The following is a 64,534-nucleotide window of genomic DNA, read 5'->3' on the forward strand; positions in this document are numbered from 1 at the left end:
TACATCTTATGCAATCAACAAAACAAGCCCTCGTACATTGTCAAAAATTAGTTTGAGACCCTAAATAATATTAACTATTGTATATGACATACATTCAATTCAATGTTAAAGCTAAGCTAATGTACAAGAGAGGTATAGATATCAAAATTAGTGACCAAGACAAGACATACGACAAATGGGCAGAATAATAGCATTTACCAGAAAAGTCTTAATTAAATACCTAGAAGCATTATTTGATCATAGAATGAATTATACAACATCCTCATTATGCCTAATATACAATACCATAGCAAAAGTTGAGCCTAGATAAGTCAAATAATTCAAAAATAAATAACAGAGTCACGCAAAGTAAAAGATCATTAATATGTAGTAAAAAAAGAGAGTATCACGAAACAAATCCTAAAAAAAATATCTTGAAGTGGAATTTAATTACAAACATTTTCAAAAACCATTTCCTACACATCTAGAACTACATACAAAAGCCCAAAAACCCATTCAAATAATAGATTTAAGCAAAAACACCCAAAAGTTCCAAAAGGTCCAAAACTAGGTAGAAAATAGTAACTAGTGTAAACTGAATTTTAAACAAATACATAGAAGCCTTCTAAATTCATACAAAAAAATCACACAAGTCATTTAAGATGTTTAGATTGTAAAAAAAAGATAATTCATGGTCAAAAAGCATTCGAAATAATTTTTAGGATAGTATACTCGATCAGTTATCCAAATTCGATCATGTGCAGTAGGTACGAATTTGAAAAATCATATCTTCCTCAAGAAAACATATTTTTTTTAATATTTTTTTATATCAAAATTCAATTTTAAGAAGTCAAGAATCTGGAAAAAATTATTCATTTAAATTAAAATGATCAAAAGGTAATTTTATTTTGCAAAGATCTCTCAAGTGTATAGAAGTGTGCCTAAACAAAACATGCTAAAAGAGATGATCATAACTCGACTTTGAGAAGAACTTTTCAACTCAAATAATTTTAGAATCAAGTTCAAGAAGTAACAAAATTTGTACAATTTTTTTTTTAATTTTTTTTAAACATTATAAAACTATCACAACAAATTTTAAATCTAAATGGTTAGTTGTTGAGTGGAAACCAACAACAAAGATGAGTTTTGAAAAATTCTTTCATATAGGGGTTCCATCAAGTCTCCATTCAATATCTATAAGTTTAACTTGTGTATTCCCATTAGCTTGGGAGCACAAGCTCAAACTTATGTGAAACAAAACAAAATTTTGAAAATGCAACTTAGAGTGAAATAAGTTGCATAATTTCCAAAGAAAATGTGATCTTTGCCTAAACCTAGAATGAATGTTTTTCTAAAGCCTTTTATTGGTTTAAACAGTTTTGAAAATGATTTTAGAAAAAGCAAAAGAAACCAAGTGATTTGATAAATCCTAATCAATGGACACAAAATAAGTATTTTTTATTTCTTTCTTAAAAGAATTTGAAAACAAGAGAAGCTCGACTTAGATCACTTTGTTAGCTACCTTTCATTTGGGATCTAGGAGCCATACCTATGATTGAGAAAAAAAAATTATTTTTGAAAGAAAAGAATTAATTTTGACTTGATTCAAAATGTCAATTTCTAAAATTTTTCCTAAAAAAAGAAGTCTTTCAAAGATAAATAACCAACATCATGAATTTTAACTAAATCACAAACAATTAACAAGCTTTTGAATATAAATGATCAAACATGAGTTTTAAAATGGAGATCTAAGTCACTAACAAAACAATATGCTTTCAAAATAAATGATTCAACACCATATATTAACAGGTAGATTAAATACTAAACGAATTAACAATGTTTTCAAATCAAATAATCCAACTTTATACTTTAACAAGTGAAGTAAATCTTAAGAATTTTCTAAGCTTTCAAAAAAAAAAAAAAAAAAAAAAAAAAAAAACAAAAAAAACAAAACAAAACAAAACAAAAAATCAAGACTTTTAATAGCATGAATAAAACCCAAAAGATCTCAAACCTAAAGAGAAACCAATCTTCTAAGGATGAAATTAACCTTTAGTAAAAATAACCATCCAATTTACAAATATAATAACAAAGAAATTTAAAACCTAAGAATTAATAGTCTTTCAAAGATGGGAATTTTAATAACATAGCACAGTCAAAGACATGCATAATAACAAGAAAAAAAAAAAAAAAAACTAAGAACTACCCAATTTTTAAAGATGTGAACTTTAAATATAATAGATAAAAACCTAATAACACAAAAACTGAAACAAAAAAAATTAAATACTAAAACTATCCAACTTTGCAAGATCAAATTTTGATAGCATGGAAAACAACCTAATAACTCAAAACCTAAGACAAAAAGATTAAGCACTACAATTATCCGACTTTGCAAGATAAGACATCATGACACTGAATCAATCAAACTAATTAATTAAAACTATAAAAGTTCTTAATGATCTTGAATGAATTAAACTAAAATAACACAAGCTTCAAAATAAAAATTTTATTCCATGAAACAATTAATCTAGTGAACTATAATGAAAAATTCTAAACTAACTAAAATGAATTAAGATAAATCAAGACAAGTTTCAAAATAACAACTTCATCACATAGAAGCCAATTTACTAAAAATGTAAGGAATACTCAAACTAAAAGAGTGGGATCAAACCAAATCAAAGCATGAACTACAACACAATGAATCGGTTAAATTAATTACTGATCACAAATTATAACTCGACCTAAACTAATAGAATAAATTAAATCAAACTAAAATGAGAATTTAAAAAGAAAACTTACCTTCAACCATGTAAAAGGAGCGGTTGTTAGGACGCTATTAATCCTTCCAATATGATGCTTTATATGGGTTACATGTTCTAAAAGAAAATCTCAAGATGTCCTCAAAGTGGTAGCTTGTTGTCATATTTTTTTGTTGCCCTCCAAATTTGATCAAAATGTGTGGATGTCTCCACAAAATTTGGTAGTGCCATATTCTCAAAGTGACAACCTCTTGTAGTGGATGTTCAAAGTGGTAGCCTCATCCTCTTAAAAAAAAAAAATCTGATGCATGCTGAAGCTATCTCCAAGTGACAACCTGTGGAGATTCCAAGTGATTGTAGCCTGTGGAGATGTCCTTCCTTGCAACCCGCTTTAATCTTTCCACCAAATTCTTAATCCACATGTTCATGGCCATATTCCATTTAAATAATCCAGCCACCATCTTCCACTGTGCAACATACTTTATCCATTAATTTTCAATGAACTCTCAAACACCATATATTCACTATATGCAACCATTTCATCCATCGAATTTTAATAAAAAAATTCAACCATGCACACACATATCCAACCACTTTATGCCTTAATTTAATTCATAAAATTACCTTATAAGAAGCCACTTTATGCCTTAATTTAATTCATAAAATTCAGCTTCACATTTCCACTAACACATCTCCATCGAATTCATATTTTTACCAATGAAAATTCATGCACCTCACATCTCCATTAACATGGTTGCCACTCCATTTCTCCACTAACACATACTAAATTCATTAAACCCTTCTATTGACATCAATAAATTCTCTCGACTACACTCAAACTTCCTTCTAAAGCAATACAATATTTAAAAAAAAAAAAAAAAAAGACTTGATGGTGTGTGTTGATGATTATTGATGGTGCATGCTGAATATTGATCCTAAAATCTACAAGGTGCGCTGTTGATGAATTCCTCCAAAAACAGATAGGTGATGATTTCCAGTGGCTGTCTTTCCTGAAAATCTTCTGGTTCTTTCTTTTCTCGTTTATACCTTTTCTTTTTTCTTCTCCTCCCTACTCAAAATCAGAACCCTTCCCCTTTATCAGATTATTTTGTCCTAAAAATATCCCTTCCATATATTTTCTTTCAAAATCCTTTCTTTTCCCATGCAGAACCCTTTGAAACTCCCACCTCCACTCTTTTCGAATCCTCTTTCCCATTTTCTGTCCCCACACCTTTTCAAATTTTGGTGGATCATACTTCCTCATCTCCATGTGCCCTAGCCTATTCCTTTTACTTGTTGCATGGGTGTCCATAACATGGTCTTCACTTGTATCTTAATTTCCAATAAAGCATGAGTTATGCCTTGTTGACTGCATGCATACATATAAAAGGGATTACCTGCGCCTAAATGGCCATGCATGGCCATGCAATAGGTGGGCCTGACCGAGGCATATTTCCAATATTGATAGTACTGCACTTTGATTTGTGCCATACTAGCGACTTGCCAAGAACGTTTTTCTCCGAAGTGGTAGTCCTCAATTTCCAATATATATAGTACTCGAGTCCCATGTAAAATAAAATAAGGTCGAAAGTAGGTATAATGCAAATTGAAACTAAACATCAGAATTATGCAATAAATAATAAAAACTAAATAAATAAAAATAAAAATAAAAATTAATAAATAAATAGATAAAACAAATATAACCATAAATATCACATTTGCAATTCGATGAATTTAAGATGTTAAATGAGCTCAATGGATAATAATAAAAATAAAAAATAAAAACAATGTCAAATTGGCATAGACCAAACCAAAGCTCACTAACATTAAAAAACAAGCAGCCAAACTTAGGAACTAACCTAATCGAACTAAGCTTATAGGAACATCTGAATGGAACCTATATTCTAAATGAGATCTAAACTAACCTCGAAAGGTAGCCAAAGGATTACTACATGTAAAAAGAGAAGTACAGGAAGACACTTAGTGTCACATGTGCTAAGAGGACAAAATGGAGAGTCTACATGAGTGCATTATGAGTGCATTGGTTCATGGATTTAAGTAATTCAATAGAGGCTGTAGTGCACCACCTCTTAATTGGAGGGATGATTTGTCTTAGCCATTGGGATGAGTTTCCCATGGTAAGTGCACTAGTATATGTGATGCACATTAAATAGGATATACGGTGAATTATGATGCAAGGATATCAATTGTCATAGTTCACAAAGCTACTATACTATATAGAGTCTCAACCTAGAAAGGATATTGAGATTGTGCCAAAATCAACAGGAGGCTTTGACCTGTGGGTGAGACCATAAAATGGTCATATATCCTTATGGATTGGGTCACTATTTATGGAGACTAATTACAACAGATATTCTCAATAGAGGCACTATGATATCTCATGGGATTGAGATAGTATGTCTCATTGGGTGATCCAAAGGATATGTGATCATGAAATCTGTAGTTATAATAATTCTTTTAGTGGAATTTGACACTTACTATTTGAAGTTAGAGTATGTTAATTGATCACATGATAAGTAGGATCTGTAACTCAAGGATTTGAGAGGTAATCTTGATATGTGATAGCACTACCTTATTAGATTATGGACACCAGTTCATAGGGAGTTGCATGCAGTGGATAGTAGGTCATGAACTCGAACTTTGTCTTGTTGTTATTTACATAAGGTGTGGAGTGCAGTTGTTTGTCTTTTGTGGAATGTTGAATCAACTTTGGAATTAGATTGTGATGGAGCTAGTACTCCTTTGGGTCTCAGCGGTCCCTACTCTGAGCTCATATACTATGATGATAGGGCTTATGAGTGTTGGATTAACTTTAGGTTAATTCTTGTGCATAATGGGGTTTTAGTAATTATGCAAGGTTGTACAAAGGGATAATAAACAAGGTCTTTGGATTAGGTTAATTGATAAATTAGATAGCCCTATGTGGCTAATTAATCATTTAGGACCCGTTTTGAGCTAGATTAAATGATCAAGCCTTGATGGGTTCAAGTCACTTAAGCCTAGTAGGAAACCCTATAAATACCCCTTCATGGGTTAGAGTTTCTTAATGAGAGTTGACTTGTACCTCTAGAGAGAGCCAAGGTTTCCACCATTTCGAAGCCTACAATTTAGAGTGCTAAGATTGTAGTTCTAGTTATCCGTTGATAGATCTTAGGTGTACGAGACCTCCAAACTATTCAGACATGTTCTTCGCCATAAGAAATTGATTTGGGAACATCCCGATCCATGTATGAAGTTCATATCTTTAGATCTATAGTTAATAATGGTTTTTATTACCATTTTATTTCATTGTGATAGATTTAGAGATGCCTAGGGATAGGCATGCACCCTACAAGATCCAGGGCAGGGGAATGGAGTTTGATGGGAACCCCAGATTACTCTTATTCCCATACCCTGGATCTTGTAGGATGCATGTAAATCTATCATAGGCCCTCTAAATCTATTGTAAGAGATAAACAAGTATTCAAAAAAAAATATATGAATACCATAGAAAACATAGATTTAGAAAATAAATCCATATACCTTTGATATGGATGTTCTTAGATCAATTCCAATTGATGTAGATAACTCTAAAGTCATAATGGTTCTCGTAAACACCATGATTTTCAGCCCGATGACTCTTCCTTATGTTTAGGCACTGAGATGGTGGAGATCTCAAAGGTGGAGGCTAGGGCTCTCTTTCTAGACTAAAGGGGAGAATGACAAGACCTTCCCCTAAAGGGGTATTTATGGACTTCCTATTAGGTTAAGTCACTTAAGCTCACCATAGGCTTAAGTTACTTAATTTAGTCCAAAAAGGTTGCTAATTGATTAATTAACCATACAAGACCTTAATTAATCAATTAACCTAGTCCAGAGATACCACTCACTTATCCTTGTGCAACCTTGCATAATTACCAAAACACTCTTATGCATAAAAGTGAACTAAAAACCCATTCAACCCTCATAAACTATGACATCAAGGAATATGAGCTCAGAATGGGAACCATTGGGACCTATAGGAGTTTTGGCTCCCTCAGAATCCCTCAAAATCAAAATTTGAAATTGAATCAACATTCCGCTATAGAAAGTCAACTGCACTCCAATACCCCATATATATTACAACGAGACACCAAGTGTGCTCAAGTCTGTGACATACTATCCACTGAATGCAAACTCTCCATGAGTTGGTGTCCGTAATCTAAAAATGTCGTGCTATTACCTATCAAGATTACCTCTCAAATAATTGAGTTACAAATTTCACTTATTATGTGATCAATTGACATACTCTAGTTCCAATGAGCATATGTCAAATTCGACTAAAGGAATTACTATGACCAAAAATTTCATAATCACATGTCCTTTGGATCACCCAAGGGGACATATTGTCTCAATCCCATGAGATATCATGGTGTCTTTATTGAGAATACATGTTGCCACTAGCCTCAAACAACAGTGACCTAATCCATAGGGCTATATGACCACTTTAGGGTTTCACTCATAGGTCAAAGCCTCATGTTGATTTTGGCATAAGCTCAATGTCCTCTCAAGGTTGAGAGTCCATGCAGTATAGTAGCTTGGTGAATCATGATAATTGATAACCTTGTGTCATAATTCATTGTAATTCATGTTTAGTGTGCATCACATACACTAGTGCGCTCATTATGGGAAACCCATCCTGATGACCAAGATAACCATCATTCCAATTAGGAGATGGTGCACCATAGTCTCTATTGGATTACCCGAATCCATGAACCGACTGTGGATAACTTATCTACTTACAAGGAACCCATGACTTGTATCTTCTATATAACTCCTAATGCATCCAAGTCATATACAATGCAAAAGACATGAGCTGAATGCACAAATCAATGTCAATAAACCAAAGGGATAGCAAGGGGATGGTTAAATCTAATTTGTTACATCATGTCTTGCTTTCTGGGGCTCAATCCCTACAAAGTAATCCAAGATTCCCAACAATTATGCATACTATAAGCTAAGTGATTTCACTTGTGAGGAGATTTCTTGGGTAAGTTCTCTTTAGCTTTGGTTTTTGTGCTTATTTTCAGTTCATTTTCTTCCATATATTAATTCTAAAGATGATATGTACATTGGGTGTGGATATTGAAGGCTGCACACTTGATTGTTGGATATTTGTTCTTCATCTATGGAGCATTTTTTTTTTCTTCTTCACTTTGTTCATCTTGATCGCTTAAGAAAATGCTTAATCTCTTGAATAATTTTTAGTTTGGTTTTTTTTTTTTGGGTATTTTGCCATTTTGAAGCCCATTGATTAAATCTTGATATGAGACTTATTTGGATTTGAAACCTTTGTTTTTCTTTTAGGCATTTTATTTCCTCTTTATTTTGATAATTTTTAAAGCTTTTTGACTGATTTTAAAATAAAATTTCAGAGCCACAAAGTATTTATTTGTTTGTCAATAAGATTTTCTCTAGGAAAGACCATTTGGAGCCTCTTTTTGCCTTTTTGTGTTTTCTATGCAAATTTAGTAGTAAAACTCATTTTCAAACCCCTTTGGTTGAAATTCAAACATCTTTCAATGGTCAAATTCGTGGGCCAAGGTGAAGTCTCCTTCCATGAGTTTTGGTCTTACCATCATGTTTGAGAAAATGATATTTGTTATATTTGTTTTTGTGATTTTTGAAAAGTTTTTTCAAACTGATTTTTCGAGGATCATTTTTAGCCCTTTTGAATCCATCCTCATGGTCATTTAGGGCTTAATATTATGGTCATTTCAAGGCTAATAATGGTTGCCACTGGTGCTTGGCATACATGACTTGATTCCATATGGGAACATATCTCTCCATGGATGTTTTCATGTACATTCAACACTTTTCTCCAAACTTGAATGTTAATTTGGTCCTCCATGCCTCTTATGAGCTTAAACTCATAGTCATTTAAGGTTTGTGAAGGAGTGAAGCTTTGTAGTTGAACTATGACTCACTTCCTTAACCTACATTACTTATTTTTCTAAATTCTTGATTTTAAGATTTTCTTGATTTTGAAAACATCAATTAATCTTTTAAATCTTAATTTAATGAGATTATCTCTAGCCTCTATGAGCCTTTTCCCATGTTCATTAGAGGTTGGGATGTGGATTAGTCAATGAAAAATAATTTGTGCTTATGGCAAAATCCACATTCTTTGATCTCTAAATTTTGTTTTTTTGTTGTCCTGTTTTTTACACCCTTATTGTTTTTATAAATTTCAAAATTTTGGCTTATTATAAAATATTTTTGAGGTTTAGATTGTGTTTTCTTGAATGTCTCAATTTTTATTTTTATTTTTTGTTAGAAACACCCTTTCCAAGCCTATTGAATAAATTAGTTTTTCCATATGTCCAACTTCTATCTTGTTTTTTCACCTTTGAAATGTTTTTGCAAATCAGTTCTAGCTTGTGGGGTGTTTTTTTTAAAATTAATTTTGAGTTCTTTTTTTTTCTTTGTGGGCTTTGGTTTTGCTAAAAAAAAATCATTTGTTAAACTTGAAATTTAATTCAATCATTGCATGATTGCTATTCTAGCCTAATTTGGAGTTGTGAGAAGTTCTTTGAAATATGGACTACTTTGTGCGTCTTTGAGCCCCTTGTGCTTTTGGGTTGTTTTCTAGATACTTTGAATATGATGTAGACTTTTGTTTTTGATTTTATCTCATTTCTAACAATTTTATTTGGATTTATTTTGTAAATACTTATTTTCTGCCATGTTTCTGCATTATTTGAATAACTTGTAAATTTAGTCCCTTTTGGTATGTTTTTAGTTTTCTATGACTCTTGATTTGTAATCTAGAGATTTTATACATGTTAGACAAGCCTTCTCCTGTGGCATGATCACCCTTTTACTATTTTATTTGGATTTATTTTGTAACTACATATTTGCTATCCTGTCCAATTATGATCTCTTTGCATAATTAGTGTATATTGGTCCCCTTTGATGCAAGTTTAGTCATCTTTGACTCTTAACTTGAATTTTATAAATGTTGTATATATGGGGTAGCTCTTACTTTGATATTATATCCTTTATTTTGCTCATGAACTAATCATTTCTTTCTATATATGTAAGCGTTTTGACTTGTTTTAGACATTTTTAAGGTACACTTTCTTTTTCCCTTGATTTATTTGATTCCTTTGATTTGTATATTATGCTTTGATCTGTATCTCTTGCTCTTCATCACCATTGCCTTGTATATTCATACTGTTGTCTCTTGGTTTGGTAAAGACGTCTTTAAAGATTAAAGGGATGTTACTTTATGGTACATTTCCAATAAGTGACCTAATCCCAAACTTGGACTTGATTTTCATAAACATGTTTTTCCTTTAAAAATAGTGACTTTAAGATTTTATTTTTTATTTTTATTTTCCCTTTAAAAAAATGTGACCACTCCATTTTTTTAAAAAATAAAATAAATTTTCACATAAAAAACAAGTTTAACAAGTTTTAGCAAGTGAGAATGTACGTAAAAAAGTACATAGATATATTCCATTTATAACAAGATTTAAATATTATAGAAGTGTAGGAGATGAAAATCTCAACCAAGGATAAAAATATTGGTAATCACAGATATATCGGTAGTTCAATTTTATGGATATATCGACAAATATTTTGATATAAAATATCGATTGACCTAAAATTGATCAAAATTTTTAAAAATGTAAAATAAAGTTCTTAAAAATAAAATTAAAAGTATAATAGACATTTTAAAGTTATTTTATTGAAGAAATTATATATATATATATATAAGTGTACATTGATTATTAAATTATATCAAATATTGTTCGATAATAATATTGTGATATTTGATTATCATATGTTTAATTTTAAAATATATTTAATATTAAAATTATGATATATTTAATTTAATTGTATTAAATGATATAAAATAAATGATGATAAATAAATAATTTTTTAATATTTAATTAATATATTAATGATATTACAAACTTTTTGTTACTCAATTAAATGATTTTTTTTTATTTAATTATAATTAATTTATTGTTTAAAGTATTGTTTTAATATTTTGTGTATATGAAAACTTTTAATATATATACATGTGATGCAAAATAATTTACAAGGGCAAATTTGCCCCAATGGTAAGGTGGGTGCTCTCCCAACATTTCAACTCCCTCGGGTAGCAGGGCAAGAGCTCATTTTTTTAGCTTTGCCTTGGTCAACGAGGATCGTTGACCGCACATATTTATGTGGGAAATATCGTTTCCACATGACACAGATATTTTGGCGAAATATCCTGATATTTTAATCAGCGATCTCAACTCGTTTGGATTCAAATATTATAGAAATTATGGAGATGGGGATCTCAATGATTAGTAGATAGTTAAAGGTAGCTTGGTCAATGGGAATCTCAATAAATGTCATTGCCAATAAAAATTGATAGACCTGCAGGTATACCAGATCTGGGACGTCGACGTCTTGATCTGATATCAATGGCAGAAGTGAAGCTCCTGGGGTTTTGGGCGAGCACATTCAGTGACAGAGTGATATGGGCTCTAAAACTGAAGGGTATAAACTATGAGCATGTAGAAGAAGACCCTTACAACAAGACCCAACTGCTTTTACAGCATAACCCAGTTCATAAGAAGGTTCCTGTACTTATTCATGCTGGCAAACCAATTGCCGAGTCTTCCATGATCCTTGAATACATTGAAGAAACATGGCCACAGAATCCACTACTGCCTCAAGGTGCCTACGAGAGAGCCATGGCTCGTTTTTGGATCAAATTTGGTGAAGAAAAGGTAATTTAGGGTACACAACTTTTGTCTTACTAGGATAGCTTGTATTTTCTGGTTGACTTCTCCTTTTGGATCTATGTAATTTTTGGACTTCAAACCTCTAGATGGTCTGGATGTCGGAAACGACAAAGCTGAATGAATATCCTGGTTTGGTGTTCAACCAGTATGAAATGAAGACCAATCATACTGCATGATCATGATTATATTGATTAATATATTTGATATTCTCTAAACCTTACGCTCATTCTAAGAATAATTGTTAATGCCTCTTTCAGATGGCCACCATTTGTGCAGTCTTGAGAACTGCCGGAGCAGAACAAGAGAGGGCAATAAAAGAAGCAATGGAACTGCTGAAAATCTTAGAAGAGCAAGGTCTTGGGGACAAGAAGTTCTTTGGTGGGGATGCCATAGGACTGGCAGACATAGCGTTTGGTTGGCTTGCTTACTTATTTGGAGTCATAGAAGAAGTAGCAGGTGTTAATGTGCTGGATGCAAACAGATTACCTCGACTGCATGCATGGATTGACAATCTTAAGGAAGTTCCTGTGATCAAAGAAAATCTGCCCGACCGCCAGAAACTGTTGGGACACCTGAAACGCAGGAGGGAGACTCACCTCGCACTTCCAAATTTATGAACAAAAATTAGTCTTGATTCACTCTATTGTTTCTCTTCCCTATAGAATTGTAATAACCATAAGTTTCTCATTATACAAATATACTTTGAATCAAGCAAGATTTAACACTTAATGTGTGGATTTATTATCATGTTCAACCATTTTTAAAAATAGTTTAAAATCTATTAGTAAGTTCAATCAGGATTGAAAAATAATAAATCAAAATTGGTTAAAATAAGCCATCACCCTATTATTTCTCCTCTATATACAACTATACTTTTCTAAATTTCTCCTTAAGCAAATAGATTATAAATCAAGTAATATTAAATTAAATGAAACTTAATGCTTTAATTTTTTTTAATGAATCTACTATTTTTTTTTTATAATAATTTAGAATTAAAAAAATTGAATTAATTATAGATTTAATCAAAATTAATCCAAAATACTCTACGTACCCATAATTCAGTATTGAATATGTACCTATAATGGAAAACTTGGCTTATTTATATATTAAAAAATAAATAAACTTTGTTTATTTTTAGATTTATTTTAAAATATATAATTAATTATCAATAATAATAATGATAATAATAATATTTTTAACAAAATGTAATTACGCCTTTATAAAGATTTTAGTATTTATATTTATAATATATACAAATTATATATTTTTAATGAAAATATAATTTATGATTTTATTATAATCTTAATATTCATCTTTTACTAAAAACTATTTTTACAAATTTATTTATAGTTTCTAAATTATTATTATTATTTTTTAATAAGGTTCAAATTAAATTTAATTAATATTATATAAATATAATTTATAATTTTTCTATAAAATCAAAATAAAAAAAATTATATTTTGAAACAACTAAAATTTGTAGATATGAGAATCAGGTAGAGTTTAAAATTGGTCTTGTTATAGATATAAGAAAACAAAGAAATTTCACTCACACAAAGTAAATGTATAATGGATGAAATTGGCATTCTGCAAAAGAAATCAGCGATATTCCTGAAACAGTTTGTCCAAATCTGGATGCTGTTACATGCTTTTGTAAAAGATACAAGATGTAAATATAGATGAGCTGGTAAGGACATCAAACTCACGGAACAGTCTCATCATCGAGGCACAGCAGTAGAAGCTGTTAGACCATTGACAGAAGAACTGCTACCACTTGCTATTTCTTGGTTATTGGCGAATCTCCCCACAGAGAAGGCAGGTCGTTCAGGCTGTCGAAGGCTTAGGCTTTCGCTTCTTAACATGATAATTACAGATGACATGGTTGGCCTGTCAAATGCATCTTCCTGGACACACAATAACCCAATATGGTAGCATCTCAAAAATTCATCTGGGCAACATGAATCACCCAATAATGGATCCATCAGCTCCAACCCTTTTCCTTCATTCCATAGTTGCCATGCCTGCATCATCATTTTGTGGGGGTTAGGCTAAGCAATACGTACAATAGAGATCTTGCTCATCTCAAGTGAAAAAAGAAACCAATAATGTGATAACATGTTATCACATTTTTTCATTTGGAGATTATACTGCAACTACCCTAAATAAACTTACATATGATAGGAGGCTTAGACCCATTCCAGAGAGATGGAAACCAGCATTCTTTCTCCCAGTTATGATCTCAAGCAAGACAACTCCAAAACTGAAAACATCAGACTTATTGGAGTATAGCCCTTCCATAGCATACTCTGGAGCCATGTATCCACTGTCAAGGATTAAGGGGAAATATAAGTTCAGTAAAAGTTGAAATACAACAATATATATAGAACACATTTTTGAAAATTAAAAGAATGTACTTACTATGATCCCACTATTTTAGCAGTGTTAGTTCCATTCTCACTTCCTGCAAAGATCCTTGCCAACCCGAAGTCCGATATCTTCGGATTCATGTCACCATCCAATAAAATATTGCTAGGCTTTAAGTCCCTATGGATGATCCTAAGGCGAGAATCCTCATGCAAATATGAAATGCCCCGAGCAATTCCATTAATGATGCTAAATCGTGTTTTCCAATCTAGTTGCAAACCTCTAGTTGAATCTGATAATCATGAAGAAACCAAATTCAAGTCAAGTATCATATGTTTCTGATATTGTTCCTCTTCCAAGCATCTAGACTAGCAACGCATTCAAAATTAATTGGCCATACCAAAAAGGAAGAAATCTAAGCTTTTGTTGGGCATATATTCATAAATGAGCAACAATTCATTTCCCTCTAAGCAGCAACCCAAGAGTCTCACAAGGTTTCTATGTTGTAGTTTGGCAATCAGAATAACTTCATTCTTGAACTCCTGTAATCCTTGGCCAGAAGTTTTGGAAAGCCTCTTAACAGCAATTTCCTTTCCGTCTGACAATGTCCCCTGCAAGCAATTTTTGGTCCATGGACCATTCCACAAGAAGAAAAGCAAAATGCCCATCTTAAGACTGCATTAATTTTCTAAAACACAGCCTGTTCCCCTCCCTATCTGGGAGTGGCAGTGACTGATGGCTACTTGAAAAATCGACTGTCAACAGCATGATTACCTTATAAACTGGGCCGAACCCACCTTCCCCGAGCTTGTTGTCATTAGAGAAATGCTGTGTAGCTTCGTACACGAGATCAAACCCAATCACAGGAAACTCCTTCGATTTCGCTAGCATATCTCCTTGTAAAGTTTCACTTGAGTAGTCTTCAGCGTCTAGTCGTCCTCCTCCCAGGTCAAGTAAACAAAGATCTCCCTTACTTTCTTTCTCCTCTGCAGAACATAGACTAATTCACTCAACACAATGAGAAGTATTAGCATAGTTGTGGCATCAGCTGGTTAGCTAGGTACCTGGATCTGCTCCCTTCCTTCTCCTAATCACATAGTAAACACAGAAAGCCACCACTACAATTCCTGATAAACTTGTGCCAATAGCAATCCATTTTGTTTTCCTTCCTTTCCTTCCTATAACAAAGCATTTGTTTTTTAATTTTATAATTTTGTAATAATTAGTATATGTTAGGGAAGATGATAACCATACCGCGTGGACTGATGCTTGAGGGAACTTGAGCTTCAACAATGGGGTCCTCCACAGCCGCAAACGGGTATGTCTCGTACCTTATGTAACAGCTTGGCACAAAAACTCTCACACCCTTCTTTCCTTCCATGAGTTTGGGAATATAACCAACAACTTCATCCAGGCATCGGCGGCAGTAAGACATTCGTAAATCTCGTGTACACTGCACAATACCGTACAAATTGAGAAAATTGGAGACTTCAACCTGGCCAATTGCATACATGCCATCAGAGGAAGTGGCTTCGGCAGTCAGATTTTGGAACATTTCACCCAATTTCTGGTCAAATTTATCTGGGGCAGAGGCGTTTTGTGTATTCCACATATAAAAAGCTGGCTTCATCTCCAGATTAGAGAAGAAAGATCTGTTGGAATAGCGCAGAAAACACTCGTTGTACCATATAATTGCCTCCTTGTGTTGGCAAACCTGTACAATCTTCAGAGTGGCAGCATCGATGCAACTCTGGCAGATATGTTTAGAGACATCGGGTCTACAGAGGAAGAGACCGTAGACTTTGTCTGGGTCTTCCCCTTCACTTACCATAGAAAAGGATGAAATGCCACTTTCATTGTTAAGGGATCGGCTGAGGAGGGCACCAAGGTTGCTCTGGAATTTGGTACTACCAGCATGGCTATTATTATTGCAAAATGTATAGAGAAACCCAGGTTGGTAATTGGCCGGAGTTTGGGACCAAGCAAGGGGTAGAGAGTAAAGAAAGATACAGAGGAAGACAATAGCAACGGACATCTGCTTTTGCCCTCTGGGATAAATCAAACTACCAACGGATTGTTAATTGGTTGGACGACAATCTTACAATCTTACAGACAACTGAACTTAGAAATTCCCAGGATAGAAAGGCTCGTTAGCCAAGGAGTGTTGAAGGTTTGTCAACGAAGGTGATGGACTTTTCCAAATACCATCCCTTCTTTTCTTTACTTTTGAATTTTTGCAGGATTTCATGACTCTCAACTTTTTTAAAATACGACCCTTGAAACTATTTTCAAATCAAGGCATTTCATAAAAATTCAATTGAAAATAGTCTTTTAAACTTTAAGGAGAGAACTTCACTTGAATTTTTAAGTTATTTTTTAAAAACATATTTTCCTTTTTGGATTATAATTGTCTGATTTTACAAATATTTCGTAGATTCCAAAATGATTTTAAATATTTTTTAAAACTACAATTTTTTTTCCTTAAAAAATCCCACAAATCAAAAGACTTTAATTTGAAGATGCTCAGAAGCAGCAGCTCCTTGATAAGATCGTTGACTCCTTACATGTAATAGCCAAACCCAATTTAAGGTAAAATCATAGTTTAAAAAATAAATAAATAATTAAATTAATTTAATAAGAATAGAAAACTCTTTTCATTTTTAAAAGTGTTAGGTGTAAATCTTTTTTATTTAATAAAAAAATATTTTTATATGAAGATCATAAAAATAAAAGAGTATAAAATTAAAAATTTGAAAATTTAAGGTAGAAGATAAGTTTTTTAGATAAGATTTTTAATTTTTAAATTAATATTTGATATTCGTTAATTAGTTTTAAATATTTTATATATTCTTTGAAAGATCTCAATTTAAATTAGAGTTTATTAAATTAATTTTTAGATAAAAAAATTAAAAATTTATTAATATAAATAGATCTATTAATAAAGATTGAAAAAAAATTAGATATTCAAATTAATTAGAAAAAAGAAAAGTAAACGTGTAGATATATGTATTGTGTGAAAAGAAAATAAAAAAAATGATAAAAAATAAATATAATGAGAGGCGTGCAGTGGCTCTGTACAGTTGTGGGATTAAAAAAAAATAAAAATGGAGGAGGCATGCGGTGTCCATGAGTTGGAAAAAGTGTTTATGTAAATATATTATTATTATAATAATAAGGGGAAGAAACAAAAGGCTGGCTGTTTTTATTTTTATGGCTTTGTGTGTATAATGAAAATACGAGGTAATGGGTTGATTATATATTGAATTTGAAAATTAATAAAAATAATAATATTTAGTTTTAAGCTAATAAATGAATTATTAGTAATAATAATAGTTTAATGTAATAAATAGAAAAAATGTATTTTTGAGAAATTTAGTTTAAAAAGATAATAATAATAAATTCATAGAATTTTAGGAATAAATTTGGGAAAAAACCCAATTTTTAGAAGAATTTAAAACCTCACGTGTTAAATTGTTATTGATTAAGAAGTTAAAAATAATATATGTGATATAACAAAGAAAATTATTAGGATTCCCAAATCTTTAAATTTTGATAAATAGTTAATAGTAATAGTTGTTTTTTTTTTTTTTGTTAAGTTTGAAATAGGTTCTTTGGGGCGAAATTTTTCGGGATTAAATACTTTAAGGTTTTTGAGTGTTTTTTTTTAGGTAAGGGAAATTAATGCAAATTTTGTAAAATGAAATAATTTTTTTATATTATATTTTAAAATATATAACAATATTATTTTTATTTCTATGAATCAAATATATATTTTGCATGGAAAATACATTTGAGCATTCTTTTGTTTAACAAAATAAAAATTATAAAGATATCATATTTTGTTTTGTAAGTTTGAATTAATAAAATAAAATATTTGATTTTAGTTTTTATAGTCCTAGTCAACGGGTTATAATAGTTGATATTATATAACTTTAGTAAATGAGTTATAAGTTTTATTCATCCTAAATGGAATAAATTTAAAACTAAATACTCATTTGTAAAGTCCCACTTAACTGCGCACCATTTATTACATGATAACCAGAGTGAAAATATTTGAAATGTATTCAATTTGGATTTGATATGAAATGATTTTGATATATATGAAAATATTTGGTTAAACACTTTAAAATGTATTGGCATATTTAAACTCAAACGTTTTTATGAAAATGATTTTACATTGTATCTCCTATTTGTTAGCATGATCGAGGAATTGGAGCATGGTTACATATATACACTAGAAAAATAAATCAAAAGAGATGAAAGAGAATTATCTAACATCAAATTGTAAGAAATAATAAAGGGATATACATTCAAGTTTACAACAATATGCTAATTGTGAATCATGGAGGCATATTCTATTAAGCTAAAATTGAGGAATTGGATTTCGTTGACTTGGGGATGTGATGTGGCAAGGATTTTGTCCTAGTATGCTAGCCTTTCTCAAACCACACAAGATTACACATAGGGATTTATGGGACTCTCCTCAACTTGTATATCATTAATCACGATAGAATACAAGGAACTCGACTCACAAGGATACCCACATAAACACCATAGTTCACTGATCTTTTGAAGGCACACAGACCCTTTATATATATAGGGTGGCAACGACCAACAATATATATCAATTTTATTCGAGTTTTGACTCTAAGAATTAATTGTTATTGTTTTGATGAAGCCTCATGTGACTTAGCTTTTAAAATCTATATGAAGTTAGGATAAAAATAATTTTAGTTGATATATATTAATGAATATATATGGAGCAAATTTCAATGGATGTTATTAGTCAAATTTAATGTGATAAGGGGTAGTTGCTAATAATTAAAGGAGAGGCCAGTGTTAGTGTAATAAGTTTGTGCCATTTTGGCAATATTGTTTTAACAAATAATTGGTAATACGATTAGGTTGAATGAGTGATCCATAAACTTTAATAGATCAAGAGTGAGAAAGAGAAGTGCTTTAGGAAGGGTGATCAACTCATAACTACATGATATGTATTCATTAATCATAGAAAAAACATTCACAAGTTTTATCTTTTAAATCTTTATCACACAGCTTTCTATGTGACAACAAAGGAAGTATTTTGAAAACTTGGTACAAAGTCTCCATCCTCATAATTCGGCTTGGAGGGGTTTATTGAATTAAACTCTCCCTAAAGCGTTTCAAGTGTGCCCACAATTTCTGACGATCAGGAAGATTTTCTTTGATCACTGGAACTTGCTTAAAATTCTGAATCCATGCATGTAATCGAGGGAATGTGGTGGAATTCAGCAGTTTTGTACCTACGGCTTCTTCTGTGCCCTCAAACCAGTAAGCCAGCCAACCAAATGCTATGTCCACCAGTCCTATAGCTTCCCCTCCGAAAAACTTCTTATCCCCAAGGCTTTGCTCTTCTATGATTTTCAGTATTTCCACTGTTTCTTTTATGGCCTTCTCTTGCTCTTCCCCAGCAACGGATTTAAAGAATTGAAAAAAAGTGGCACTCTAGAAGAAATTAAGCAACAAGTATATTTAGAACGAACTGTTGAAAAACAAGAGTAAGGTGATCTCAAATATCAATAAAAATTGAAGTTATTAAATTAATTCATCTTTCCCCTCCAAATTCCTTACTGCAAAACCTAGAGAGGGTGAGAGAAATTTGATAGAGTTAAAGAATGCTTAAAAAGTATCATGGCTTATTTTGTCTGATCACTTAAATAAAATTCTACATATAGCTTAGGAATTTATTAGTGAATACTTTCACAAATGACTGAAAACAAGAATTGGGTTATGAAAGCTAGATGAAGAGCTTTCAAATATTTCAGGTTTGTAAAAGATTCGGAAATTAAATCATAGGAATTGATAATAAAAGCAAGATTAGTGAGTTAAACCCACCTTTGATTCTCCAAAATTGATCCAAAACCGAGCCATGGCTCTCTCATAAGCGTCTGTTGGCAGCAGTGGATTCTCTGGCCATGTTTCTTCGATGTATTCGAGGATTACAAGGGACTCAGCTACTGCTTTGTCACCATGAAGAAGCACCGGAATCTTCTTGTGAACTGGATTGTGGTGTAACAGCAACTGGCTCTTGTTACGAAGGTCTTCCTCTATATACTCATAGTTTATGCCCTTGAGTTTTAGGGTCCATATCACTCTGTAACCAAAAGGGCTTCCCCAAAACCCTAATAGCTTCACTCCTGCCATTGTTTTCTAGTATGCCAGCTCAATTTGCAGGGCTATTAGTTTCAAATCTTTGAACTTGGAGGAAGATGGGATCCTGCTCTTCAACTAAGGATTTTCAGCCTGCGTACTTAATTAGATCTGTAACAATATATATGCATAAAGGGATATTTTCAAATCAAGAAATCTTCACAATGCCCTTAGCTAAGGCTATATTAGTTGTCATTATTTTCTATTAATATGAAAAAGAAAAAAGTTGTATTAACTAGTGACCCTTAAAGGTCAATGAGTTAGGCAGATGTCTATTATTTGTCATTCATTTCACTTGGACAAGATGTCAATTGCCTGAGCCGGTCAATAGAAGATAAGATCTAGGGCGAAGATCCCAAAAGAAAGAGAAAATTTAAGTAACAAACAGACCATGTCAATTATTTTGAATTCTAAATTTTATTCCTGATTATGTGGTGCACGTTTAGCAATCAAATAACTCCCTTATAACCATCAATTCATATTCTATTAACTATCAATATATATATATATAATCAAACGGCTGGTATAAAATCCAATACTACCTCTATCTTAGTTCAACTAAATATACCTTCATGATTTGCTTGTACGAGTAGCATATTCTTATAAACTTTAATGTATATCCCTTTATTATCTCCAAAAGGTTAGGATTAGATAATTCTTTTAATCTCCTCTTATTTATTTTCCTGTATATATATGTAACAACCCTCCAAATGAATAAGATGAACCATTATTCCATACTTTAATTTATCATATGGAATTAGAGCTCTTTCTACTCTTATTAAGTTTCTCAATCTGCCATGTCCAGACTTCCTATCACTAACACTTCAAACTCATCTAATTTAGATTTGTTAGCTTTTATACCCAATGTTTCAACTTCTATTATTAGCTTCTCAACTAGTTTCATTTCCATCTATCAATGTCAATGCCCAACTTCCTTTAAAATGAACTGTTCATAATTATTCTTCATGGCATGCCTAGTTTTATGCCCTTCTCTTTTGCTATAACCTTTTAGGATATGTAGATGACTCTCTATTGTGTCTTCCTATTTTTGAGGCTTCTGCTCATTCTTTTAAGCTATGCCAAGATCAACTCATTTTTCATGCCATTTTTGCCTCACTTTCAAAATCTATCATGTTGCTCATTGCCTCAACCAAAACTTCATAGAGAGCATGGTTAAAATTGATCAAACTTTATGCTGGTGAATCTTAAAGTCATATCCCTCATCCCAAAGGAAAAATTTCCTCAACCACCCCTAGAGACAAAGTTGTCTTGGAGTTTTTACAAATATTCAAAAGCCTTTGCGATCAACTTACCTTTTTTCATGTAACTTTGGATGAAGAAGATTTGGTTGTACACGCTCCAAATGGAATTGGGAAAGAATAAAAGGAAGTTGTTGCTATTTGATCTAGAGGAATTCCCACTCCATTAGAAGAACTTTATCATCAACTCATATATCATGAAGAGATTATGCAACAAGACTCTCTTAGCTCTAAATTTGTTCCTATGTCTACAAACCTAACTTGCTATCATAAACAATCTCATACTAGAAACTTCCATTCTCCTTTGTTTTGCCCTATTGAAAAACCCAATTCTTATCCATCTTATCTCACCAATCAACCATCAAAATGAAAGCAATCCAACCTAAATCCTAATGTCTATCAATATTGTGAAAATTGAGTTTAGATTGTCAAGAATTGTTTGAAGCTCTTCCCTAATCATCATCTTTTCTATGCTATTACCAACCATAGTATCCCATACCCCATCAATACATTTCCTTAGCTTATTGATTCAGGCACTTCGCACCATGTTATTATTGATTTAAGTAATTTGGCTTTGCATTTTGAATGTGAGAGTTATGATGATATGGTTCTTGGTGATGGTAAAGATCTCAATGACACACTATTAGGCTAATCTCTCTATTCTTTCTTCTACCAAAACCTTTCCTTTACTACTGATCTTTGTATCACATCAATGCAACATAATTTTATTTTTGTATACAAATTTTGTTGATCTCAAAATTCTTCCATTGAAAATTTTTCCTTCCTATTTTTAGGTTAATTATCTTCAAACAATAGCACTGCTATTGCAAGGGCTGGGATGGTGTTTATGAATGCCACAACCTACATATGCTCCTGGATATTCCATTCATGCTCTTGTCACACTGAAGGCACCTTCTCATGCTTAGCCTCAATAACTGAGTCATTTGTAGAGGCTCTCTAGAAGATGATTAGAAGAATTGAAACCCTAACTCCTATTATAGGGCTCCTTATGAGCTTAAGTGATTTCAGTTCAAAATAGGTTGAGTCCTAATTATTTAATTAACTCTAATGGGGTCCAATTAATTAATTTGCCCATATTAGAAAAACAATTCACAAGATCTATTGCAACCTTATATTTTTACTAAAACACTCTTATACACACTTATGAACCAAAACTCAAATCCCTCCAAATAAACGTGTACCTTCATAAAATAGGAGCTTAAGTAAGGACCATTGGAACCCATAGGAAAATATTGGCTCCTTTATAATTTAATTCTAAAGTTGATTTAATACTCCACTAAAGAGAATCAACTGTACTCCAATATTATAATAGCATAGCTCAGGTTTGTGCCCTACTATCCACTACATGTAGACTCCCTACGACTTGATGTTTATAATATAACAAGGTAGTGCTATCACTTATCAAGATTACCTCTCCATTCCTTGAGTTCCAGGTACCACTTATTATATGATTAATTAACTTACTTTAGTTCCAAGGACCATATGTCAAGTTTCTACTAAAGGAAATATTATGACCATAGTATTCTAGATCACATGTTCTTTGGATTGCCTAAAGGAACACATTGTCTCAATACAATGAAATATTGTGGTGCCTCCACTGAGAATATCTACTGCCACAAAGCTCCATCAATAGTAACCTAATCTATAGGGATATATGGCCCTTTTAAGATCTCACCCATAGGTCAACGTCTCCTATTGATTTTGGCACAGGTTCAATACTTTCTCAAGGTTGAGAGTCCATCCATTAATATAGTATCTTAGTGAATTATGATAATTGATGGCCCTATGTCATGATTCACTATATATAGGTCCTGTCCAATGTGCACCACATACAGTAGTGCACTCACTATGAGAAAACTATCCCAATGATTAAGGCAAATCATTCCTCTAATTACAAGGTAGTGCATTATAGTCTCAAATGAATTGCCTAAATCTATGAACCAACTATGGATTACTCATCACTCTACAAGGAACCCATGACTTAGATCTCCTATGTAACTCCTAATGCGCTCAAGTCATGTACAATGCAAATAAGGATGAAAATATTGGTAATCACGGATATATTGACACTTCGACTTCACGAATATATTGGAGATATATCGACGAATATTTTGAAAAAAAATATCGTTAGACCTAAAATTGATCAAAATTAATGGAAATGTAAGAAAAACTTCGTAGAAATATAATTATAAGTATAATAGATATTTTAAAGTTGTTTTGTTGAAGAACTTGATATATGTATGATATGATTTATCATATTAGATAATATTATTATATACATCGATAAAAAATATGAATTTTATAACTGTATATTTATTATTAAATTATATCAAATATTATTTCATAATAAAATTGTGATATTTGATTATACTATATTTAATTTTAAAATATATGTAATATTAAAATTATGATCCATTTAATTCATTTATATTAAATGATAAAAAATAAATGATGATATATGTACAATTGTGATATTTAAGAATAATGTTCATAACTTGAAAACATACTTTATGTATATTCATCTAATTCTGTAATTAATGACATAAAAGAAATAATGATAATTTGTATAAGTATTTTTTATTTTAAAATTTTGATAATTTTATTCAAAAATTTATATTTATTTAATATGTAATTATTATATAAAAGTCATAGTAACCAAAATTAATTTAGTTATAATAATTTTATTTTAATATATATATATATATAATATGTACATTTAATCAAGTGAAGCATGGTTGGTTGGTTGGTTGGTGTTGGTAAGGGATTGTGAGTGAGGTTAGGGATTCAAATCCCTATGGTTCCATTTCTCTTAGATTTTCCCTTGCCTTTTAAAAATTCCAATTCTTGCAATCCCACATCTACAATTCATGACACCAAAAAGTTGTATTTAAGCATTGGAGTGGGGGAAGGCTCACAAGCGTGCAGTGCATGCTGGGTTGGTATGAGAGAATGAGTTGGGCCAGTGCCTGGGCCCAATATAAGAGTTTTGGGAAAAAAAAAAAGTGAAATGGGGATGACGTGGCATCGATATATCGATGTGTCTGCTGAAATATCATGAAAATGTCGGTGTATTGTCAATATATTGACGAAAAATGGCGATTTTAATGGAAATATTTTGACTTCAATATTTCCCCAACATGTATCATGTCGAAGGTTACTGATATATCTCAACATTTTCATCCTTGAATGCAAGTAATGTGGGCATGTATGCTCAAATAACCAATTAATTCATATGAGATAATAAAAAGGAAACCAAAAAACATAGATAAATAATTTTATAAATGAATCTCAATTTGTTACATCATTTCATGCTTTCTAAGGCTCAATCCCAAAATACATTCTCTATGAATTTGGTCACTATTGATAGAGGTTGGTGGTAATAGGTATCCTTAATAAAGGCGCGCACCATGATATCTCATGGTATTGAGACAATGAGTCCTCTTAAAACTAAGGTTTTAGTAATTCCTTAAGTAGAGTTTGACATATATTCTTTATAAGCTAGAGTATGTCAATTGATCACATAATAGGAGGATCTGTAACTCAAGGATTGGAAAGGTAATCTTGAGAGGTTGATGACACATATCTCGTTAGATTACAAATACCAATTCATGGAGAGTCTGCATGTAGTGGATAGTAGGTCAAAGACTAGAATTTTATCTCATTATAATATATATTGTAGGATACTATAGTGTAGTTGACTCCCTTTAGTGGAGTATTGAGTCACTTCAGAAATAGATTATGAGGGAACCAATATTTTCCTATGGGTCCTTGTGGTCCTCTTTTGAGCTCTTGATTCATGGTGGTATGTTTGTTTGAGAGAATTTTGGGTTTTTAATTCCTAAGTGTGCATAAGGGCATTGTGATAAAAACATAAGGTTGCACTAGATCTTATGAATGATCTTTTTTATTTGACTAATTAATTAATCGAAATGTAATAAAATGAATTAATTAATTAATTAGAACCAAAATGGACTTGATTAAGTGACCTAAGCCTAATTTGGGCTAAAGTCACTTAAGCCCACATGGAACCCTATATAAATCCCTTAAAGGTTTAGGGTTTCACTTTTTGCATCCTCGTATTCCAAACTTTGGAAAAGAAATACCTAGCCTCCCTCTAGAGAAGTCCCTCCTTATCTTATGCCAAAGATATGTGAAAAGAGTGATAAAGCAGAAGATCTATGGGTCTACATGATCTATGATGCCATCATAGTTTATTTCATTGGATTAAATTTGATCTAGGAACAGTTAGATCATAGGTATGACATCTAATCTCTAGATTGATTTATGATCATTATGGTTTTGTTTTAATATTTTTCCATTGAGTTAGATCTAGAAAAAGCTAGGAATAGTTGCATGCACCTGCGAGATTCAGGGTCATGGAACAAAGTAATTTGGGGTTCCCATTAACTAGTATTAGAGCTTCGGATTAGGTTTTTGCATGCTAGATCTATTCTAAGGTGCACTAACTCTATTTTGTAAGGTTATTTTATTCAGCTCATAGCCTTAATGATGAACGCATGTTTATTTAGATATGTTATTAATGGGTTATATTGCAAAATGTTTGCTTTCTTGTTCTCATAGATGGCTTATACAAAAGGTATTGGATTTTTCTTTGACTCTAAAAATCAAGTTTTATTTTATTAGATGGGATGTAAACTCTAGTTTGAATGAGTATAGGATCTTTTACTTTCTTTTATAAAAGTTCAATTTTTGGCTCATCTATGGAACCCTGGAGGAGATTAGAAGCATTTGAACCATTATAACATCTTCTTTGTGGAGTTTCCAATAGAAAAGGGAAAGATTTTTTATAGAGAGATAGTTGAAAAAGAGATGGAATTGCTCTTGGATTTACAGCCATGGCGACAACATTCGAGAACTTAGATATACACTTAGGTGGTCCCTTTTAACGCTCAAGTGCCTGAGTGGTCACGTCTAATGTTCATGCACTGCAAGTGGTAGGGAGGAGCAATAGGGGTAGAATTGGTATTGTGAGGATTTTTGTAATAGATTAGGGTTTTATTTTTTCATTAACCCTAATTTTTGGTTGTATGGTCATTTTGATAATTTTGATATTTTAATTCTAGATTTTATTACCAAATAATTCAATAGGATCCCTAAGTCAATGAGAAATAATTTATATTATTTCCTTTATTATTTTATGACATAAAATGGATATTTTGGTATTCTTAATAAATAAATAACTTTTCTTGTATTTTTTCAAAATAGGATACTTATTTAAATTGGAATATGAAAAGTTAATAGATTTTATGGGAAAAAATATATTAAGAGAATCTTTTCCTTTTTAAAATTTGATTCTTAGGGATTTTAATTTATTTAAAATCTTCTCAAATTTTTGAGATCTTTAAGAATAAAATTTTCATTTTTAGAAAAGAGCTCTCATTTTTCTAAATCTTTATAAAATAACTTTTGTTTTCCTTATTTGCATAAGATTCAATTAGGATAATAAGTATGTTTTTGGAAAATTCACGATAGACAATTTATAATCAAGAAGGTTGCCAAAATGGTCCTTTTTTTTTAATTATAGTAATTAATGAGAATAAAATATTTTAAAACTATATTCCAAATTATAGTGTTTATTTAAATTGGAAATAATATATTGAAAAGGAGAATTTTATTTGAAAATTATTTTGAAAATTTGAAGAGTTTATCTTAAAAAATAAGGTGCTCTCATAGAGAACTTTAATTTTTCAAAATCCCTTTTCCTTTTACATTAAGGTTCCAATATTTAGTAAATAAACATTTTTAGGCAAATTTTCATAGAGAATATTTTATTTGTTAAAGGTTTACTATTTTAAACCAAAGTTCTTATTTTAAAAGATTCAATGGAGAGAACCTTAACAAAGCCTACAACCTTCATTATCAGGCACATCTTGTTTTGGGTTCATCACCACCTCAACAATGGGTTTGTCCAAGGGATATGGAGTTTCCATATGAACAAGGCTATACATGTCTATAGTTGGAGCAACCACCCCAATAGTGGAGTTTTTTACTTGGTGGCATTGATGTAAAGGATAATGGTTACACACTTAAAGGAATTACTATTTTTAATAAAATTTCTTATTCCAAAAGATTAAGTGGAGAGGACTTTAAAAAAGCCTACAACCTCCATTTTCAAGCACATCTTGATTTGGGTTCATCACCACCTCAACGATGGATTGTGTCCAAGGAATCAAGGGATGTGAACTTTCCATATGGACATACTACAAGAAAAAATGGAATCAATGACGTTTTTTAAGCATCATGAAAAGTATAAGATGACGCTTCTCTAAAGCATCCTCTTCTCCCCTGTCATTATATGTTTTAGTCAATAATGATGCTTCTAGGAAGCGCCATCTTTGATTTATACTTTCAATGACACTTAAAGAAGTGTCATCTTTGAACAACGTTAATGATGACACTTATAAATGTGTCATCTTTTAATTTTTTTTACTAAAATAATTTTTATAAAATTGTCATTGTTGACACTCATACGGGCGTCATCTTTGGATTATTTTTTCAATGACACTTTTAAAAGCGACATCTTTGGTTTATGTTAATAATGACACTTTATAGAAGCGTCATCTTTAAGCATTTTATTTTAACAATAATATTGCTATTATGTTTTTAAAAAATGAATTTCCTATATAATTAAATAAAAGCAAAAGCAATTATAAATCATAAAATTAAATTGAATTGTACAAATTAAAATATCTCCAAATATTAATATAAAATGGGTTAGTTTGAATAATTAGTATAATTACTTGTATACAAATTATAAATTTGTTCATTAGATCAAAATATTTCAATGAGAATTTTTAAATCCAATATAAGAACAAATATCGGTGCAATGACTACAAAAAGAAACCATTATCCATAAAAGCCTAGCTAAACCCCCTAATGATTTAAATGATATCATCTTCATGATTTTCAACATCGCTTCATTGTAATGATTTCTTTTCTTCTTGTAAGCCAATTTCCTTCGCAAGCTATAAAAAAAAAAGGAATATAAGACTTTTAAATTATACATATAACAACCAATATAATTGAAACAAAAAAAATATAAGAATAGAAAATAATCCAGCATGTTAATTAGCTTTTGTTCAAGTAAAGCAATAAAACAAACATACTAATATTCTTCTTATTGGGTCAAAAGTAAGAATTTTTACTAGAGTAAATAAATTATTAGTGTTAAAAAATACTGCTACTACGTAAGATAATTACCTCAATTATTAAGTGTACAACCACATGAATATGTCTTAGTTCCCTTAATTATTGAAAAGATCTATTTTATAATGATTTCTACTATGTTGATAGTGAAGAAAATTAAATCTTCATTTACCTTGTCATTGGCATCATTGCCCATCAAAGTCTTCTTCATTAGGCTCTTGCTTCAAAGAGGTTATTAATAACATTAGGGTAATATAAAGTAAAAGAGGTTATTAAAAAAAATAAAAATAAAAATTGATAGTTTTACCTTTTCACAAAATAGTTATATTATAAGATGCCTTAAAAATTAAAAAAGATTGTTTATGTAGCTCACCCATGTAAAGTTATTCAATTCATGTTTAAAGAGAGGTGAATTAAAAAAATAAAAAATAAAGATTGACATATTTACCTTTATTCACAAGATAACTATATTCTAAAATTCCTTAAAGATGCCTAAAAATTAAAAATTAACACACTACCTATATTCCAAAGAATAGAAAAAAAGAGTTGTACAATGAAAAGATGTCTCCACAAGGATCCACACATTAATGTTATGGTTTGTCCATGAATTACAATAAAATGCAAGATACATAAAGAAAAATATAATCATTGATTTTAGTTTTTAGACTAAAATTAGAAGTGTGCTTTTTTCAGTTCCTTAAGGATATAGGATTAATTAGTAAAGGGTCACCTGGAAGTGTGCCTATCAATATGTGCAGTACAATGTATGTTTAGGAAACTGCCAATAAAGAAAGTCACAAGGTATGAAATATAAACAAAAGAGTAAAACTATTGGTCATAGTAAGACTAATGCTTGCAAAGGAATCCCCAAGGGTGTGTGCCATGGACATGTCCATTGCATATGCTTGCATACACAAATGTACATATAGACATCTAATTTGAAAGGCTGGGTTGGTCCCATTTGAGAAGGAACCTCCCACAAATTATCACTATTAATCTTTTTAATCCCCTCGTATGCACTTTAGTAATAAGCAATACCCATAATTCAAAAAAATTATGCAGTATTTTTTTAAACCACCCATGTATGAACTTAAAATATCCTAATTTAGTAAGAAACACTCATTAGATTACTAAGAATGAGAAATGGAAAAGGAGGGGGAAGAATCAGCCACCAAGACCAAAGAAATGTTCAAGAAATGGAGAAGATTAGTGAATGGACGTAGTTAATAATAACAACTACTCCATCAACCACAATTGGGATAAATTTCTTATCCACCTGTTAGAGAACTTTGACATCCTAAATGCAATTCTTAGTTATGGATTGCGGAATTAATGAATCACAGCAAGGTGCAAGATCCCTAAAGAGCTGTCAAGTATAGTGTATTGATCATTAAACTTCAGCAATTTATCTCCATTTTGCATAGAAAAGAAAAAATCACTAATAACTAATTTGATAATAGTCCCATAACGAACTTGTGTAGCAATGAAAGATTCATCTATAGTTAACAAAACCTTAAAAAATTATTGTAGTACTTAACTGTAATTTTTGGATAGTTATTATGCCATTTGGTCCCAGAGCCCATCAAATTTGTAACTTCCTTTGTGGTAAAGTCTAAAAGATGAGATAGTATGAAATCAAATGAACAATTTTATTTTGGGGTGATGAAAGGATTAAATAAAAATAATGTATGAAGATACCCACAAGTGTCCATTGCTCAAGCTTTTGTCGTTCTTACTAGGTTGCTGTTGTATTTTGACTATAATTTGAATAGACATAAAAGCAATTTGGAACTGTTAACTTGGGGTTTTTTTTATATATGAAGATAAGTCAAGAATAAAAATTCGATAGGTTGTAAGGGATTTACATAGGGAAAATAAAGAAATGGGTACTAGTGGTTTGATCACAAAAGGATGTTACCAGAATGTGATATCTACCTGAGGCACCTAATTAAAGCTAATAAAGGATCTGTTGCAGATAGAAACTTAACTCTCTAAGCCTAATTTGAACTTGGCCCAAAAATAATAGAATAAGGATTGGTTGCTAAAGTAAGTATATTAATAGCTAATTTTGTATAAAAAATGAATCTCCACATACTTATGCTTTTTAGTACAGAATTTACAAGTCCCTTTGCAAATTTCAATAGTGTCTATAACCAATCTCCACCAAAGCTTTAACATAGTTCATCAAATATATGTCAAAAACAGGTATTAGGGAGCAACATATATAAATTTTTATCTAGACCATTATAATAATTAATTTTGCCAAACAAAAATACAAATTGACCATGGAATATAAGAGAACCATCTATTCCAATTCATCATAGGTGGCATAGAATCATTATGTGAGCAGTAGTAAATCTTTTTACTAGCATATAGACAATCAATAATTTTTTTTTCAAGAGGGTGTAAGACCATCTCTAACAGATCATTAGATGTATTGCTGGTTTGTTGGAGTTTATTTTAACATTAGGAAAAAAAAAGAGTTTCTGTTAACATAAAAAAAAAAAATGCAATAAGCGATTGAACTAGATCCTTAGCAGTTCACATATTTGTAGCTATAACTTGTGGCAATATCTGGATAGCCTTTTGCCATGATGGCAGTGCTTGAAATTTGATTGAACATAAGGTAATGAAAATTTTCCAAAAATATTTTAAGTTAAATAAATCATATAGTTTCCTTAGTGGAATTAGTTGGAAAAGAATAGAAAAATTAAAAGTAAAGACTAGTAGTCTTGGACAAAAGACTTCATCCAAGCATTCACAATTTTTTCCTTTTCCTTTTTCCCTTTTAATTATTGTTATGATTCTTTGAGTACCACTCAAGTCAACTAATCATACACTTTATTTGCATTTTATAGTTTTATTTCTTTATATTTTCTTTACATCTACCTGTTTAAAAATTGTTTTCTTTTATTTTGTTTTCAAAACAAACTTATTTTTAGAGAACACCAACCTTATAAAATTTAAAAATAATTTTTTATTTTTCAAATAAAAAACTGTTTTTAAATCATTTAATAAATAAATCAAAGAAAACTATTTTATATTTGATTTTGTGACCTGTAACTTTTTAAATCAATCATCATTCCTCATAAAAGGCAAAAACCTTGAATAAAAATAAAATAAATACACAAACATAAAGATATTAAATAAAGTATTATGTGAGATCAAATATTTAAATCATATTTTTGAAGTTGTGTGTCTATGCATGATCAATATTAATTTTTTATTTTTGCCTTTAAGATTGAGACAACTAAAATTCTTCATAAAAATAAGGTATAGTAGTAATATTCACCTAAGAAAAGGTCATAAAACAAGTGGCATTTTATAGTATGAATATATTTTGTAAGATGTCCATATACAATGCATATCAAGAATTGAAGTTGATTTTATGGTATAAAAGGATCCCATGATGACTGCACATTCATGAATCAAAGTATTCACAAGATTGAAAAACAGGGCAATGAAGTATTGAATAAAAAAAATTGGCTACTGAATTTGAAATTGCTTTCATGAAGGTTACCAAATGCACCAAACTATAAACATACCAAACAAAAGATGACTTTTAACTAATAATACAAGGAAAAATATATGTTTTGTGTCCCAAAAAAATGAGAGGAAATGGGAAGCAAAAGTTGAAATCTCTTCAAAAGGGCTCCAACTTGCCTGTTAAAAGAAAACTTGTTTGGCTATATAGAAAGTGATAGAAAATAAAAAAGGGGTTAGGATGTTACAAGTTAAATTGTGGTTCTTGGGTTGATAATTAAGGATTTTGTTCCCTAGACCAAAAATTCTCCTCTGTTCTTTTTACAGGCAACCACACAAAGAAAAACTCAATGAAATTTTGTAGAAACCAAATACCTATTTCACACAAAAGAAACCTAAAGAAGAAAAGGCAATAAGAAAACGTCTATTAGCTAAATTCTTACAACACATTTTGTTAAATATTTGAGTGCAAAAAGAACCTAAACTCAGAGATTGCAGTAGTAGGTGTGGGGACAACAACACAAGCCACAAAGAATCCTTAATTTTCATTAAGAATAAGAATTAATAAAAAGGAAAGGAAATTTTAAAAAACAAAGCAACCCTCTAGAAAAAGAAAAATCCCTAGAAGCAATTGGGAAAATTTATAGAGAAAAAAATTGGATTGAAGATCATGAAGCTGTTGAACAACAAGGAAAATGCAAGTAATAATTTCAATAAAAATAGATTAATTTCTTTTCTTTTCTTTTCTTTTTCTTTTTTATTTTTTATTTTGTAAAAAACTAGGATAACAAAGCTAAACCCTAAATAAAATATGAGATCAATATAAAAATTTACCAGCCAAGGGGTTAGGGCTATTGTGGATTTTTCTAAAGGTAATCAACTTGTTTGTATCTCTTCGAAAGAACCCTAGGATTCCTTATACCCGATGATGATTTTGCAAGTTACAGGAAGGTTAAGGCTCATTCATGATGGTCACCAACGCTGATATGCTGGGGTCTTCAAATTTGTGCCCGCTCCAGCCACTCGCTAGGATATTGTTGGTAGCTTCTCAAAGTTAGAGAATGAAGTGTTGTTTCTACAAGTATGAAATAGAGAAATCATTAGGATATTGCTTGCACCTTCTCAGAGCTAGTGAGTAAAGTGATGTGTTTACATGGGTGTGAAAGAGAGAAAATCATCGGTAGATCGCCATTGGCATGGCTTGTCAGGGTTTGAGGGTGGAGGGAACTCTATTTGGCAGATGTGCAGCAGTGTGAGGATTAGACTTTAGAAAAGGGTTTACGAAGCTAGTGAGAAAATGGCACTTTACAAAAGTGCCAAGGAAACAAAAAATATTAAGCCTCTTACAAAATGGTGCCTTAAACAAGTGCTAAGAAAAAAAAAAAGCAAATTATTCAAGGACGCTTGTATAAAAGAGCCAATGATTCCACCGAAAAACGCCATTGATATCCCACTTTCTACCAAGTGCCAATTTATGTTAGAAGTTTTATTAGATGTTGACGCTTTTTTAAAGCGTCTTTGTATGTAGTTTTTGTAGTAGTGACAAGACTATATATGTCTATAGTGGAAGCAACCATGTACCCCAATAGTGGGGTTCTTTACTTGGTGGCATTGATGTAAAGGATAATGGTTACACACTTAGCTTGGATACGAAGTGGTTGAATCACACCATGGTCCCATTTGCATAGTCTAAGGGCCAAATAGATAAGGTATGTTGATATTGCCTTGAGGTTTATTAAGGCAGAAGATTAATTTGAGAGGGCCTATAACTATTAATAAGATCATGAATTGCCCAATGTAGGCTTGATTCTTACAATACTAGGATACCTTGCCAAAGAATAAGAAGTCCTAAGAGCTCTACATTTTTTAAAAATTTATTTATAATTGATTTATAGTGAATACTCAATTTATTAATGCAAGGTTTAATTTTCTATCACAAAAATCATGTCATATAATCTAATTAATCTCATTATCACTACTACTAAGTTGACCACACTAAACTATGTGGATTGAAAAAGAAATTTGTACATAGTTCTTACATCAAAGAAGTTTAAATAGGTAACTTGGGATTTTAGTCCCAATACCCCTACATTCCACATAGGAAGAGAGAGATGCATATCATAGTTGGCAAAAGGCATATCAAAAGGACAAGTGTATCATACTTGAATCTTTAGTAATGTGTTGTAAAAGCAACATGTGTCTATTTCCATGACTTATGATATTCTCTTTAGTCTACATGAGATGTTCGATGATAAGGGTAGGTCAACAAGATAGGTTATTCTTAAGATTATTATAACCATTAGGATATTAGAAGGAACTCCCATTAGAGATCATATGATATGTATGATCAGACTCTTTAACAAGATGGAGATCCTTGGAGCTCAGATCAATAAGGAAACCAAGGTTGATATGGTCTTAGGGACCTTGTTGGATTCCTTTAGATAGTTCAAGTTCAACTATACTATGAATAAAGTGGTGATGAGCTTACCTAAATTTATATGGGAACTCAAATGGATAAAGGGATTCTCAAAGACCAAGGAGGTATTCATATGGCAATCAAGGGTTCTTCAAGTTCTTTTAGAAAGAAGAAGAACCACAACAATTTAGAGAACATCAAACAAAAGCAAAAGTTTCTGAAATAGAGTAAGAGGAGCAAGGAAAAAGACAACTGTTTCCTTTCTAAAAAGAAAGGCCACTAGAAAAAGGAGAGCCTTGAATTCTGGAAAAAAAAAAAAAACCAGATATGCATAATTTGCTTTTAGCTAAATCATGTTTAGTGGTGGATCACCAAGTCTTAATGGATAGATCTAGGTCTATTGATCATATTTGTAATTATTTATAATTAAGGGTTTTAGCAAAGTACAAGTTTGAATGATGCGGGGACATGTACCTAACTCTAGCTTTTGATGCGGGGATAATTGTTCTAATGATAGGAAGTGTTACCCTTATCTTAGAAAATAAATGCCTTCTAAAAATCGAAGATTGTCTTTATGATTCTGAGTTTAGAAAGAATTTTATTTCGGTTTCTAGTTTATGTAAATCAAATTATTTAATGTTTTTAATAAACAAGTTACTATTAAAATGAATAATTCATTTATATGTTCAAGATCATTAATTAATAATCTTTATCGTGTGATTGCATTATCATTATTGCAAATTAATGAGAATAATCATATCTCACTTTAAAGAAAGGAACCTTGCACTAATTAAAAACACTTTTGGCACTTACATCTAGGTTATACTAATCTAAATAAGATCCAAAGGCTACTTAAAATCTAGAATATTGCACTCTTTCATTCCAAAGGATCTTTAGTCTGCAAATCCTACATGGACGGTAAAATAAATAAGAGGCCCTTTACTACTAAAAGATATAAAGTCAAGCTATGTTTGTATTTATTTACCTAATGCATAGAATATGCAATGCCTTAGATAAAATTCAGTAGATTTAAGGTGGAATCGGAAAACCAATTACGTAAACATATCAAGACACTTTAGTCTAGTTGAGGTGGTGAGTATATGTACACCTGGTTTAATTATTTCCTTAAGGAGCATGAGATTATATCCTAATTGAGTGCAACTAGAACTCCATAGTAGAATGGAGTAGTAGAAAGGAGAAATCGAATATTAAGGGACATAGTGAGATCTGTGATGAGTTTCTCCTCACTTTTGGTATCTTTGTGGGGATATACCTTATTTTCCTATGGGTTTAAGCCCATTCAAGCTCCTAATTCATGGTGACATATTTGTTTGAGGGAATTATAAGTTTGTAATTCATAAGTGTGTATAATGACATTTTGGAAAAAAACACAAGGTTGTACTGAATCTTATGAATGGTATTTCTAGATTAGGCTAGTTAGTTAATTGGAGCTTAATAGGGCTATTTAGTTTATTAGGATCCAAATGGCTATATTAAGTGACTTAAGCTGAATTTAGACTCAAGTCACTTAAGTTTACAAGGAAGCCCATATAAATCCCCTTATGGGTTTAGGGCTTTAGTTTTTGCATTATTGTCTTCCAATTTCCAGAAAAGAAACCCCTAGCATCCCTTTAGATAAGTCCACCATTCTCTTGTGTAAATATCCATGAAAGTAGTGATTCAATGGAAGATCCATAGGTTTACGAGGTCTATGGCACCATTACGGTTTATTTCGTTAGATTGAATTTGATCTGGGAATATCTAGATCATAGTATGACACTTAATCGTAGATCCACGTGTTAGGATAAAACCCTTAAAAGCATGACATGATGTAATACATTTGGAATTCATTATTTATTTAATGATGTTCTAGTTTCACTTTTATCTATCCTTATTCCATGTATTATACTTTATGAGCATTCTTGCCTACATCTTTTGCATTGCACATGACTTAGGTGCATTAAGAGTTGTATAGAAGATCTAAGTTATGGATTCCTTGCAAATATATGAATTGTTCACAACCAGTTCTTGGGTCTGGGCGACCCATTAGAAGTTGTAATGCACCACCTCTGAATTGAAGGGATGACTAGTCTTGTCTTTCGGGATAGGTTTCCTATGGTGAGTGCATTAGTGTGTATGGTTACACATTGGATAGGACCTACGGTGAGTCATGATTTAAGGTTATCACCCTCACCAAACTGCTTCATTGTGTTTTCTCTCAACCTTGAAAGAATATTGAGCTTGTGTTAAAATTAGTAGTGACTTTGACCTACGAGTAAGATTGTAAGCTTATCATATATTCCCTATAGATTGGGTCATTGTTGATAAAAGCTGGTAGTAATAAGTATTCTTAATAGAGGCACCATGATATCTCATGGGATTGAGACAATGTATCCCCTTGGGTAATCCTAAGGAGGTGTGTTCATGGAAAATATAGTCATAGTAGTTCCTTGAGTGGAACTTGACATAGGCTCTTTGAGAGTTAAGACATGTCCGTTGAATACACAATAAAAGGATTTGTAACTCAAGATAGTAGAGATAGTCTTGAAAGGCTGATAGCTTTCATCTTGTTAGACTACGAATACCAGTTCATAGTAAGATTGAACATAATGGATAGCAGGTCATAGACCTAAGCATTTAATGTCTCAATGTTATTTACATAGGATATTGAAGTTCAGTTGATTATTTGTAGTGGGATGTTGAATCAACTTTAGAATTGGATTTTGAGGAAGCCAATAATCCTATAAGTCCTAGAGGTTCCCACTCTAAGCTCATATACCTTGTTGGCACAAATTATGAGGGTCAAATTAGTTTTAGGTTCACTTTTGTGCATAAGGATGTCTTGGTAATTACGAAAGATTGCACAGGGATAAGTGAATAAGGTCTCTAGATTGAGCTAATTGATTAATTAGTAGGCCATATTAAGTTAATTAATCAATTATGACCTATTTTGGGTTAGATTAAGTGACCCAAGTCCATGTGGGCTCAAGTCACATAAACCCACTTAGGAACCCTATAAATACCCCCTAGGGTTTAGGGTTTCTATAACTTTTGTTTTCCACCATCTAGAGAGAAAGGGAGTCATAGCCTTCACCTTCCTTTCTTCCATGTCGGAAGTGTGCCAAGAACAAGGTTAAGTCATCGGGTGAAGGATTGTGGGTTTATGAGACATCTAACAACTTCAAGGTCGTCTTCAACACTTACAATTTAATGTTTGGGAACATCCAAACCTAAAGGTTAGTACTTTAACCCTAAAAGATCATTTAAAAAAAATGGTATTACTTATGTTGCTTAGATCTAAGATGCCAACACTATGATCATTATGGTTTTGTTTACCATATTTCCTCATTGAGTTAGATTTAGAGAAGGCTAGGAATAGTTGCATGCACCCTACAAGATCTAGTGCCAGAGAACAAAGTAATTCAAGGTTCCTATCATGCTCTTATTTTAAGAATTTAATATATAGAAATTCAGGATAAGAAATATTATGATAGAACCCTTAAGAACATGATATCATGTAACAAAATAAGATTCATTAATATATTTATTTTATAATTTCAGTTTCCATTTTTTTATCCATGATTGCATTATTACTTATGTGAGTATTTAGGCTTACATCACTTGGATTGCACATGAATTGAGTGCATTAGAAGATTGATGGAAGATTTAAGTCATGGGCTTCTTACAAGTTGATGAATTGTTCAGTTCATAAACTTAGGCAATCCATTAGAGATAGTAATACACTACCTCTTAATTAAAGGGATGACTTATTTCGATCATCAACATAGGTTTCCCATAATAAGTGCACTAGTGTGTATGGTTACACATTGGATAGAACCTATGAAGAATCATGACATTGGATATCGTATGGTTATGACTTCACCAAGTTACAATGTTGTATGGACTATTAACTTTGAGAGACTATTGATCTTACATTAAGGTCTTCAATGACTTAAACCTATGAGTGAGACTCTAAGGTTGTCATATATTGTTTATGAATTGGGTCCCTAATGTTTAAGGCAAGTGGTAACAAGTGTTCTCAAGGTAGACATCATGATATCTTATGGGATTAAGACAATATCCCTTGGGGTGATCCTAAGGACTTGTGATCGTGAAATCTATGGTCACAACAATTCCTTAAGTGAGATTTAACATATGTCCTTTGTGTATTAGAGCATGTCAATTGATCACAAAATATGAGCATTTGAGACTCAATATTATAGAAACAATCAGCTACTACCTCATTAGATTATGCACACTAGTTCATAAGAAATCTGTATGCAATGGATTTAATAAATGTTATCTTAATATAATATCATAGGGTATTGGAGTGAAATTGACACTTTTTGGTGGAATATTGAGTTAATTGTAGAATTGGATTATAAAGGAGTTAGTTTTTTCTAATGTTTTTAAAACTGAACCAAATTGGTCGATCCAACTTGTTGAACCATCAACTGGAACTTGGTCTGATTTGGTCCAACCTTTAGCCTAGAGTACATATTGAACCAGGCTTAAATCAGATGGACGGACGATTGGACTGTTAAATCGGTGAACCAATCCTTCGGTTCTAAGTTGGCACACTTTTCTTTTCTAGCTAAAGGGTGGGTAGGAGCCCAACCCACTTCAGCCTATTTCAACGTACCTCATAAGGCTAGTGGGCCAAGGACCACATACAGCTACTGTGCGGTACATGAGATGGAGAATTTAAAGGAGTGCTCATCCTCCTCTGCTTCCACAACTTCTGATGTAGGATGAGATAAAAAAAATCCATAGAATCTGCCACAACTTCTCATGTGGGATGAGATAAAATCCATGGGCTATAATGCAATTGGCAACTGACAGCTGGATGATTTGAACCAGTTTGTAGCTAATAATTAATATTTTAAAATTGTAAACTAAAAAAATCAATAACACAATTATTTTCAAAATTGTTTTTGTAATAAAAATATAAGTAAAATAATGTAACATAAGAAAATAAATTGCAAATAAAATGTTTTTGATAATAACTAATACATAAAAAATATAAGTAAAATAATGTAATATAGGTAAAATAAATTATAAATAAAAGAATTTTCTTCTATTGTAATACATATTTTATTTATAAAATTTAAATTATTAATATGTTTTTACTCATGATTTAAGTTTGATAATATTAAAGATATAAAATAAATATTATTATTTTTAATATATATATATATATATATATATATATTAAAATTTTATAATTTATTTTTAATTTTAATAATATATAAATTAAATATTTATGACATCACCGGTTCATTACAAAAAGTTCATTACAACTCTAAAAAAGATCCTATAATTAAAGTTGTTTTTTTTATTGATCATGAGAATGAACATGAGGACATTTTTAATATGGCTAGATTTTAACACACAAGAAAATCTAGATGTGGTTGTATCCATGATTTTACTTGGCTGTATCCACAAATTAAAAGAATTTAAATTTTATTTATGCCTTATTTTCGTGAATGCATTCCTAATTGTTTAGATAAGGGTTTAAATTTCATTACCTTTATTTAAATATTATGAACACGCTAGTTAGTTTATAGGTCGTTTCTAGAATAGCATAATTTACCCGATGAGTATAGAAAGAAGTTATAATATATGCATTATGTGAATATCAATAGTCATACTTTGGTTGTTCACTTATGATTCCTGCTTTTCTCTACTTGTAAGTTGAGTATAAGAATAGCTCATCCAATGTGTTTCTAAATACTCACACTGAAATGTGTACTTGTTTTGATTGTCTTTAGGAATTTCTACTTAAAAGTGATCATAACCATATATTAAAATTTTATATAATTTCATTACTTTTTTATTAAATACATCATAAACTTTTTGTCGATTGGTTTGCATCATTATCATATTGCAAACAATCAATAAAAGTTACTTCCACATATGAAATCATATATTAACAAAATATAAAAATACTTAAATCATCTTTCCAAAATATTCAAATAATGTGACTAAAGAATTTAAATATGCTTATAATTCACACAAAGATGTATACATCCATTACTTGTGAATTAAAGAATGAATTCCATAAAGGTTTTAATCAAGCAAAATCAATACCATAATTTTGTCTTTAACTCGTAATAGATAGGGACATATACCACTCTCAAAACATTTGAAATGAAAATTTTGAAATCAAGATGTTCTTCTCCTTTTGAATTTGATTGTTCGTTCTTAATTTGACATTCTCTTTCCCTTTGAGATTTAAATAAAAAAATAAAAAAAATGGAGGAGCAAATTAAAAAGTGTGTCAATTCAACTCGATAAGAGTCTAATCAAAATTGAAAATTTCCTTGTACCGTCTAACTAGCCTGAATAAATAAGGATGTATGGGTTGATCAATCTAGTTTTGGGCCTTTTAATAATCATATCAAATTTTCATGTTCAATTGCTTGAGATATTCCACTTGGATATCAATCAAACTCGGGGTTAAGACATTAAATTATATAATTTTCTATAATGAGCTAGTTTCACAAAATGTTCAATGCTTCAAAAGTAATAACTTATGAACTAAAGAATCAATCCCAACATTAGCTTTAGATAAGAAATGCAATGCCATAATTTTATATTTTTGCTTATTTGAAATACATAGGAACAAATACCAACATGCATCTTAAAGTATTCCAAAACAAAATACTTGTAATTGAAATGTTCTTTCCCACCTAATTTGATTGCTCATTCTAGCTCGGAGATTCTCTCTTTACACTAAGAATTATGTATAGTACAAAAGAATGAGTTCAAATTGGCATGACTTTAATCGAAATTTAGAAATTGGTTTGAAGTATTTGACTTGCCTTGATTAATAAGGATAACCATAGCTTAACCGATAGAGGTCGGACATTTGACATTATGTATTTAGCAGCTTGGAATATCCCATCAAAGCTTGATGCGCACCAACTTATCCAACAAAATGTTTGATCTTCAAAAAAGTTAACAATGCAATCAAGCTTGTCCTTAAAATGACCTAAAATAGGTCCCAATAAAAATGGTTTTTGAATACCCCTTGAAATCACCAAGGCATATAGAATAGAAACTAAGAGAAAAGGAAGGTGGCTTACCAAAAAGTTGAGATAAATGTTTGGTCAACATCAACAATTCTGTTACTTGAAATTAGTGTCTTGTACAGCATATCCAATGAACAAATTTGCAAAGAAGCTCCAGCCACCTGTGCATACGGTCCATTTCATGGTCTTGGGCATCAACACCAATACCATCAATCAGGGTGGTGCCATCACAGTGTCTCTCCACATCAGTATTCGTATCTTCTACAGTTGATCTCGCGTCACAGCTTCTCTGAGAATGAGTACTATTGGTTTCTTGTACAGCTGATCTATGGCCACCCAAATCCACATGAGAAGAACTGCTACCTTGTACCATTGTGAGATTGTTCTGTTCATAATCGTGGGAATATAGAAAGTGGAAGCCACACCTCGCCGCTTTCACTGGTTTAATACCAAAGTAGACATTAAATGAAGCGTTCAAGGTTCTCCATTCATTTGAGTGAAATTTCTCGGGAATATCCGACTTAGAATAATATACCAACAACCCTTGATTTGATGCATCTTCATAATAGCAGCATTCACAAATTTGATCCAATCGCAGATCATCAAAGAGAAAAGAATCACTATCATCACCGAAATTCAATATACAGCTGAAAGTCCTATGTGTTGTGGTCTCAATCTCAAGTGGAACATAAAGAGAGCACAGAACAAAGCCCAAGAAGTCATCGTTTTCATACCAACTCCAAGGAAGTTTCATTGTTATTTTGAACCCGCTTTTCTGATGGCTTATCCACTCCGGAATCCCATTACTTTCAGCAAAAAAAGTTCTGACACTTCTTCTAAATTCACGCCCCTGCACAAAAATTACCCTCTGAATTTTGTCTATAAGAAAAGAAAGGTTAAATGATATATGAAAACCATACCTGAATTTTGAATTTAAAACATTTGAATAAAGAAGACCAGAGTAGATTTGATTGACTGGATAAATTTTCCAGGGATGTACAGTGATGGACATCTAGACACCTTAAACGTGATGGAAGTTCTGGAATATGTTGAAGCATCTTGCAGTGACTCAAATCAAGATGTTTTAGGTTGTAAAGTTGACTGATCCCATCAGGTATGCGACTAAAGTGGTTCCCCCCCAAACATAATATTACCAGTGATGATAGGTAACAAATTTCACTGGGAATTTCCCTTATATTGCAGGCTTCAAGCTGTAATTCCCTCAAGGAGCATAAACCGGACAAAGACGGCAATTGAAAATTCATTGAATCTAAAGGCCCAACACTAAGATGAAGTAAAGATTGTAGTCTCCCCAAGTTGTCTGGCAATTTCTTGAACTTTGGACAGCTTTGGACATGGAGCTGTTTAAGAGATGTCAAATTACAAATACTCTCAGGAAGATTTACAAGGTTTTTGCAGTTGCTGAGATGCAAATATTGAAGCCCTCTTAGATGTTGAATTGATGATGGTATCTCTTTTATGGCGGTTCCGTCTAAAAAAAGCTTTCTCAAGCTCTCCATATCTTGCGGGATTTCTGGAAAGCTCTCTAGTTGTGAACAGCCAGAGCAGGAGAGAGTTGCAAGGGATTTGAAACCAAAAATGCTACTGGGCAGACTCGTAAGATTTTTGCAATCCCGCAGACATAAACTATCAAGTTCCAAGGGATTCTCGATAATGGGTACTTCATTCATATCACTGCCCTTAAAACAGCACTTCCGTCGGAGCGTCCCATCCTGTCGGCATTCCCTGCATATTCTAACATCTGCATCCTCGTGGCTGTGTTGAAGGTCTTGGGAGTATATAAGGCGGACTCCATACTCATTTACTTTCAAGGCTTTCTCAGAATAATTGTGAAATCGAGCCAAAATTTCAGTCAATTGATAAGTGTGAAACATTTCCGGAATAGCCGCCTTGGAATAGCAAACCACCCACGTTTGACCTGATACACTCTCATCGTCTTCGTCCTTGTCTTCTTTATAGCAAAAACAAGTGGATTGAAAGCTGGCACGATCTACCATTTGAAAATCAAAACGATCACCAAGAGCACTCAGAAAACACCGCAGATGACAAGAATGCGTATGTTTATGTTCATTCTCACAAAAAGATTCAGCCACAGATTTATCATCTGTTTCATTCTCCCATGTATGAGTAGATTCATCCTCAGATTTATTGTCTGATTCATTGTCGGGCCCATGTGCAGATTCCTTTTCGAGTATGTCCTCAGATTCATCAGCAAGTGGAACATAAATACAGCATATAGCAAATCCTAAAAACTCATTAATTTGGTGCCAATTCTGAGGGAGCTCTGTTACGCTAGAAAAATTATCTCCCGGATTCAATATCCATTCGGGAATGCCATCACTTCCGGGAAGAACAATACAAGTTCCCTTGCCTTGGTAGGAAGAATCCCTAAAACTAGTGCTCTTCCAATCCTGCACCAAAGCACCATGTAAATATAGAGTCTGCAAAAAACTAGTGTGACATGAAAACCATACCTGTGCCCGGAAGCAATTGACCAGAGAATGCAATGGCAAAAACGGGGCTCTTGATGAAGTGCGATTTGAACCGTGTGCATCTAAAAGCCGTAGACATGATGGAAGCTCTGGAATTTGTTCAAGATTGTTGCAGTGACTAAGGTTAAGGACTTCCAGCCTGGAAAGCTGATTGATGGTAGTAGGTATGCTACTAAAATGGCCCCGTTCCAGATTTAGTTTCTGTAATGATGATAAATGGCAAATATCACTAGGAATTCCTCCTTCCATTATGTTGCAGTGACCTAGGTCCAATACTTTCAATGATGATAAGTGGCAAATATGAATAGGGATTTTGTGGAGCTTTGAACACCCTTCAAGTAGGAGACTTTGAAGACCATTTAGATGTGTAATTGATGATGGTAAGTCCATTATAGCTGTTCCACTCAAATCAAGCACCCTTAGCTTTCTCATATTGCCCTTGATTTCTGGAAATATCTCTAGCTTTGAACAGCAAGTGCAAGACAAAATTTGAAGGTGTTTCAACTTGTAAATGCCTCTTGGAAGAAGCTCCAAGTTTACACACCCTGCTAGATTAAAGGGGGAAAAAAAAAACCAAGTTAATTTTAGTAGTTATAATACTGCTAGCTGCACCAATCTTTTAAGTACCATGCATTGTACAACCTACTAGAATTAGAATCTCTAAGTTTGGCACACTTGAGAAGTCTGGGATTCCGATGAGATGGAAAGAGAAACTGAGATCAATAACCCTCAACTTGTCATGAAGCTGTAACACAACAATTTTTTTCAATAGATGAATTTACATAAACGTTAAAAATGAATATAAAATTAAACTGTAACTAAATAATAATAACAATACCTTATTCCCTCTCCAAACTTCCTTTATATTGCTGCCCCTTAATAAGAGTTCAACAAGGTTCTTTGCATGAAAATTCATTGGCAAAGATTCTAAAGGGTATCCATCCCAATGTAGATATGTTAACTCATAAGAAGAGAATTCAAAGTCCCTTGGAAGATGGTCTTTAAGAAATAGCTGGTCTTCACGAGGGTTATGGATTTTGAGCAGTCTAAGTCTATTCATCTCTTTGAAAGATTCCGTAGTAAGCTGTGACAGATTAAATTTACATCTATCTAAGAATAGTCCTTCAATTGCTCGTGTCCCCTGAAAAATATAAGACGAGTAGGCAAAACAAAAGATGCATTAGACTTAATTGAGTTATACACACGGCTAATTTATGAAAAAATAATAATTGTATTGAAGCTTGCATACACACGTATATAAACAAGTTCATGCATTTGACTCTTACCGTATTTCCTATTAGCACATGATAGGCATTAGAATCCCACAATCTACTCCTTCTTCCAGGGTCTTCAGGACATTCTTGACGAATAATCTCCCAACCCATTTGTTGTATTAAATCATGCATATCTAGCATGTTTTTTGAAACAGTTATGAGACATCTATCATCTAGAGTTGTTATTGCATGCTCTGCATGAGGGCCCAATATTCTTGAAACAAAATCTCTGTCATCTCCTTTGAAAAAACATGCAACATCCAAAAATATCCCCTTTTCTATATCATCAAGTCCATCAAAACTTATTCTAAGTACATTGTGAATTTCCATGTGGGGTATTATTTTTAGCTTACACAGTGCACTTTCCCAATTACTTATTTTCTTTCCAAAAAGAGAAGCACCTAAAACTTTAAGTGCTAACGGAAGGCCATCAGCATAATCTATGATATTGTATGAGAGGTTTTTATAAACTTCTTGGGGACAATTTTGTTTAAAGGCCCACAAACTAAAGAGCTCAATAGCTTCTTCCTGGTTTAATTTTGAAACCTCATATAGTATATCCGCTCCATATTGAGCAAGCACGTGTTTGTCTCTAGATGTAATGATGATTGTACTTTTTGCCCGTAACCAATCTTTCTCTTCAGCCAAATATTCTAGTTGTTTCAACTCATCCACATCATCAAAAATAACAAGAACTCTATTGAATCTTAGACACCTCTTTATCATACTAATTCCTTCATCAACATTGTTTATTTTAAAATTTTTTCCCCTCAAGATACCATGAAGAAGTTCTTGTTGTAACTGAAGTATATCACCTTTGGATCTCTCTCTGATATTTATAAGAAAGCTACTACCATCATATTGATGTGAGATCTCATTATAAATAGCCTTGGCGATAGTAGTCTTGCCAACCCCACCAATTCCGTATATCCCCACCACACTAACCATATTTAACTCAGTGTTCATCAACGATTTCAATTTTTCCAAATGAACACCAATTCCAACTATGTTCTTTCCCACACTTAAAGGTTGATGGTTTAATCTTCTAATGATTGTATCAACAATTTCCTTGACAACCTGAGTCTCATACCTGCCAATCATATAAATTAAGTACAATGATGAGTTAGAATGAGTTGCAAAATATAATAAATTTAGTTGTGTATGGCAATGTCCAATATTACTGAATTAGAAGCAATGGAATGAAAAAGAAAGGGGTCAAGCCAATTTACTTACATATTTAAGCTTCAAAATTTGTAAGTATCAAACTACTAATGTGCCAAGTTGCAAATTTTCAATACTCTTACTGTTAGAGCATTGTGTAGGACTCCCCTATGAACAAGCTAATGCCTTCTTTTAACTTTTATTTCACAAACAACTTGCTTATGATTCCTCAATTTCACTTGTCTTTAGGTTTTATTGACTTACCAATACTTACTAATGTTGCAAAGACTCTGTTTTTAGCCTGCCAATTAATTTGGCATTTTCATAGAGGAATCAGGAAATGAGTGAATGTGGAGAATTTCATGATTTGCTTGTTGATTGGGAACTTAAATATGATTTGCTTTAAAGAAAATTATAAAAGGGTTAAATTTTGATACTTGTATTTTTGGACCAACACAAGGGAAAAATGAAAGATTTTGTTAACAATTTCATACTTACTGGTCATTCACATGGCATCCAGATAGATTAGCTGCTTCTCTCAAGGCAATCCTCCACTTTTGTATCATCTCCTTCTTTTCTTGATTTGCATCTCTTTCATGGTAGGCAAGTGCGTCTCCGAAACTTCCCCTTTGGTTTCGTACATCAGATGGATCCACATGGAAGAAAATTGGTAGAACCATTGATTCCTTTTGGCTCTTGCGTTCAATGATCTTTACGAGTTCATTTAAACACCATCTGGAGTAAGCATAATTTTTTGAGAAAATAATAATAAAAAACCTCGATTCTTCTATAGCTCTCAAGAGATCAGATGCAATATCTCCTCCTTTCTCAAGTTCTTCATCATCTCTGAAAGTTTGAATTCCATATGCAGTCAATGTGGTATATAGATGATCAGTGAAATTTCTGCGAGTATCGCCACCTCTAAAACTCAAGAACACATCATAATTATGAGAAATGGAAGTAGTCGAAGAAGAGGCTCTATGGGTACTGGAAGAAGCCATTTTTGGATGCCTTGAACCAAAATTACAAGGGAGTTTGGAATCTAAGAAATCAGAGAGAGGGTCCTTAGATGCTCAATGACTATCGGCTCCAGACCTCTTCACCATGAACAAAAATCCAAGCTGGGAGGGAGGTTCAGCTGAAAAGTTTCATCTGCAGTCGTAAAAGAAAAGAAAAACGTATATAAAGCCCTCTTTGAGAAATTTCTTTGTATATAAATTCTAAGAGAAACTCACACATATTTTACCTTTTGGTGGGGGAAGATCCTTGCTCCATTCCCTTTGTGTTGGAGACTGCAGTTAAGGGATGTAGAGAAGATGGCAGGGAAGACGGTGTGCAGGATAGACAGGGGTTGAAGAAGAGGCGGTGGGTAGCAGAGGTCTTGTTGACTAGTGGATGGAATCGAGGTAAGGAACTCTAAACTGGTTTTTTTTTTTTTTTTACCACTTACCTCCAACGGCACTGTAGAATTTTCCATAATATATAAAAGAGAATCTTAGTTCTACAACTTGATCCTTATTTAGTTTATATTAGTTCCTTTTCTATGTAATATTTATTTTGATATTTTATAACTTGAATTTATAGAATATCTTTTGTTCAATAATTTTTTGTTTTAATTTTTATGAAAAATATCAAATTTTTATAAATATATCAGTGAATCAATTTTACGAATATATTGAGATATATCAAAAAATATTAATAGATATTCTAAAATAAAATATGAATAAGACAAAAATTATTCAAAATTTATAAAAATATTTAGAACAATTATAAAAAAAATGCATATAAGAAGTGACAATATATACATTGATGTTGTTTTGTCAAAGAAATGAATATAAGTGTGATATAATTTATAGCATTCAATAATAATATTTAGAATTTAAAAGTAAATTTTATATAAATGTATCTAATTTGAATGTTTTTAATAACATAAAAGACATGATAAAAATATTAATATTTTTATTTTGAAATATTGATAATTTTATTTATAAATAAAAATATATATATTAATTTATGCACATGAAATATATATATATATATATATATATATATATAAAAGAGAATCTTAATGTAATGTACATAAATAAATATTATATATATAAGTTATACATAACGTTATAATATTAACAAAGTTAGCTTGGTGGTGTGGTGGCTCTATGCCTGTGTTCGTGGGTTCTCAAACCCATTCTTCCACAATGATTTAAATCCTTTTTTAAAGGTAAGAGGTGGGATCCCACATCGGTCAGCCAGAGCACTTAAAAACCTGCTCATAGACCCTTTGGCAGGTAGCAATGTTTGAATGCGTGTGGTTGGCTGGGCCGACGTACACGTAAAATTTTTCAAAAGGGCGATTTATCTCTTTGCCGAGATATCCACCTACTACACCCTCGTTTGGTGTAGGTATAATTTTACTGAAAAATATCGATAAAGAAGAATATATTGATATTAATAATTTATTATCTATGTTATTAAATTAATTTATTTTATAAAATATTATAATTTTATTATTTTTTATTTTATATTTTAGCAATTTTTTGAATAAACTTATACTTCTAATATTTTAAAATAAAATTATTTAAAATTAAATAGAATTAAAAGGATAAATATATAAAATTTAAAAGTAAAGTGATAATAATTTTTTAAAATATAATTAATGAAATAAATGATGATATATTTAATATTAAAATTATAATTTATTTAATTTAAATAAATTTAATAATGTAAAATAAATATTGAAGTATATATATGATTTTTTTTAATATTCATATTTTTATATTTAATTATCATTATTAAGAAATTATAGTAATGGTTTTTTTTACTTTTATTAATTAATTTAAAAAAATTAAATAAAATAATTAGAATTAATTGATTTATTCTTTTAATAATAAATTTTAAGATATTTATTGTGAATATATATTAAGTAACATAAATTTAGCCCAGTGGTAGCTGTGCTCATATCCAAGCCTTTTGCTTGGGTTGGAATCCCTTTGGCACAGGTGTTGGTAGAAAAATTTCCTCCATTTCGGGGAAAAACTCACCTTTTGGTGTGGAATACTTTCATTTATGTATATATGATATTGTTCTATATAAAATATTAAGAAAAAACTTCAAAATATGACAAGATAAAAATACTTTGAAAAATATAATACGTATAATATTTTTTGTGATATTTTGTGATAGTATATAGGATTTAAAAACATATTATTATTAAAATTATAATATATTTAGTTTGATTATATAAAAAAATATAAAATAAATGATAATATATGTATAAATATTTTTATTTAAAAATATTGATAATTTTATTTTTTATTTAATTATTATACAAAAGATACTAATACAATTACATTTGATTTTTAATTTATAATATATTTATCTATATATTTGTATTATATATAGTTTAGACGTGTAATATAACCAAAGTAGTAGTTTGGGTCTAATTAACGGTCGCACCATTCACCCGTAAGCATCGGGTCATGGGTTCGATTCTGGTTCGGGGTTAAACAATTCCTTTCTTTTCTAGTTCAAGAAGAAGCAATCCCAAAATGTGGATTTAATGAAGAGTGCCTCAGTAGCTGGTTTGGGAGGTGCACGATTACTGCGCCCTCATGGGCTGGCTTTATATAAAGCCCAATAGGAGAACTTTTTTAAAGTAAAAGTGATGCTGACATTCGGAGCGTATTTTCAACATTGGTGGGATGACTTTCAAGCACTCTTTCTTTTGTCTTTGCTTTTTTCATTTTATAAGTCAAGAATTTGATGATTATCTTTCACCTTTTTTTTTTTATTGCTTTTCTCATCTCTACATTCGACAACCAATCTTATTGCTTCTAGTGGTTTTCTTAAGCTTTGATGACAATCTCCCAAAGCCTTATTAGAAATTTGTCGGAAGGAAAACTACCATCCTAAGCATCCAAAGTTCAAAGAATCGGGAAACTCTACATGAATTTCACATAATTCCTTGAAATTTAGATCGTGCTAAGAAATTGGTTTCAAGGCATGCTACTATCAAAGTTTAATAAACCAAGGAAAATGGAAGACATTTCACACTATTTCTCGAAATTTGGATCTGGTAAAAAATTTCTATCAAGATAGGCCAAAAACAAAATTGAATAAATCAAGGAAATTAGCATGATGACATTTCACACTATTTAGTTACATGATTGCTGGGTATTATCCAAAATTCAAAAGACCAAAGAAAATTTCCTTTCTATAGTTGGCTTTATGTAGAAAAAGCAAACATTGTCTCAATTTTTATATTGATGTAATGTTTATTTGTTGTTGTCATGCATTCAATATATATACTACTACAACTACTACCACGTTTCCTCTCTATCATTGGCTTAAGTTAAAAGAAGCAAATCTTGTCTCATTCTTATACAATCAATAATATACACTACTACAACTACTAATAGCATACTACTATTACTACTACTATACTATTTCTACTACTAATAGTATACATTCTAATTCTTTATAGTAATGTAATATTTACTACCACTAACTACACATTCTAATTCTTTACACTACTACTACTACTACTAAGTGTCCTACTATAATTACTAATAATACTATTACTACTACTCCTACTATTAGTATACTGCTATTAGTAGTATATTACTACGCCTACTACTAGTATGCATTCTAATTCTTAATAATAATGTAATATTTATTCTAATTCTTTATAGTAATGTAATATTTATTTATTTTTATCATGCATTCAATAATATATACTCAACAATATTTACTACTTCATTACTACTACTACTACTTCATTTGACATTTATTTCAAAGCCTCCTCATGCATCCTCAAATTATTCCAATATATATATATATTAAATAATAAAAATTTTATAAAAATAATGCTTATTAAAATTATATGAAAATATTCATTATTTTAAAAAAAAATCTCACCCCATTTTCTTTAATATTTGATGACAAATATAATATAGTTAAAAAGAGTACACTATTGTTCAATAATTTTTTGTTTTAATTTTTATGAAAAATATCAATTTTTATAAATATATCAGTGAATCAATTTTACGAATATATTGAGATATATCAAAAAATATTAATGGATATTCTAAAATAAAATATGAATAAGACAAAAATTATTCAAAATTTATAAAAATATTTAGAACAATTATAAAAAATGCATATAAGAAGTGACAATAAATACAGTGATGTTGTTTTGTTAAAGAAATGAATATAAGTATGATATAATTTATAGCATTCAATAATAATATTTAGAATTTAAAAGTAAATTTTATATAAATATATCTAATTTGAATGTTTTTAATAACATAAAAGACATGATAAAAATATTAATATTTTTTATTTTGAAATATTGATAATTTTATTTATAAATAAAAATATATATATTAATTTATGCACATGAAATATATATATATATATATATATATATATATATATATATATATATATATATATATATATATATATATATAAGAGAATCTTAATGTAATGTACATAAATAAATATTATATATATAAGTTATACATAACGTTATAATATTCACAAAGTTAGCTTGGTGGTGTGGTGGCTTTATGCCTGTGTTCGTGGGTTCTCAAACCCATTCTTCCACAATGATTTAAATCCTTTTTTAAAGGTAAGAGGTGGGATCCCACATCGGTCAGCCATAGCACTTAAAAACCTGCTCATAGACCCTTTGGCAGGTAGCAATGTTTGAATGCGTGTGGTTGGCTGGGCCGACGTACACGTAAAATTTTTCAAAAGGGCGATTTATCTCTTTGCCGAGATATCCACCTACCACACCCTCGTTTGGTGTAGGTATAATTTTACTGAAAAATATCGATAAAGAAGAATATATTGATATTAATAATTTATTATTTATGTTATTAAATTAATTTATTTTATAAAATATTATAATTTTATTGTTTTTTATTTTATATTTTAGTAATTTTTTGAATGAACTTATACTTCTAATATTTTAAAATAAAATTATTTAAAATTAAATAGAATTAAAAGGATAAATATATAAAATTTAAAAGTAAAGTAATAATAATTTTTTAAAATATAATTAATGAAATAAATGATGATATATTTAATATTAAATTATAATTTATTTAATTTAAATAAATTTAATAATGTAAAATAAATATTGATGTATATATGATTTTTTTAATATTCATATTTTTATATTTAATTATCATTATTAAGAAAATTATAGTAATGGTTTTTTACTTTTATTAATTAATTAAAAAAATTTAAATAAAATAATTAGAATTAATTGATTTATTCTTTTAATAATAAACTTTAAGATATTTATTGTGAATATATATTAAGTAACATAAATTTAGCCTAGTGGCTGTGCTCATATCCAAGCCTTTTGCTTGGGTTGGAATCCCTTTGGCACAGGTGTTGGTAGAAAATTTTCCTCCATTTCGGGGAAAAACTGACCTTTTGGTGTGGAATACTTTCATTTATGTATATATGATATTGTTCTATATAAAATATTCAAGAAAAGTTTTTTGTTTCTTGTTTTCCTTACTTTTCCAACTATTTAATTCTTTTTAAATACACCTTTGAGTCACTTCAAGGTAACAATAATCCATGTAATTATTTTTATTTTTTGTTTTTATAATGAAATTTACATTGAAAAAAGCAACCAAGCCTTGCATGTGAAGTTTCATTTTCACATTTTTTATTTCTTTTCCATTTTTATGTTTTCCCCTGGGGCATTATCTATCTATCTATATATATATATATATATATATACACACATCTCATATTTACAACTTTTTATTTTTGCTTAACTTTCTTTTTCTTTTTTTATTTGTATTTAGTAACAATGGGTTCATTTGACATTCATTCCAAAGCCTCTTTTTTTGTCATCAAATTATTCAAATGATGATATTATATAAGGAATTTCAATTTATAATACTTTTATTCTTAAAAAATATTATATCCTTTTCTTTAATATTTACCCTTTAATCATTGTCGCAAAACGATAAAATTGAAGTAAGTGCAATTATGCTTTATTTGATACTAATAAGAATTTCAAAATCCCTTCACCTCAAGATATTGAAGTCTAGGCAAAAAAAATAGATGGATAAAAGTGTGACATAAAACTTTTCTTCTTTTTTCTTTTCCCATTTGAAAGATGTTTGTAGTTGAGGTTAAAAAAATATTTATCTATCTATCTATATATATATTGTTGTAAAACAAAGACAAATATAATGCAAATCAAAGTAGTAGAGATAAAATATATCTTACTTTGATATATAATATGGAAGAAGGAATCAAAGAAGAGAATTGAGAAAGTGAAAGAAAGAGAGAGAGAGAGAATGAGAGGAAGAGTTTTCTTTCTTTCTCGGGATACTTTTACATGGGGGGGTAAGAAGCCTTTTATAGGCTTCATAATATGAACTCCCATTACTCATCTTAAAGATGAGTAAATGGAGTTCATAATGACCATCAATGTGGTCATTCACTACCCTTTCATTTACAACACTCCCCCTTGGATGACCACCATATTAAAAGAATATGCCTCATTAAAACCTTGTTAGTAAAAAACCCTATAGGAAAAACCTAGCGAAGGAAAAAGAGTACAATATTCTTTTCTTGGTATATTAGGACTGTCTCGTTAAAAACCTTGCCAGTAAAACCCAGTAGGACAAAACCTGGACAAAGGAAAAAAGAGTACAGTACACTAACACCCTTTTACAAGCATACTCCCCTCATGTCGATATCCTTGAGTTGACGCATTCCAATCCTGTGTATTAACTTCTTGAATGTTGAGGTTGGCAATGATTTTGTGAATAAATCTGCTAGATTATCACTTGAGCATATTTGTTGCACATCAATTTCACCACTCTTCTGGAGTTCATGTGTATAAAAGAATTTTGGTGAAATGTGTTTAGTTCTATCTCCTTTAATATAACCCCCTGTTATTTGTGCAATGCATGCAGCATTATCTTCAAATAATGTTGTCCGGTCACCTTTGATAGAGGAGAGTCCACATGATTCCCGAATATGCTGGATCATAGATCTTAGCCATATACATTCACGACTTGCTTCATGAATTGCCAGTATTTCCGAATGATTTGATGATGTGGCTACCATTGTTTGTTTGATAGATCTCCATGAAATAGCAGTACCATTGCAATTAAACACATACCATGTTTGTGACCTGCCTTTATGTGGATCTGAAAGATATCCTGCATCTGCATATCCAAGCAATTGTTGCTTTGATTCCCTTGAGTAAAATAAACCCATATCAGTAGTTCCGCGAAGATAACGCAATATATGTTTGATACCATTCCAATGTCTTCGAGTTGGAGCGGAACTGTATCTTGCTAATAAATTGACAGAAAAAGCAATGTCTGGACGTGTACAATTGGCAAGATACATAAGTGCACCAATAGCACTAAGATACGGTACTTCAGGACCAAGTAACTCTTCATCCTTTTCGCAAGGACGAAATGGGTCCTTTTTCACATCAAGTGATCGGACAACCATTGGAGAACTTAAAGGATGCGGTTTATCCATATAAAAACGCTTCAAAACTTTCTTAATGTATGTTGATTGATGTACTAAAACTCCATTTGGGAAATGCTCGATCTGCAGGCCGAGACAAAATTTTGTTTTTCCAAGATCTTTCATCTCAAATTCTTTTTTCAAGTAATTTGTTGTTCTTGTGAGCTCTTCAGGAGTTCCAACAAGATTTAAGTCATCAACATACACTGCAATAATTGCAAATCCGGTTTCTGATTTCTTAATGAAGATGCATGGGCATATAGGGTTATTCACATACCCTTCTTTAGCAAGTATTCGCTAAGGCGATTGTACCACATGCGTCCAGATTGCTTTAATCCATACAAGGATCGTTGTAACTTGATTGAGTACATGCTACGAGGCTTTGTATTATTTGCATCAGGCAATTTAAATCCTTCGGGGATTTTCATGTATATATCATTATCCATGGATCCGTATAAATATGCTGTAATAACATCCATGAGACGCATATCCAGTCCTTCTGAGACTGCCAAACTAATTAAGAAACGAAATGTGATTGCGTCCATGACGGGAGAATATGTTTCCTCGCAGTCAATGCCAGGTCTCTGCGAGAAACCTTGTGCTACTAATCGCGCTTTATATCTTATGATCTCATTATTCTCATTGCACTTTCGTACAAATACCCATTTGTACCCAACAGGCTTTACATCTTCAGGTGTTTGGACTACAGGTCCAAAAACTTCTCGTTTTGTTAATGAGTTTAATTCTGCCTGTATAGCTTCTTTCCATTTTGGCCAATCATTTCTATGTCGACATTCTTCCATATTTCGTGGTTCGGGATCTTCATCATTTCTTATGATATCAGAGGCCACTTGGAAAGCAAAAATATTGTTAATAACAATATTATTTCGATCCCATTTTTCTCCCGTTTGTACATAACTTACTGAGATCTCACAATTTTCAGGTATCTGTGCCTCTTCAGGGGCTTCTCGTTCAATATGTGGATCTTCAGGGGTTTCTTGTTCAATATGTGCCTTTCGGGGGCTTCTTGTTCAATTTGTGCCTCTTCAGGGGCTTTCTGCATTATTTGTGCCTCTTCTAGGGCTATAGATTTATCAATTTTAAATTGATCAGTCATTTTGATGGTCTCTTCTAGAGTGCCAAGTTTTTCTTGGGTTCTCCTCTTCCTGGGAGTTACATCCTTTGAGCCGACAGGTCTACCACGCTTCAGACGTATCTTAGATTCATTTGTTAACTGTCCTACAGGGACATCAATCCGTGCTGGAGTATTTGCAGCCGGGATATGTGACTTTGTCACTTTCTTTGTATCAATGAATGCATCTGGTAATTGATTTGCAAGATTTTGCAAATGAATGATCCTTTGAACTTTTAGTTCACATTGATTTGAATGAAGATCAAGATGGGTCATAGTAAATGTCTTCCAACTAATTTCTCGTCGTTCTTCAGGAATCGACTTTTCTCTCCCTAATGATGGGAAAACACTCTCATTAAAATGACAATCCGCAAAGCGGGCTGTAAAAACATCGTCTGTCAAAGGTTCAAGATATCTTATGATAGATGGAGAATCAAAACCTACATAAACCCCAAGTCTTCGTTGGGGACCCATTTTAGTGCGTTGTGTAGGTGCAATTGGTACATATACTGCACAACCAAAGATTCGTAAGTGAGAGATATTTGGTTGTTTTCCTAGCACAAGTTGTGAAGGGGAGTATTCATGGTAAGTTGTAGGTCGAATACGGACTAAAGCTGCAGCATGCATAATAGCATGTCCTCAGGCGGAAGTAGGTAATTTGGTTTTCATTAGTAATGGTCGAGTTATTAATTAGAGACATTTGATGAAGGATTCTGCTAAACCATTCTGGGTATGAGAATGAGCAACAGGATGCTCAATATTTATCCCTACTGACATGCAATAGTCAATGAATGTTTGAGAAGTAAATTCGCCAGCATTATCAAGACGTATTGTCTTAATTGGATAATCTGGAAATTGTGCTCGTAATCTGATTATTTGTGCAAGGAGTCTAGCAAAGGCTACGTTACGTGTAGAAAGGAGACAAACATGTGACCACCTAGTAGAAGCATCTATTAAGATCATAAAATAACGGAATGGTCCACATGGTGGATGGATAGGCGCCCCATGTATTCTTTCTAAAAAGATTGGTGACTCAGATATGACTTTAGTAAAAGATGGTCTGATTATCAATTTACCTTGTGAGCAGGCAGCACATGAGTATTCATTGGGCGAAAGAATCTTCTGGTTCTTTAGTGGATGCCCATGTGAGTGTTCGATTATTCGACGCATCATTGAAGACCCTGGGTGACCTAGCCTGTCATGCCAAAGGACAAAAACTTTTGGGTCGTTGAACTTCTGGTTCATGACAACATATGATTCAATAGGCTTTATAGTTGTATGATACAACCCAGAGGAAAAAGCCGGGAGTTTTTCCATTATAAGCTTCTGGCCAGATATAATGGAAGTAATATAAAGATATTCTACATTATCTTCATTCATAGTTTCAATATGATATCCATTTCTGCGGATATCTTTAAAACTGAGCAAATTTCTTCTGGATTTGCTAGAATATAACGCGTCATTTATATGGAATCTAGTTCCATTTGGCAACGTTATGTTTGCTCTTCTAGAGCCTTCAACTAAGTTTGTAGTACCAGATATGGTACTTACATTAGCTTTTATTAATGTCGATTCGAGGAAATATCTTTTATCTCGAAGAATTGTGTGCGTGGTCGCACAGTCCGCGAGACATACATCATCCTCATTCATCTTGAGACCAAATAACACATGAATTTCAGATATAACAAAAAAAACAGGGCATAATGTAAATAACAAAGTAAATCAGATGTAAATATAAGACATAATAATATATTATTTTATATATAAAGTAACATCAATCAATGTTAATTTTTTTCATCATTTATCAAATGGTCTATTTTTTCATTGGGACCTCCAAAGAAATCAATGTCATAGTAGGTTAGGTCCAATCCATCACCATCGGTAAAGTTCATCTCTATCTTTTTTCCTTTAGCTTTTATTGATGCTTGGTAAAGGTCGACCAAATATTTGGGCGTACGACAGGTACGCGACCAATGCCCCTTCATACCACATCTATAACAATTATTCTCATGGTTCTTAGGAGGTTTATTTTGTATACGCTTCCCATTTTCTTGTATTGTCTCAGTATTGTTCCACTTCTGGTGGTGCAATGAGGCTTTCATTTTCTGAGAATTATTACTATATGAACCATGGTATCGGGGATTTCTTCCACGACTACGACCACGTCCTCGTTCTCGTCCACGTCCACGAGTTTGGGACGATATTGCATTCACTTTAGGGAATGGTTCAGATCCAGTTGGACGAGACTGGTGATTTCTCATCAAAAGCTCATTATTTTGTTCAGCAACAAGAAGACATGATATTAATTCAGAATATTTTGTAAATCTACGCTCTCGATATTGCTGCTGCAGGAGCACATTCGAGGCATGAAACGTAGTAAAAGTTTTCTCTAACATGTCTTCCTCTGTGATTTTTTCTCCACACAGCTTTAATTGAGAGCTGATTTTGAAAAGTGCAGAGTTGTATTCACTAACAGTTTTAAAATCTTGCAACCTTAGGTGCATCCAATCATATCGAGCTTTTGGGAGAATCACAGTTTTCTGGTGGTCATATCTTTCTTTCAAATTACTCCATAGAGTAAATGGGTCCTTTACCGTAAGATACTCATTTTTTAAACCTTCATGGAGGTGATGGCGAAGGAAAATCAATGCTTTTGCGCGATCCTGCAGGGATGCTTGATTTCCTTGTTTGATCGTAGCTCCAAGGTTCATTGCATCAAGATGTAATTCAGCATCAAGGATCCAAGATAGATAGTTCTTTCTCGAAATGTCAAGTGCCACAAATTCGAGTTTTGTGATATTCGACATTGTCAAATAACTTCAGATATATGACAAAACAATATTATTAAAATCAGTTATAATAACTTGATAGCATTGGTATAACTTTGATTATAAACAAAATCAAATAATTTGTTTATAACTTTTAACAATATGTAACAAAACAAATCAACAATAATATAAATATGTAAAATTTTATTTTATATAAATAACTTCAAGTTTAAGATACGAGAATTACCTTCAGAGCAATTCGTGCTGATAACGTGTTGTAAAACAAAGACAAATATAATGCAAATCAAAGTAGTAGAGATAAAATATATCTTACTTTGATATATAATATGGAAGAAGGAATCAAAGAAGAGAATTGAGAAAGTGAAAGAAAGAGAGAGAGAGAGAGAGAATGAGAGGAAGAACTTTCTTTCTTTCTCGGGATACTTTTACATGGGGGGGGGGGGGGGGGGGGGGGGGGGTAAGAAGCCTTTTATAGGCTTCATAATATGAACTCCCATTACTCATCTTAAAGATGAGTAAATGGAGTTCACAATGACCATCAATGTGGTCATTCACTACCCTTTCATTTACAACATATATATATATATATATATATATATATATACACATCTCATATTTACAACTTTTTATTTTTGCTTAACTTTCTTTTTCTTTTTTTATTTGTATTTAGTAACAATGGGTTCATTTGACATTCATTCCAAAGCCTCTTTTTTTGTCATCAAATTATTCAAATGATGATATTATATAAGGAATTTCAATTTATAATACTTTTATTCTTAAAAAATAATATTTACCCTTTAATCATTGTCGCAAAATGATAAAATTGAAGTAAGTGCAATTATGCTTTATTTGATACTAATAAGAATTTCAAAATCCCTTCACCTCAAGATATTAAAGTCTAGGTAAAAAAATAGATGGATAAAAGTGTGACATAAAACTTTTCTTCTTTTTTCTTTTCCCATTTGAAAGGTGTTTGTAGTTGAGGTTAAAAAAATATCAAGTGGTATAACAAAAATATAGGATTCACGAAAAGAGTCAAATTAAAGGTTTTTTATGACTATCTTTGGCATTTTGATTTTTCTTTTTCTCCTTTCAACATACAACAACCACTCTTCTCTTTTAGTACTTGTCTTGAACTTTGATGACAATTGTGCAAAGCCTTTTATAGAGTTTGCTTGAAGGCATATTACCATCAAAAGTTCAATAAACCTAGCAAAATTTCATGAAAATATTTGATATCATTTCTTCAAATTTAGATCTTGGTAAGAAATTGGTTTAAAGGGAAGCTACTATCAAAGTTTAGAAAATAGAATGTCTTCCATACTATATCTCATGTTTAGGTAACATGAAAAGAATAATACTTTTTTTTTTTTCATTTTTCTTTTGTTTCTCTTCTTTTTTGGCATTCATTGGTGATTAGTTATATACACATAATATAATTTTTAAACGGATTTCTTTTATTTTTTTTTTCCAAAATAATATTTGAGGAACCTTGATTATACCCTTTTATTATATTTTCTTCATTAAAAAAAAAATATTCTTTTATGCATGTTGTTCATATTATATATGATAATTTAATTAAATTTTAGTTACAACTTTGAGCTAGTCGAAGCCCACAAAATCCATTTAATAATGTTTTTTTTTTCAAAATATTTATATAGCTTGAGGTGCCAAATATAACAATAAAAGATCAATGGATATGAATAAAAAAATGACTAAAAGTATACAATAGTTTTCCCTTTTACGTACTTACTTTCTAATTTGGTAGCTCTTTTGCACTCTTATGAAAACTTTTATAAATCTTTATGTCAAATTTGTATGAAGGTAATCTATATATATGTGTGTATATACATATCACTTAATGATAGTTGGCTTCATATGGAAAAAGCAAATATTGCCTCCTAACTTTATTATTATCGTAATGTGATATTTTATCTTCCAATTTTACTTTCATCCCTTGGCATTTAATACTATGCTATTTATAATACTTTCTCTTTTTTCTTAAAACCTTTTTTTTATTTGAATTTAGTAACAATGGGTTAACTTGACATTCATTCCAAAGCCTTCTTATTTGTTCTCAAATTATTCAAAAGATGATATTGAATTTATGAAATAGATGTTTGTAAAATTTATGTCAAATGATAATATTTTTTAAGAAAAAATATCATCTCCTTTTCTTTAATATTTATCCTTTTGTCATTACTACAAAGTAAGTGCAATTATGCTTCATTTGATGATTAATGAAGAAAAAAGTTACTTTTTTTATATTAAATATTTATCCTTTAATTATTTTTGCAAAGTTAAATTAGAGTTTCATGAATGCCTTTTCTACTACAATTATGAAATTCGAAATTTATTGGCTTGATACATTGAAATCTCTCAAAGAAATTAAGAAAGCAATCTTTTAACTAACTCCTTCATGGAAAAGATAAGTTTCAGGATTGAAATTCAAATTAATATTTGTAACTTAAAGATTTCTTTAAGCATTAAAGTTTAGTGTTATATTATAATAGCAACTAAAAAGACATTTTTTTGCTCATTTTTCCCATTTATTCTTTTGAAAGTATAAAAATATTAAGAAAAAACTTCAAAATATGACAAGATAAAAATACTTTGAAAAATATAATATGTATAATATTTTTTGTGATATTTTGTGATAGTATATAGAATTTAAAAACATATTATTATTAAAATTATAATATATTTAGTTTGATTATATAAAAAAATATAAATAAATGATAATATATGTATAAATATTTTTATTTAAAAATATTGATAATTTTATTTTTTATTTAATTATTATACAAAAGATACTAATATAATTAAAATTGATTTTTAATTTATAATATATTTATCTATATATTTGTATTATTTATAGTTTAGACGTATAATATAACCAAAGTAGTAGTTTGGGTCTAATTAACGGTCGCACCATTCACCCGTAAGCATCGGGTCATGGGTTCGATTCTGGTTCGGGGTTAAACAATTCCTTTCTTTTCTAGTTCAAGAAGAAGCAATCCCAAAATGTGGATTTAATGAAGAGTGCCTCAGTACAAGTTGATATAGTAGCTGGTTTGGGAGGTGCATGATTACTGCCCTCATGGGCTGGCTTTATATAAAGCCCAATAGGAGAACTTTTTTAAAGTAAAAGTGATGCCGACATTCGGAGCGTATTTTCAACATTGGTGGGATGACTTCAAGCACTCTTTGTTTTGTCTTTGCTTTTTTCATTTTATAAGTCAAGAATTTGATGATTATCTTTCACTTTTTTTTTTTTTTTTATTGCTTTTCTCATCTCTACATTCGACAACCAATCTTATTGCTTCTAGTGGTTTTCTTAAGCTTTGATGACAATCTCCCAAAGCCTTATTAGAAATTTGCTGGAAGGAAAACTACCATCCTAAGCACCCAAAGTTCAAAGAATCGGGAAACTCTACATGAATTTCACATAATTCCTTGAAATTTAGATCGTGCTAAGAAATTGGTTTCAAGGCATGCTACTACCAAAGTTTAATAAACCAAGGAAAATGGAAGACATTTCACACTATTTCTCGAAATTTGGATCCTGGTAGAAAATTTCTATCAAGATAGGCCAAAAACAAAATTGAATAAATCAAGGAAATTAGCATGACATTTCACACTATTTAGTTACATGATTGTTGGGTATTATCCAAAATTCAAAAGACCTAAGAAAATTTCCTTTCTATAGTTGGCTTTATGTAGAAAAAGCAAACATTGTCTCAATTTTTATATTGATGTAATGTTTATTTGTTGTTGTCATGCATTCAATATATAAACTACTACAACTACTACCACGTTTCCTCTCTATCATTGGCTTAAGTTAAAAGAAGCAAATCTTGTCTCATTCTTATACAATCAATAATATACACTACTATAACTACTAATAGCATACTACTATTACTACTACTATACTATTTCTACTACTAGTAGTATACATTCTAATTCTTTATAGTAATGTAATATTTACTACCACCAACTACACATTCTAATTCTTTACACTACTACTACTACTACTACTACTAATACTAAGTGTCCTACTATAATTACTATTAGTAGTATAATACTATTACTACTACTCCTACTATTAGTATAATACTATTACTACTACTCCTACTATTAGTATACTACTATTACTACTATTAGTAGTATATTACTACGCCTACTACTAGTACACATTCTAATTCTTAATAATAATGTAATATTTATTCTAATTCTTTATAGTAATGTAATATTTATTTATTTTTATCATGCATTCAATAATATTTACTCAATAATATATACTACTTCATTACTACTACTAGTACTTCATTTGACATTTATTTCAAAGCCTCCTCATGCATCCTCAAATTATTCCAATATATATATATATATATAAAATAATAAAATTTTATAAAATTAATGCTTACAAAAATTATATGAAAATATTCATTATTTAAAAAAAAATCTCACCCCATTTTCTTTAATATTTGATGACAAATATAATATAGTTAAAAAGAGTACACTATTGTACAAATCATGTAACTTTTAAAGTATCTCTATTTAGGCCTTGCTTGAAACCATAGAATAAAGCATAGGAATGAGTTAATGTGCTTGGGTTGTTTTTAGAATAAGAATAGGAATAAAAAATCATTGTTGTGGAAACCAAATTCCATTATCACTAGGATTTTGATTCCTTTATCTTATCTTACATGGGATTAGGATTCATTCTATCCTCATTCCTATTTTCATGTATCAAACGAAACCTTAGGCTATGTTTGGCATGTGGGAATTGAGATGAGAATAAACACATTGTTTCCATTCTTATTTAATCTTGAATAAAAATAAATTTGATAATTCCAATTCTTGTATTTGGATGCACTTATAAATGGAATGTTGGAATGATCATTTGTTTTCATTTTAATGTTTGATAACATCATGTATGAAATTAATTTTCTCATTAGAAGAACAAAAACCTTAGTTATAATATAATGAAAAGTTTAATAAAGTTGAAAGGAGGAAATCAATAAAGAAATGATATTTTTAACTTTCTTAAGTTTTGTGCACTTCTTTTTATATTAAATTCAATTTTTAAATTTGTAATTAATTAACCAAATCCAAAACAACATAATTAGCTTCAATTTATGTTTCCAACTTGTATGTGTTAATATAAGACTTAGTGGTAGTAAAGTAGTTTTGAACCAATAACCTATAGAGCAAATTTGTCTATTTAAACTAGTACATTGACAATCTCATCCTTTGAAAATTTTGGAACAATACAAAACATTGCAATACAACCCTCTAAAACTCTAAAATTAAGATCCTTAAGTCGCTTGACCTAATCCTTACCAAAGATCACTCACTATAAATAACACCTTCTTATCTTTCTTTTTTGCATGAATATGTCACCTCATAACACCTTCTCCTCTTGAATTTGATTGCTTGTTCTTAATTTGACATTCTTTTTCCCTTTTAGATTTGGAAAAAAAAACAAAAAAAAGGGTGTAAATTCAACTTGATAAGAGTTTAATCAAAATTGGAAATTTGCTTGTAATATCTAACTCGCCTTAATGAATAAGGATGTATGGGTTGATCAATCCAGCTTTAGGCCCTTGAGTAATCATTTCAACTTTCACTTTCAATTGCTTGAGATATTTCATTTGGATATCAATCAAACCCAAGGTGAGACAT

The 64,534-nt window shown here is 31.1% G+C and overlaps 4 protein-coding genes across 6 annotated transcripts; 1 reads left to right on the forward strand and 3 right to left on the reverse strand.

The window, feature by feature from the left end:
- The first annotated feature begins 11,176 nt into the window (after window positions 1-11,176).
- Window positions 11,177-12,174, forward strand: LOC117915131 (probable glutathione S-transferase). The gene is made up of 2 exons (XM_034830708.1): window positions 11,177-11,509; window positions 11,782-12,174. The coding sequence occupies exons 1-2, from the start codon at window positions 11,201-11,203 to the stop codon at window positions 12,139-12,141; spliced, it is 669 nt and encodes a 222-aa protein (XP_034686599.1). The 5' UTR covers window positions 11,177-11,200; the 3' UTR covers window positions 12,142-12,174.
- Window positions 12,175-13,048: 874 nt separating this feature from the next.
- Window positions 13,049-16,057, reverse strand: LOC117914197 (cysteine-rich receptor-like protein kinase 19). Its single transcript, XM_034829424.1, has 7 exons — window positions 15,143-16,057; window positions 14,953-15,066; window positions 14,663-14,874; window positions 14,289-14,499; window positions 13,943-14,180; window positions 13,697-13,847; window positions 13,049-13,545 (listed from the first exon to the last, which is right to left on the reverse strand). The coding sequence occupies exons 1-7, from the start codon at window positions 15,921-15,923 to the stop codon at window positions 13,243-13,245; spliced, it is 2,010 nt and encodes a 669-aa protein (XP_034685315.1). The 5' UTR covers window positions 15,924-16,057; the 3' UTR covers window positions 13,049-13,242.
- Window positions 16,058-18,857: 2,800 nt separating this feature from the next.
- Window positions 18,858-20,205, reverse strand: LOC117914820 (glutathione transferase GST 23-like). Its single transcript, XM_034830305.1, has 2 exons — window positions 19,763-20,205; window positions 18,858-19,372 (listed from the first exon to the last, which is right to left on the reverse strand). The coding sequence occupies exons 1-2, from the start codon at window positions 20,069-20,071 to the stop codon at window positions 19,022-19,024; spliced, it is 660 nt and encodes a 219-aa protein (XP_034686196.1). The 5' UTR covers window positions 20,072-20,205; the 3' UTR covers window positions 18,858-19,021.
- A 20,801-nt stretch (window positions 20,206-41,006) lies between these two features.
- LOC117914678 (disease resistance protein RUN1-like) lies at window positions 41,007-47,783 on the reverse strand. Of its 3 annotated transcripts, XM_034830113.1 has the most exons (10): window positions 47,652-47,783; window positions 46,904-47,557; window positions 45,257-46,334; window positions 44,809-45,111; window positions 44,613-44,715; window positions 43,953-44,515; window positions 43,556-43,889; window positions 42,378-43,468; window positions 41,512-42,307; window positions 41,007-41,372 (listed from the first exon to the last, which is right to left on the reverse strand). In XM_034830113.1, the coding sequence occupies exons 2-9, from the start codon at window positions 47,404-47,406 to the stop codon at window positions 41,564-41,566; spliced, it is 4,719 nt and encodes a 1,572-aa protein (XP_034686004.1). In that variant the 5' UTR covers window positions 47,407-47,557; window positions 47,652-47,783; the 3' UTR covers window positions 41,007-41,372; window positions 41,512-41,563. The 3 variants fall into 3 exon arrangements, with proteins under 3 accessions (XP_034686004.1, XP_034686002.1, XP_034686003.1); XM_034830111.1 differs by having other exon boundaries at window positions 42,378-43,889; XM_034830112.1 differs by lacking the exon at window positions 41,007-41,372 and having other exon boundaries at window positions 41,384-42,307; window positions 42,378-43,889.
- Window positions 47,784-64,534: the final 16,751 nt, after the last annotated feature.

This window comes from Vitis riparia, chromosome 5, assembly GCF_004353265.1.
Source record: "Vitis riparia cultivar Riparia Gloire de Montpellier isolate 1030 chromosome 5, EGFV_Vit.rip_1.0, whole genome shotgun sequence".
NCBI lineage: Eukaryota > Viridiplantae > Streptophyta > Magnoliopsida > Vitales > Vitaceae > Vitis > Vitis riparia.

What these genes read in the sequence shown, in the direction of transcription:
- LOC117914820 (XM_034830305.1), bottom strand. Translation starts at nt 20,071, where the DNA reads ATGGCAGGAGTGAAGCTATTAGGGTTTTGGGGAAGCCCTTTTGGTTAC. An exon ending in TCAATTTTGGAGAATCAAAG is followed by an intron (nt 19,373 to 19,762) that starts GTGGGTTTAACT and finishes AATTTCTTCTAG; the next exon opens with AGTGCCACTTTTTTTCAATT.
- LOC117914678 (XM_034830111.1), bottom strand. Translation starts at nt 47,406, where the DNA reads ATGGCTTCTTCCAGTACCCATAGAGCCTCTTCTTCGACTACTTCCATT. An exon ending in ATGTGCTAATAGGAAATACG is followed by an intron (nt 45,112 to 45,256) that starts GTAAGAGTCAAA and finishes TATATTTTTCAG; the next exon opens with GGGACACGAGCAATTGAAGG. An exon ending in GTTTTAAATTCAAAATTCAG is followed by an intron (nt 42,308 to 42,377) that starts GTATGGTTTTCA and finishes ATTTTTGTGCAG; the next exon opens with GGGCGTGAATTTAGAAGAAG.
- LOC117914197 (XM_034829424.1), bottom strand. Translation starts at nt 15,923, where the DNA reads ATGTCCGTTGCTATTGTCTTCCTCTGTATCTTTCTTTACTCTCTACCC. An exon ending in AAGGAAGGGAGCAGATCCAG is followed by an intron (nt 14,875 to 14,952) that starts GTACCTAGCTAA and finishes TATGTTCTGCAG; the next exon opens with AGGAGAAAGAAAGTAAGGGA. An exon ending in GCTAAAATAGTGGGATCATA is followed by an intron (nt 13,848 to 13,942) that starts GTAAGTACATTC and finishes AATCCTTGACAG; the next exon opens with TGGATACATGGCTCCAGAGT.
- LOC117915131 (XM_034830708.1), top strand. Translation starts at nt 11,201, where the DNA reads ATGGCAGAAGTGAAGCTCCTGGGGTTTTGGGCGAGCACATTCAGTGAC. An exon ending in TCAAATTTGGTGAAGAAAAG is followed by an intron (nt 11,510 to 11,781) that starts GTAATTTAGGGT and finishes TGCCTCTTTCAG; the next exon opens with ATGGCCACCATTTGTGCAGT.